This window comes from Liolophura sinensis, chromosome 13, assembly GCF_032854445.1.
Source record: "Liolophura sinensis isolate JHLJ2023 chromosome 13, CUHK_Ljap_v2, whole genome shotgun sequence".
Classification (NCBI taxonomy): Eukaryota; Metazoa; Mollusca; class Polyplacophora; order Chitonida; family Chitonidae; genus Liolophura; species Liolophura sinensis.
The window spans coordinates 11434520-11498672 of NC_088307.1; the positions used below are offsets into that span (position 1 = coordinate 11434520).

A 64153-nucleotide genomic window follows, 5' to 3' on the forward strand; every position below is an offset into this window, starting at 1 on the left:
CGCTCTGCTGGCATATGCAATAACTTTTTCTTGGTCATCTTGTATTTGGGATATCACTGCACCTATCCCAAAATTACTAGCATCTATATCAAGTATAAAGTCTCCGTGAGAACTGGGAAATGCGAGTATGGGTGCACTGCACAACTTTTGTTGTAAAACCCGAAATGAAGTTTCACAGCCTTCAGACCAAATAAGTTCTTTATTATTTTCTGTTAATTTGTGGAGTGGTTTTGAAATGGTCGCAAAATTTTGGATGAAACGTCTGTAGTAGGAGGCTAGACCCAAGAAACTCCTGACTTCAGTAACTGTAGTTGGTGTGGGCCAATCCTTAATTGCTTGAACTTTCTGTGGTTCTGTGGAAACACCCTTAGCAGAAATGATATGACCCAAATAATTTACTTCATCTTGAAACAGGTGACACTTCTTTGTCCCGCCTCTTTGAGACGTTGGAACACCTTCCGTAGATTGGTGATAGCTTCATCAAAAGTTTTACCAAATACAATGATGTCATCAATATAGATCAGACATATTTCCCATTGATACCCTGCCAGTACCAGTTCCATCAGACGTTCGAACGTGGATGGTCCATTGCATAAACCAAACGGCATAACTTTAAACTGCCATAACCCACTTCTAGTTATAAATGCTGTTTTCAGCTTAGCCTCATCGTCTAACTCAACCTGCCAGTATCCACTTGCAAGATCAAGCGTAGAGAAACATGTGGCTCCGTGTAATGAATCTAATGAATCATCAATTCTGGGTAAAGGATAAGCATCCTTCACTGTTACTTGGTTAAGGCGTCGAAAGTCAATACAGAAACGCAAAGTCCCATCTTTCTTGGTGACAAGAACAATTGGTGATGCCCAAGGACTGGAGGATCTTTCAATTATTCCTCTTTCCAGCATGTCCTGTATCTGTTTATCTGCTTCATCTTGTTTCTGCATTGGCAGTCTACGAGCTGGTTGACGTAAAGGTAATGCATCTCCTGTATTAATACTGTGTTTGATTCCCTTTGCTCTACCCAAATCTGCATCAGACTTAGCAAAGATGTCTGCATAGGCCAGTAGTAGTGACTTCACTTTCATCTTGTCTTCAAGCTTCATATGTTTTGTACTTTCCTCGAACAAGTTTGTCACATGTTCAGGAATGTCTTCAGTGCTATTATCGTTTACATGTATGGTGTGTACAGTATGTATTTCTTCATCACTCTGTTGCTTAAAGTTCTCTTGAGTTAATACCTGGTTAATGTTTATCACTGGACTCAGTTCGGCTATTGTTGTACCTTTGTATATAGTTTCCATTTCCACGCCCAAATTTATAATTGACACTGGAATTTTCTCTGTCTCAGTGTCCACTAATGTCCTCCCAACTAATAAATTTGTTTTCTTGGAAATTTTCTGTAGCGGTTCACATATTGCCCATTTTCCCACTAACTTCTGATCCTTGAATGGTTTTGTGGAAATGACAATCTGTTGACCAGGAGAAACAGTAACAGTTTTATCAATAACCAGCCAACAACAACTAGTTACATCTGACAACCTAGAGCATAAAGGCTGCTGTCCTTCACAGGTAATGCACCTCCTTCTCGGGTGAATTTCACAATCAAATTTAGTCAAGAAGTTCATCCCTATTATTCCCTCACACATGACATCAGCAATGATTACGTCTATGTGTGTGGGACTGGATAAAATCCTAATATCTAGTTGACACATCCCGAGCACCTTCAGTGGCTTATGATCTGCACCTTGTAATCTCAGGTCAGTGGGTACCAATTTCGGTCGTTCTATCTCCGGAATACTACTATAGACTTGACTCGAAATTATTGTGACGCAAGAACCGGTGTCCACAAGAAATGAAACCATGTTACTCCCTATAGATCCAGTAACAAACATCCCACTACCTAGATTCTCCATCCCTATCTCAAGTACCAGTTCTGAACTTGAAGACTTCGGATGATCCACAGATTTCATAGTGATGTTCAACCCTGATGAATTCTCTCTGCAAGTACTAAAATTTGTATTGTTTAACTTCTGTGAAGTTGATATCTGTTGTTGGGGCAGCCTGGAATTTACAACCGGTCCTCGCCCCTCTGGGTCGGTTGTCCCCCTTTTCCCGAGAAGTGTTGACGTTTCCCTTTGTTCAGAGGACATTCACATCGGTAATGTCCATATCGGTGACACTGGAAGCATTCAACATCTCTCTTTGGCGATGACGGTTTTTCCCAAGACCGGTCATTATTGACAGACTTCTGTTTACATGACATCTCCTTGATTAATTTCTCCAAGGCTGAAATTCTCTTTCCCAAATCGGTATTATCTGCACTTGGTACCGCTGTAATTTCTCTCACATGTCGTCTACGTGGAATCTCGTCTCTGCGCTGAGCTTCTATCTTCCAGTATCCTTCAATCTCCAGAGCCAAAGTAATCGCTTGCTGTAAGGTACTGGGCTTTCCTTGCTGTACTACCATCCTCATTTCGTAATCTTCAATGGCGTCAATAAAGTGGATCTTGGCAAGCCTTTCCTGGTGACAAGACGACATCCCTGGGTAAGCTAATGTTGACATCTTCAAAATGGCTTGACCTAATTCTCGAAGGCCGTCTTTGTCTCTGCGACGTCTACCCCTCAGTTCAGCCAGATACAGTTCAGCTTGATCTCGTCGACCAAAACGGTTTCCCAGAACTTCTACAAGATAATCAAAGTTCATTTCTTCATCAACAGTAAGTGTGCAGGCCAGTTGTCGAGCAGACCCTTTTAAATGTGTGAAGAGATAATCTGCTTGTTCTCTCTTCGTCCAACAGTTGACTCGGGAAATGGTATTAAATATTTTCAGGTACTCTTCCCAAGACGTTTCCCCGTTGTAAATTTCTGGTCTTAGTTGACGACGACTTGTATTGCTAGGCACATAAGCATCGTCGCCAGGTGCATACTCATGTGGAGATGATCTCGGAGCCTCATCATGGTCTCTGGTGTCCTCTCTCTGTGGTAATCGAAACGAAACTTCTTCATCGCTCCCGTCTGTTTCAACTGTCCTGTCTTCCTTCATTGTGAATAAGTTGCAGGTCCCTGATAACTGAACTTCAAATGGATCCCACTGCTGCCACCAAGTTGTAGCGATTTGTTGTTATATATATATATATATCTTCTTAACGATACAGATATCCCAGGTCCAAATCACACCATTTACTACAGGGGAAAGCACAATATTGGTAGCGTGAAGCACCCAGTGTCGAACTCTGGAACAATATCTGTATACTGGTGGAGACGTTCGCTACCATGGATTCTTTTGAATGTCAGCTCGGTCAGTCCGTGTCATTCAGTAGTATGTTTGGGAAAACCACTAGTTAGCTGTGAACTTCGAATAACCAAGAAAAGTCTGATTTTTAAGGTTCAACAAACAGCAGCAACAGTTTTATTAAAATAGAGTGACAGGAGTATGTTAATATATATATATATATGTAAAAGTGCCAGTACTGTGTACAAGCACAACATCTGTACTTCAGATGGTTCAGATAACTGTGTTAGGGATATCTCAGGGAGGTATTAAACCTAGTGCTGCTGTGATAGTGGTATGTCCTACTGGTGTTATATAGACAATATGTCAGCCATGTGTGGGGACATTATCAGTAAATAATACTTTCAGGTCTTCTCTGGGAGTAACAGTTCCAGAGTTGGTCCAGTAATAACTTGGGAAAACGAGTTCCAAATTCTGGGACTCGGCGTCTCACTGTGCCGAAACTGGGAATCCCAGTCCCACTATTGCTCAGGGGCACTTATGCACAAATTCTCCCAGTATAAATGTTTCAGCTCATACTTGGGAATTATAAAATTTTGGTCCAGAAAATCCCAGTTACAAACTATTGAGATATACTGTCACAATCATGGTTGGGAATATCAGTCTCACAGCCTGGGAAAGTCAGTCCCACAGCCTGGGAACACTTGTGTCACAATTTGGAACTAGCAGTCCCACTGTCTCTAGGTATGCTCTAAAGCTGAAATCCCACTTCAGTGCTGACAACTTATCTAGCTACCACTTTACACTGCTTATATACATGTAAAATACCTGCCTTAGAAAGCTAACTAGGTGGAAATTTAGATGTTAACAGGACGGTGGTCCGAGATCATCTGGGACTGAAAGTGGGAATTTGCCCAGTATTTATAGTCTACGCTCATAAATATTCATGAGTACCAAGGATGGTACTCAGAGCACTGATTGGCTAATACCAAAGTAACAACATCTGTGTATAGAAATACTATACATGTACATGCGTATCTAATGTCATGGCACATTTTTTTTCTTTTTCTTAATAATGGAAAGATGAACAATAACTTGTAGGTAGAAAGGAGATGAGCCTGTGGAGTGAAACTATTTACTTTCGCAAATACAAGTTAATGCCCCTTTTGAAACTCTTCAATATGAGTTTAACACTAAAGGATGTCGTAAAGTAGGCAACCTCGTCTAGCGGCAGTTCACCGTGAACGACGATCGTGCGCGGCGAAGCAACAACAACAACCACAAAAAAAAATGATTTAGTGTCTTAAACTTGGTACAAAGGACGTTTTATGCCAAAATCATGCCACAGTCAGTGAGTACTAATGTTGTTTTAACTGGAAAGATGCCGTACGTGGTTTGTTACAGCAAGAATATGTCCAAAAGTAATGGAAACTCTACTCGAATTTGTCACTTCAAAATATTAACAATGGCGGATGTTTCGCCAAACTTAAGGTCGCTAAATAAAACTGTTGTTTGCAACCTAGTCAAACAATATCTGATCACCAAGCTTGGAGAGAAACTCCTTCAACATGTCAGTGTATTATACGTGAAATATGGTGTTCTAATTAAGTCATCAAGTGTTAAAATTCTTACGTTGGAAGGGACAGGGGTCCACGGAAACTGTGTCCTTCAAAAGTTATATTAAGGCGCCAAAAACAACTTGCTCTCATGAGTCCACAAAATATCCTGTCTCTATATGTTACAAAAAATATATATATATTTCAAAATATTCCACAAAAATTCTAATTTAATTTAAGGATATGTCTAACCCATAAAAATTTACATTCTACCGGTAAAACCTGTGTCTACGTTATGGACGAGGCAGAAAATTAACCCCTAACCTCCCATGCAATTACATGAAATAATATACTGTCTCTAGCAAAATCGCCACAGTACTAACGATTTCTTCCAATTATAGGTGTGATGTATCGTCCGTAACATCGTCAAAAGCACCTTATAGCTCTCCAAATACCACTGTCGTATCACTGTCTATCTCTGTTTATAACTATCACTGACTCTCTAAGCCTACAAATCTGCCGCCTTATGTTTTGCCATCGAAGCTTTGAGAAAGAACAAAGTAAAACATAAACAAGGTCATTATCCACAAGCATCGGACAATCGAAACTGATTGGCTAGAAATTTACAAGATGTTCTATACTTAGACAACTCGGCTGCAACTGAAATGAACACGTCACGTGACTCAGCCGCCCTAGGAAATGTACAGCTATAAACATACAATGTATTGTTATATGACAATTTATTAGACAACGAAATTCCCCTCCGCCGTTAAATTTGCTTGTCTCACTGTGAAAAATTGTGCGTGCCTGGTGGAAACACAAACTTCCCAGTCAAAGCAGGCGGATGAGCTCGTTGATGAAAAATGAAGTTTGCTTACTGCTTTCTAAAATGTCTTGGTAGTTTTCGTATAAATTACTCCATATGCATCATGCTGTCTTCTTTATAAACACTGCGGGTCAGGGCCTGTATATATTCATCATGTTAAAAAAGATCGCCAGGTTCGGTATATGAATAACTGCAATAAAAGAGCAACTCAGCTACATAATAACATGATTAACGACAACTATTCATGTAGCATGGTAGACGATGTCAATGCTGATTTGATTGATACACATACAACTTCCATCTTCATCGAAAACTGTTAACTCTTCTGTCTTGCACGAATCTCTCCTAATTTCTTAATTTATACACTTTCTTAATTATTTCCTGGTTTGTGTTCAACGTCGTCTTAGAAAACGGCCTAGCGAATATTGACCCGCAACGTTGTTATGGTCAGGTCAGTTACACGACTGTTTCCACACCTAGATTCCCATTTTGACATAACCCTTCGCCTGCCTTTGGTGTCGCTCAGGTCCCACCAGTGACGTCTCCAACACTAAATCGCTCTTCATAATTCATAATGTCAAACTCCATAAGCTTGTTTTAGAGACGAATGGTTCACGTTTTTCTTCTAGGCTATACAGCTTTCGCTTGCAGGCGTGTTCTCGGTTACAGCATTATTGTCAGCACCTGTTTCTGCTTGATGATAAACGGTGATCAGTGATTCGTCGATTTGTTCACGCTCCTCAAAGCTGGATGGTGCCAGCAGGGTAGCATCCTATTACAGAAGCAGCTTTAATGTCAGGCAACATCCTGTGTACCACATCTGTACTATCCCAGTCGATGCGGTGATAGCTTCCGTTACAATATCATAGCGCATAAAAGCCTCAGTCACTGCAGCCATGAAAAGCCTAACAATTCTCCATAATGTTATAGCAGTTGACCTAAGCTGTTCCCAACAAGTGGTACTGGTTAAACGCAACATTGGCAGTATTTTAGCCATATCCTTTCCAGGATAGGTTGGCATTTTAGCAAGTAGTTGTCTTTCGACAAGTCTTTATATCAAACCATCAATCCAAAATCAGGAAAAAAAAAAGAAAATTAAAACAGTTATAATTTTAAAAAGAAGGAAAACGATTATAGAAGATCCTCTATGGGATCTTGCTGTCATGGATACGCGTTTACGTCAAAAGGTTTGTCAGGTAGATGTACAACGGATGTGGTTTTCTACAAGCACTCCAGTTTCCTCCACTCACAAACCTCATCGCCGTGATAATCAGTGGACAATTCTGCAGTATACAGCGTTAAACACAAATCAGATACAAAACAAAAAAAAAACAAATTCAACAACGTGGCATATCTACTAACAATCAGGAGATTTTGAAGGTGCATGTCGTCATTAAATCATAATACACTCAGAATGTGTGTTTGGTCAGACAAAAAGTGAAAACCAATGAGAAAGAGAGAACCAATCTCTGTTGTATGATCAATTTTATATGAAACATACCATACAGGGTGTGTGATAGATACGGTAATTAACACATTATTTAGTATACAAATGACGTTCGACTAAATCCTAGCTTTATGCAGACAGAGTTTCTAGGGGTCAACACCAGAGGGAGCCACATAAGGGATATTAATATCAAGTCGGGAAACCAGTTGTACAAGGTCGTCAGAAACTGGCGTGACAAATAACCAGTCTTACAACAATTAAATAAAGCTATACTTTATATTTTTATTACTTTTGTAATACCTGAACTGACACTATAAAAGTTAATTAAACTAGACAATTTAGAATTTTTTTTCAATTGAAATTTAGACAAAAGTGACAAACTTGTACAGCTGGCGGTTGATCAGCAGGAAGGGTTAACATGGGGAGGGTCTGGATGAAAACCCACATTGGGATGTTACTGTTTGAACTTCCCTGCTGAAGAACCGATGAATTATCAGATCTACTTGGCACCATATAAGAGGGTTGTACCCTCATCCCTGAGGGCTAACCCCTTATATGTTAAATGGTAGGTCTGATACGTCACCTCCCGTACCAAACCTTTAACTGGTCCCAGACGCTGCACCTGGACGTTTATTCCCTCGTCTGGGACCAGGACCACAGCAAATCTGACCCTCTCGGTACAGACCCCTAGAAACTTCGGGGTGCCACATGGGTGAGCTGCAGAAGTCCATTTGACAGATGTTGCTGGCACATTCATCATTTTAAAGTAAGTGTCCAATACACAGCGCATAGCTGTGAAAGTCTTCGCTACTGGACCCAGCAGTATTTCTCTGTATCTCTGCTGACCCCGTGGTGTACCCTGCAAATAAAGGAGTGAAAGAGTAGTGCATCATACTGTCAGCAGTTTAATTAGATGGAGTTAAACAGTTAGAGCAAATATTTAAAAATCTTGGACAGGCATAGAAATCTTTGGAAGCTCGTCCTTGGTCGAACTTATCACATGATAAAACGTGTTTAAGCTTGATAATGTTTTCATGTATTAAGGTGTGTTTGACAACGTTGATTCCCAATCTTTTTCCGGATTTTCCCTTTTATTGTAACTTTTCGAGACATGGCCAGAAAAAAACATTTCAGTTACGTAATGTCTAACACCTGTAACTCGAGAACTACGAAGTTACAAATCTGAAACTTGCGCCTTATTGTAGCCCAAGACATGCAGCTTCTCATGAGTACGATCAGACTTTAGGATACCGCAGAGAAAAGTAACTACGAAACTGTACGCCATTGCTTTTGAGTAGGGATCTTTTTTAAAGAGCACATCACAAAACATCGCTTATTCCTTCTAACTATTTAAATCAAACTTTCAAATCTTTATAGTCTCCTAGCATTTTTTGTCCCCGAGCAACCTCAAAACTGAACTCAGCCGAGGCAAACCAGATGCGACATTAGATTTGTATTGTGTTGTGTATTGTATATGATATCTTGAAGAGTGTGGTTCAAACCCATTTGATTTTTTTTTGATTTTGGTTATGATTTTTCTCCATGTTGTCTGTTTTTGTAATTTTTGTTACAGTTTGTACATACAAGCTGAATTTGGTGAATTTTCCATTGTCTGTGTACTTCGACAGTTAAATCAAGCCACTCATCTTCATGTGAGTTGGCTTCTGTCCGCAAACACGTGTTTTCCAAAGCCTAATTTTTCTGATCATAGCAAATTAGTTTCGCGCATTGCTTTCATGCCTGTCTACCGGTATGGCTGTAAGGAGCGTAACAGCTTTAATTCTAAATTACAAATACAATCACACCCGTTCTTCATACGTGTAGCGAGCATTAATTCTGTATTCTACCACTATGTACTGATTGGTTGATTTATGCCTTAAGCAACCGCGCTCTAGATATAAGGTGGCAGCCAAATGGCAGGGATATATATGGGCTATATATGTGTACGGAATCAAATCAACACAGGGACATATGCGCATATTCTAAACACAACAAGACGGCAGTATAGTATGTTTATGTCATAACAAATAACTAAATATTTATTGCTATCAATAGATGTTTACAAATTAAAATATAGTCTTTAAACATATAGATTGGATATTTATATTCAGCAAAATATTCTTTGTGATTGTTAAACAAATATTAACAAATAAACATAGGTTTTTCTTAAATCTGAAGGAAATGCTTTAAATGGAATAGGTTTATTGGTATAAATGATACAAACTGTAAAAATGTTATATCAACTTACATGCTGTATATGTATTTCGCCGTCAAAGAATTGGAATGTATGACGGCGGTCAACACGACAAATAGTGCGATTCTCTGAGAAAAAATAAAGCATTCCTACAGTATATATATTGATATTTTGATATCATTCTCTTCTAATGTAAAGTCATTCTCTCAACTGCATCAATAACTGTACAAATATACTGCTATCTAAATATACAGCAATTCCATTCGACAATTTCTTTAACCACATAATGTAGGGAATGCAGTCAACACAAATATATAGAAAGGCCTTCGGGAAGACTCAACTTACTGTTTGCATCGGCGGGAGAGGTTATCATTGGACACAGGTTGATGGGCCTCAGTTGTGCTGTTAGATAGAAATAAAATCTGTATGAGCCAAACTTAATCCACCTGGTGCGTATTAAAATGAAATCTGTGCACGTCATCAGAGATATGTACAGCAGAATAGCGGCATCTTAACCACATAAATAACATTTTCCTTGAAGGTCTGAGTGCATGGCTTAAATAATATGTAAACCGATCAAAGACAATCTGAAGTTGTCATAATCATTATCGGGCAGACCACGGAAAAACTTGCCAGAAAGCACTCATCTATATGTTTAGACTAAATAAAATACGGCCGGTTGGTTGACTTTTTTCGCAGCCTTCGCGAGAATATTTACAGCACAGTACAGCTGGCGGCATCACTCTCTATCTTTATCAATTTTATGTTCATTATTTGTAACAGTTTCGTATATCTATTTAACTTACCTCGATGACATGTCCGTTTCTGGGAAACCCTTGCCAGTCTCCGTCTTGACAGCTTCCCAACTGAACAATTACATTTGTATAACGTCAGCATTTGAAATTCAACATAGAACTGTAAATGTTAATAACATCAGCCAAAACTCCACAAAAGCATTTTTTTAGCCAAATTATTGTGTCAAATGAACATTTTTTTTTCTCTGCAAAGTTATGCATTTTGAAAGTTTTTTTTTTTTAATTTCTTCTTTCATTACAGCTTTTCAGTGTACATGTACATAACTTACTGGTGTTTTTTTTCCGACTGGAGGTTAATCTCAACAGAAGATACAGCGCCGGAACTATATTTATCGCTTCGATATAACCTGTATAAGGCAATAGGAAAACAGATATACATGTATATGAAAGGATGGTGAGATTTATTACTTTACAGATAAGGCTTTTTTGAGAGAAGAGAATAAAATATTGGACACTGAAATTTACCTTAGAGGAGGATACGTTTAGGATGGGAACTAAATGTATTCATTTTATGTTATCATTTCAAATGGTTGTTTACAAAAGATAGAAACAAGAGAAGTACAAATTCAAGATTATCGCAATCTAACTGACAATTTACGCTTTAAAAGAGAGCATGCTTGGTTTTATATAAAGTTTATATTTATTATTTGGGACTAAAACTATGTGCTTATGTATACATGGTATAATCAGCTTTTGTAACACAAGTAACAAGATATGATTCACTTCTAAGCACAGTAGTAATGTAAACGAATGGTTAATATTATGACACTTCCATATCATTTTACTCAGTGGCAGGTCAACACTGTAAGTGAATGCCAGTCTCCTTAACAGATGATATTTCAGAAACGATTGACGATGTCTTCATGTCATCCCCCATGTACGGTCTTTACACTAGATACCCTACAGTAACCCCTTCTTGAGGTAACACAAGAGCAATACAGCTACCGGCTCGATTGGCATCACTGCTTTAATGTTATTGTATGTTAACTGTGATGACAACGCACCATTTTGAGTAATTCTAAACCAATGACGTCTACAACATTGCTATTAACACCATTGCATTTTTTTCACCTATTTCTGCTTAAGCCATGGTGCTAGGGAACGTCTGCATTTACATAAATATTTAGAATAAAACCCTAATTGAGATAAATTGACAAGAGGCTGTGTTTCACATGATAGGTGTCACTATTTGTCAGCAATCACACTGTCGTCGCTCCTCTTTGTGAGAAGTGAAGGTGAAGTACAATGTAAAAGACACTTACCTCGAGGTTCCGGATTTCCCCACTCACAAAGAAGTGGCTTCCACCACGGAGGATCGGGATTGGAAAACCCCCAAAGTACTCTAACTCTTGTAATGACTTTTTCCAGGGCTGTCTTTTCTCTGCACCTGTGCACAACAAAACAAACAGACGTGTTCAGCTTATAGTTTAGCTCTGAGATCGGTTTTCCATTTTCCTATATCCTAGCTTCAACATTCACCACTCTGAACCGGTACATTCACTCTCTTGGAACTCTGCCGCCATTGAAGTATCATGCGGAAGACACCAGACATGACAACCCACCCAAGCACATTATACTGACACCTGGCTAACCAGTCGTGATTCCTTACTCTGACCTCTCAGCGCTGAGCACCAAGCGAGGCAGAAACTATATTAATTTTAAAGTCTTTGGTAAGATTCGACCCGTAATTTAGTCCCAGGTCTCCCGACTTCAATAACTAAATAACATTAAATCAGAAATACTGTAGGATGATGGGAAACATCCAAGCGTTTTTGTGGCGTTCAACTTTGACATAATGTGGATGGCACACTCCAAAACACCGAGTTCCAGCTTAGTGAATGGAAGAAAACAGATCTGCATTTCTAAATGCTACACTGGGAAGAATGAAAGAGATCTCAGATCTACTTGTACTTTAGCCCAATGCAACACAAGTCAAGAAACAGGTGATAAGTTTTACGTATATACATAAATTTTATTCATGTATGTTTTATATGCTGGTGTATTTTTTGATTTATTTCATAGACTTGATGCTTCTGAGTGCATGAGGTTAACTAAAATATTGCACTCTAATTTTTAGCTTAAACTTGTAGGCCTATTCTAAGTTAAACTCTTACATATAAGCATCAAAACAATAAAGTTCTAACAGCTGTATGCTGTGGAAGAACAATTTCAAACAACTTTGGGGGGCCTCCGTGGCTCAGTTGGTTAGCGCGCTAGCGCAGCGTAATGACCCAGGAGTCTCTCACCAATGCGGTCGCTGTGAGTTCAAGTCCAGCTCATGCTGGCTTCCTCTTCGGCCGTACGTGGGAAGATCTGTTAGCAACCTGCTGATGGTCGTGGGTTTCCCCCGGGCTGTGCCCGTTTTCCACCCACCATAATGCTGACCGCCGTCGTATAAGTGAAATATTCTTGAGTACGGCGTAAAACACCAATTAAATAAATAAATAAATCAAACAACTTTGGAAATCTAGTTTCACGTATATAGTTTTGTATACAAGATTACAGTTTTGAACATTTAGAAAGAACATTAACAACATTTAGAAGTTTAAGAATTTATGGCCATAATTGCAATTAACACAGCCATAGAAAGGTAAAGCAATACTTACTCGTCCTTCAGACTATCCAAGGACACGACTACCACCCATTTCGCGCACAAAGCAAAACACATCATCAAGAAGATTAGTAGGACCTTCATCCTTCCAGAACAAGAGAGTTCACAGAAATGGTTTCTATGTACGCTTGCCCTTGTCAACGACTGTGACGTCACCAGCTGACGTAACAATTCTGGTAGAAATGCACAAGTCTTGCGTGTCACCATCTCCTGGCTTTCTGTCGATGACTGCAATTCTGACGTCATCACGTCACAGACAGACTCAATACTTGCAACAAATGTGCGGGATGTCCACCTAGTGTATTTACAAGAATATTGAACATAATCGGTGCAATAATGATATTTTCATGTAGTCTTTGCCGTTCATTTCAGTACAGTATATGTGGAAAAGTTGAAATTATAAATCTGGGAAGCTTAGATAATAAAAAAAACTCCTTATGTTTGTTTTGGACGGGTAATCCTGACTGATATAAAATGCCCAATAGAAGAGAATATTTCAGGAACAGTGTATTCAGCGTGCAATGACGTGACAGACAGTTTGTAAAATTAGTTCGGCAGTTGGTTATCAGTTCTATAAAAGGCAGAAATACAATTTATCAGAACAGTGATACGGAATTAAATCAAATGTACATCGCACGCACCTGTACTATGTAATAAGTAGTTAAATCAAATAATAGTCAATGAGACCAAGACAACTGTGTACGTAAATAAACATCCAAATTTCTCCATCATATTACATTAAATAACAGACACACACACACAAAAAAATACTGTCATTATTTCGCAACTCTTGTGAAGGTATGTATCACGAAGATCGTCCACTGAAACAGTCACTCAAACTTTCTGGTATACAAAGGAAAGTAACAAAATACATGTAGACTTAACCAAATTCGATTAATCCAATAAAATATCAGCTCAGAGGGAACAACTCTTACATGATATAATCGAAGCACGTCACTCAACATTGTGCTACAACAACGCTATATATCATTTAAATCCCTGTACTACTACCTCAGTCACTTAAGAAATATGCTTATCCAAGCTAAAGAATTACAAGAAAATAAATGCATTACCACATTGTGGGAACTTCTCAGTCAAAAAGTCAATGAAAATATCTCCTATTATGATACAAAACATATCTAGACAAACACTTAACTCCAGAAAACACAATGCACTCATTACCCTGTCTGAAACAAGTGAGAACGCTGCCATGGAAATACAATAAACTAGCAGATTTACTGAATGAAAAATGTGCGTATTATGCATTGATTTTACACAAAATAAAATAAAATTCTACATTACCTGAAGAGTAAATCTCCTGGCGTTTATTGAACAAAACTTTCTTACAGTGCAGCAGTGAGTGCAGTCTGCGCAGCGGGGGGTCGAGGTCGCGCAAGGGGAAATAACTCAAACAATGTTTACTCTAGTCTACACATCTGAAGTTTCTACATATTTATTCGACGTGAAATTACCTCCCATGCTACATTTGCTTGTCCCACTGTCAGGAACTGTGCGTGCCTCGTGGAAATACAAACTTCCCGCTCAAAGCAAACGGGTGTAGCTCGTTGACAGGAAATGAAGTTTGGTGACTGTTTTGTGAAATGTCTTAGTAGTTTTCGTATAAATTACTCTATATGCGTCCTGTTGTCTTCTTTATAAATGTCTTAGTAGTTTTCGTATAAATTACTCTATATGCGTCCTGTTGTCTTCCTTATAAACCCAGCGGGTCAGGCCCTGTATATATTCATCATGTTGAAAAAGATCGCCAGATTCGGTATATCAACAGTTGCAATAAAAACGCAACTCAGCTGCATAACATGATTAACGACAACTGTTCATGTAGCATGGTAGACGATGTCAATGCTGATTTGATTGATAGACATAGAACTTCCATCTTCCTTGAAAATTGTTAACTGTTTCTCTTTGCATGAGTCTGTCCTAGTTTCTTATTTTATATAGTTTCTTGGTTCTTTCCCGGTTTGTGTTCAACGTTGTCTTGGAAAATGGTCTGGCAAATATTGACCCGCCACCTTCATTGTGGTGACGTCTATTACACAAATGTTCCACACCTAGATTCGCATTTTGAAACAATCCTTTGTCTGCTCTTGGTATCCCTCAGGTCTCACCAGTGACGTCCTCAATATTAGATCGCTCTTCCGCGTCCTGAACTTCACCTCTCTCCTGCCCAGCATTAAGGACCTTCTGAAGTTACCAAAGTTGGATATCGAGAAAATCCTCGAGTTGAATCTGGAATTGTTCTAAGTGATGCTTCCGCAATGTGTTATTGCCTTGGGTTTGTAAAGTAGAAATACTCAAATCCAAATAGACTGATCGACGGACTGATTGGATAAGTTGATTGAACGATTTTAGGTTTGATGGAATGATGTTTGCATTGAAAAATTGAAGGATTTATTTATTTATTTATTTATTTATTTATTTATTCGTTATATATTTTTATTTTTACGCCGTACTTGGCGGCAAGCATTATGGTGGGAGGAAATCCGACTGAGCTCGGGGAAAGAACGACCATCCGTAGGTTGCTTCAAGACCTTACCACGTACGATTGAAGCACTGGTGGATGGAATGACGAATCGATGGATGTATGGATAGACTGAAAGATGGATAGGTGGAATGGGGAAGACGAGACTGACGGATGGATTGGCGATTTACTCACCACTCAAGAAGGTTTCCTTATATGATTGCTATACGTGGTTATGGATTTGTCATGTCCACATCGAAAATGTCCATCTCTGTTATTATGGTTGAATGCCAGAAAAAACCACTGGCCTTCGGCAAGTCACTGATGAGCAATATGCGGATGCCTTATTGCCTGGATATAAGTTAGCTCCAGTCAGCTTTCCGTGTGTTGCTTTGGAAAATCAAAACGTCTCTGCCCAGAGTTGAAATGGATCCTTCATCTGGTTTGCCTGATCGATCGATAGTGGGTCAAACTTCCCCATTAAAACCTGCTGCTATACCCCATATTTGAGATTTGAAACTCGGCATTCAGCAAGAAGGGCGGGTGGGCACGTGGACAGCATTTTCATATGGATGTCCCCTCACCATTTACTCGGCGGAGAGACAATAATTTATTTATTTGGTTGTTGCTTAATGCCATACAAAAGCATTTTCACTTTCAGTTTTATGGGAGGAAGAAACCAATGATGACCGATAACCATTAAACCGTGAGGTAAACTGACAAGAGGCTGTATTTCACCGGTTACGTTCGAAGATTTGCCAACTATCACTCTGCTATCACTCTGCATGTGACAGAGTACGGGGTATACCACAGCCCTTTGCCAAGTTACTGAGGATCTTTCCCATGTGAAAGATGAGATAGACACAGTGTATTGGTGGAAAGTCGACAGCTTATAACTTAGTCACCAAGGTCTTACGAACAGTGGGAGTGAGGGAATGTACAAATTCCTTCTCAAATGCCGGGTTGAACCCGCAACTCCGGTGTGTTAGCGATTTTACTAAGGTAGGCCTATGAACGATTATGACCAGGTGTGAATGCTTGTATTATAAAACGTGACGGAGTAATGGGTCTTTTTTGATGATAAGATTAATGATAAGTTTCTTTGAATTCATAATAAAGGGATGAAGGATTGAATAAGAACGAGAGACACGCGGCGTACATCTTTTACAATAGTATTAATTGACGATGTTAAACAGTTACACAATAAATAATAATAATTCCTCGGCTGGATGATAGTAACTGTATAAAACTGGTATATTATATTAACTATTTATTTTCTGCATGAGTAATAAAACGCCATGATGCCAGTATTGATAGAAATAGTACTGGATTACTGTAGAGTCGTCTAACATTTTCAACTTTTTTGACGCTTCTAGTTCCGCTATCACACTGCGCATGCGCTGGTGATATTCTGGGTCACCGTCCCATCGTTCTTTGACACCGGAAATACATATCAGGCCTCCTACAAAAAGACAAAAAAAAAGAACTTGGTTTAGAACTAATTTAATATATTTGGTAAAATTGGGTGCATACAACATCCGTGTTGCACCCATGTGAGCATAAGTAAGTCAAATGGTAAGTCTAACGTGTGTTGCCAATATTTATTAAGCTCTTCACTACATTAGTCCTACTGTGATGTTCATTGAATCTGATAAATTAGACACATCCAATTCAAGGTTTATGAAGTTCTGAAAATATGTGATGTTCATTGTACCCAGGCCATATGCAACAATCGTACGGCCCAGCCTAATAAGCATGCGTGCCGATTAGCCCGTATAATTTGAATACAAAGTTAACATGGTACTGGACTATCAACAGCTTATTTCAGCTATACTCATGACAGGTCAAGTGCCCCGATTGTATACAGTACACACCTCCCTAAGCAAAGATATCAAAAAATCAAATCCATCCATTATGTTTTAGTTACTTCCATATTGAATTAAAAATTAGATCCCAGGCTTTCATTTAAGTCCATGTGAAATATGTGTTATTTAACTGTTTTACAATATATAAGGCGTTACTCAGGTAATTGTGAGATTCGTAATTAATTTCCGTGATGTATTACTATAGTACAATAATAGTACACAACGCTAACCAAATCAGATGCGTCCCAGTCATGATTTGGAAGTGTCCAAACTAAGCGATATTCACTGTGTCCAGTAAATTTACAGATACATCCAATTCAAAGTTTTGAAGTGAAAATATGAGCAACATCGCTCACCACTTGGCTCAGAATCCAAAAAGTTCTCCGTTTTTACGAGGGCAAAAAAGAAACCTGATTAAACCCGGACACGTTCTGTGAGATAATTTCAAATTCCCATAAAAAAACTCTCCCGTATGGACACCTTAAAGCTTTAGACTGTTAGATATAACCAACTCACCTGGCTTGGTGACTCGGAACATTTGCCCCAGAGCCGCCGATTCTAAATGTCCGGGTCCTATGACACCAAGAGAGCAGACAATGTCGTACGTCTCTGAAAAAAGAATTCGTTTCGTTTATTTATTTCAAGGATATTTTTCGCCGTTGGAAAGTATAGCTTACTTGCAGGACTATGTCTAGGTTTAGCCTCGTAGACCCTGGCGACCGAAAGATAAGGGCGCTTTTAATAACTCTGGAACGTCTCACCTTCAGTGGGACTCGTTTAGACAAAACACGCGAAGAGCACACCTCTTGAACCAGTTTATGTTAGATGGACTGCCAAATGTTCCCTATTCCTTAAGAGTCAAAACGAGAATAAACACGCAAAGTTTTAGAAAGGAAAGAGCAAACGAACCCCAAATTACGGGGACATTCGTGGCCTAGGGGGTTAGCACGCCAGCGCGGTGCAATGACAGAGGAACCCTCACCAATGCGGTTGCTGTGAGTTCAGCTGTGAGCTGGCTTTCTCTCCGGCCGTACATGGGAAGGTATCACAGCAACATTCGGATGGTCTTGGGTTTTCATCCTCCATAATGTTGGTTGCCGTCGTATAAGTGAAATGTTCTTGAGTGCGAAGTACAGCGACATCAAATAAATAAATAAAACATTAAGGAGAAAACACACATACAGTTTAACTTACCATCTTCTATTATTCCCTGGGTTTCTTCTATAAAGTTGCAGAAATAATTCTGGTAAAATCCTTTGGACTTGGCCAATTCCAGCATTCCTTGTGATCCGTCCAATGCATCTATCAGTTTGAAGCCTTTATTCAAAAGCTCAAATATACAAAGGAAGAAGACATCTTTCTAAACATGGGCGTTATTACTTTATGTTGCCTTTTTTACTTCATTGTTTTTGTCGACATGGAATAAACAGATAAAAATTTCTATAATTAACACGGATGAACCCATTTTAAATAAAGCACATGAAATATACCACAAACATGCACTGTAGCTGAATATATTTATTTATTTATTTGGTTGGTTGGTTTTTTATTCCGAACTTAAGAATATTTCACTTATAAAGCGGAGGCCAGCATTTCGATGAGAGGTAAACGGGGGAAACCCACGATAATCCGCAGGGCAAACGTACTACCGGAGAGGAAGCAAGCATGAACTAGACTTGAACTCTCAACGACAGCAATGGTGAGAGGCTTTTGGACAACGCTGTACTGCGCTAGCACGCTAACCACTCGGCCACGAAGGGCCCCTCATAGCTAAATATGATATAAATAACATTTCTGAAATTATTTCAATTACAATTTTCAACAACTATTTACTGAATCCGACTCCTGTTTTTCGATTTGCAGAAATGTCCACTCCTAATCAAATTCCCGGGAAAACAACAGGTGTTTGTCGAACTATTTCGTGGAATAGCCAAACCGATGACAATGATGACGTCATAGCCATCTCACCTCTTCTGCGAGCATTCCAGAACCAGCCCCAACGTCGAGTATCCGGGCACACTCTTTGTCGCCTTGAAAGACACGTGCCAACTTCTCGCTCATAACAAACCTGCCCCGGTGATCCACAGCATCAATGTCCTTCAAACACCAATGAATGAAAACCATTATTTATTTATTTATTTATTGAGTTGATTGTTATTTAACGCCACACTCAAGAACTTTGTGCTAACACACTCAAAACATCAATCTGTTCATTGTAACAGAAAGTCTGTTGTTTGAGTGATGCTAGAACGTATTGTTATTATGGCATAATATTGTTTCATATTCAACATAATATCTTCTATAGTCTAATAGAATCTTTATGTTGAAATAACAGAATATGTGTGTTATATTTAACAGAACAATCTGCTGCAATAACAGAATATATTCTAGCATCACTAACAATAGGCTTTACTGTTGAAACTAACAGATTAAATTTTTGAGTGTATGTCGGTTAGTTTAACCGTTTGGAAACCCGGCTTGAGTGGATGGAGCAGAGCAGACCTTTACTGTGACATTTAAAGACAAACTTATGACGTACACCTACGCACACCATATTGGAGGAAGGCAGATAGTCTTTAATGAACATCAGAACGTGGCAAAGTCCCACATGGACGTTCTCTAGGGTCTATATATATGGCCACCAGCTCGATTGTTCAAAAGTGTATTAAAAGTTAAGCCAATGTTTAAAAGTTTACTTATTTACTTATTTATTTACTTGATTCATCTTTTACGCTGTACTCAAGAATATTTCACTTACACGACGATGGCCACCATTATGGTGGGAGGAAACCGGGGAAATTCAAGACGATCCGCAGGTTGCTAGTAGACCTTTTCTCGTAAGAGTACAGGAAACCAGCATGAGGACTTGAACTCACAGCAATCGCATTGGTGAGAGGCTCCTGGATCATTGCTCCGTGCTGGCGTGCTAACCACCTCGGCCCCAGCTTAAAAGTTAAGCTAGTGTTGAAATCTTAATACCAATCTTGGCCTAATACAACACTAATGGCACTTTAGTCCAGACTAAAGTTAATACCGAAGACTATAACACGACTACACTTTTGAACAACTGTGCCCAAGGCCCCTCAGTGTTTACCAACAAGTGACATTGTCATTTTCTAAAAAGTGTGACAGTTTTCACTATAAATACATGCATACTTTATTTACAGTTGGTGTCCCACTGAGATTCCCCTGCAGTAACATACCTTCTCATATGTGGTGGCACTCCAGGTATCATATAGGTTAGCGATACCATTCCGGTCTTGGCCGATAAATTTCACCTCGTAATCTTTAAGCCGTTTGGCGCAGCTTTCCTTTTCCAACTCTGACATCTTCTATGTCACGGACACCTCCGTAAAATAAACTGCAAGGAAACAGTGTATGCGATTACAATGCGATTTATGTTAAGCAATCAAGGTGGTAAGATTTTGAGACCTATTTTTTGACGGTTTCTTTCTTTTCGCGATACCTTTCAAGTGTACAGTGCACGCCTTTTAAATGTATTACATAATCAAGATGGTAAGAATTCTAGATTTGTTTTCACGATTTCTTTTTTTTCACGGTTTCTTTGTTTCCCTGATTCCTTTCAAATGTACAGTGCATACCTTTTACAGTACTTCATATCCCATGCCTTATGATTCACCCTGTTGTGTATTTGGGCGGACTACCATTGGAGTGTACGTACGTATTTTCATATCTTCATTAAGGATTTTGAGTACGGCGTAAAACACCAATCAAATAAATAAATAAATCATTGATGATGAGTTCAAATCCAGTCCATGCTGACTTCCTCGTGTCGTAAGTGAGAAAGTCTGCCAGCAACCTGTGGATGGTTGTGGGTTTTCCCCAGGTTCTCTCCGGTTTCCTCTCAGCAAAATGGTGGCCGCCGTCGTGTAAGTGACATATTCGTGAGTAAGGCGTAAAATACAAATCAAATAAATGTCCTTTAGGACATGGGGGTGACTTTGACACAGAATGTGTGCGATTATATTTCACTTAGATACCGCTATAGAATTAAATTTCCGTTTCGGTTCCTTCGTACTGCAAACATATTTGGAAGTCACGTGATGCTGCTGAATTCTTGAGCCCATTTTACAAAGCAGTCGTAAATTTCACCTGGTGCATATATCTTCGACGAAAACAGGTAATGTTAAAGTAAAAGAAAGCTAACATATGAAGTAAGAGTCATCGCGCAGACAACTGAAAACTAAGCGTAAAATACTTTCTTTGATTTTTTTTTCAGATATTTAGAAGAGTGTTGAAAGGCATTCAAATATCTGAATACTATGGTGGGTTTTATGAGCAATACTGACGGTATCTGGGAACTCTGACGTCAAATCACCTTTTTTCTGATGAACACCAGAAGGAAGGAATTTTTGGGAATATTATTTTGGTAATATTTTATTCATGGGTGAAAAGAGTTCCAACATTCAGTGTCTTCATCAGAGTTGGATAAACTTCCTGTGACGTCAGAGTTCCTGCACTCTTGATTGTATGGTCCATAAAGCCCACCTTAGAATTCAAATGTTTGAACGCCTTTAATTCTTTTCATAGACATGTAAAAAAAAACCAATAAGTGAAAGTATTCTTAGGCATAGTTATAAGTGGTCTATTTAGTAATGTCGACTTCGATTTTTAGAGGTCTTTTCCTTTGACATGCACTACAATGCTAAATGCGCATGCAAAAACTTGCGACAGCTTTCTATCACATGTTCCGGGTTAGACACTGCTTTCTGCTGCTGGCGTTCTAATGCGATATTTGCAGACGATTCGCCTTCGACGAACTATAAATAACCTCTTAACATAGCTTATAACGGCTTTTATTGAGACGACGACTTTAATCAACACTTTCCATTTCTCCAAATAAAGGTGTTCTTGTTAATATTTTTGTCACATATTCAATACATTCAAATTCAAATCCCACATCTTCCATTTGATTTATCAGGTACGATTTTAGCTCTCTAAAATAAAGCCTAACAGTTTTATGCTGCTGTAGCTGCTCGTGTATTAAATTATACCAGAAAAATTACCTCGGCCTTCGTGGCAGATGAGTGACCTATGTTAGACTATATCGTACCCGCAATTCTGCTGGTGGACTGAGCATTCCCAAGACCTTGGGACTTGAGTCAAAAAATTCAAACGCAGCTACAACTAAAATATTTTGCTATAGAAAGTTTATAATTTGTACACTGATCATTTACTGCAGAACCAACCAGAATTTAAGTTATTTTCTGTTCTGTGTTTGGCATTTTAAGGACTTGCAATTTATGACTAACGCAAGTCTTAAGTGGCTTGATAAATGCAGGCACTGGACCTTTTGCGTTGTTTTACTGTTATTGTCAGTTAAATGTGATGACAACAGGTACAGCCTTTTGAGTAAATCTAGATGACTTTACATCTAGTAAATTGCAATTAACATCACTGTATGGTTTTTACTTACTCTCTTAAAACTAAATTGTTACATTTAACACTGCAAAGACGACGACTGCGTTTACCAGTACTTACCAGTTTCAGTAAGTGTGTCTGTTTCAACACTCTCCAAAAGTGTTCACATTTCTAACTCCATTAAAAGTGTTAAACTTTGGTTTCAAGTGTTGGTTTAACGTTTTGATTAACCAACCTTTAATGGAGTTGGAATGTGAACACTTTAAAGAGTATTAAAATATTAACACTTTATAAAAGTGATGAGACGAATGCAGATCTGTGCACCTTGAAATGCAACACATTAGTTTTAAGTGTGTACCTTTGCTTAATCCACGGTGCCAGAATGTGTGTAATTTGCTACTATTTATGCGTTTACATGAATAGTTAAAATAAAACGCTAACTGTGGTAAATTGACAAGAGGCCGTATTTCACTGGATACCTGTGACCATTTGCCAACTATCACACTGTTGTCCTTGCTCTGGTTTACTCTCAATGCTATAAGTCTCATTTTCTTGCAACTGAATGTTCATGGACAGGATTATTCATTTGCGAGACGGTCTGCTGCTCTATACGCTAACTATAGGCCAGCGCTAGGACAAGGGTCAGACTAGCCTTATCTGGTGTGTGTAGTTTCGCACGGGGTCCAATTTATGTACATTTCTAAATTTGATCGGTGTTTCACCTTGATACTTCACTTATTAGACAGCGGTCAGAGGGCAGAGCCCGGGTGAAAACGCAGGACCATCCACAGGTTGCTGCAAGACCTTTCCGCGAACGACCAAAGAGGAAGCCAGCACGAGTTGGACTTGAACTCACACCGACAGCATTTGGTTAAAGGCTCTTGTCATAACCACGCGATCACGGAAGCCCAACACGGGATCCAGAGCTTAGTCAAACTTGTTTACTTATTTATTTGATTGGCGTTTTACGCCGTACTCAAGAATATTTACTTATAAGTACAGCAGCGGCCAGTATCATAGTGGGAAGAAACAGGGCAGAGCCCGAGGGAAACCACGACCATCCGCAGGTTACTGACAAACCTTTCCACGTACGGCGGAAGAGGAAGCCAGCTATAACTTAACTTGAACTCACATGGTTGGAGCGTCCGCATCGAAGTCGGGAGACCTTGGCATCAAAGCCGAGTCGGGCTATACCAAAGATCAAACCAGAGTCGGGCTATACGTATATTAAAAAAAAGTACTTGTTGATGCCTTGCTTGGCGCCCAGCCCTGTGAGGTTAGAGCAAGGAAACATGAAACATGACAAGCCCGGTGTCAGTATATTGTGACTAGGTGGTGTCTAATGCCTGGTGTCTTCAGTATGATGCTTCAGTGGCGGCAGTACTTTGGTGGCATGGACACGCCCTGGCACAGGAAGACAATATACGTACACACACCTAATGACTCCTCGTTGTCATATGACTGAAAAATTGTTAAGTGCGACGTTAAACCCCAAGCATACATAAATACATACATACATGTACATTGGTTAGATGCTCTTGTTATTGTATCACACCATCCACTAAGTCACGGAGGCCAAACACGGGATCCGCAGGTACAGGATGTCGAACCTGTTTAGTGGTGGCAGAGATATAAAGCGATACGTGCGGTTTAGAGGGGTTGCATGTGACATCATCACTCTGGCAGAACAATAGCCAGTCAGCCATATGTGTTCTTAACATGGGCTGGTATAGCCACAGTAATCCAATATGGCTGCCAGGAGTGGGTCAAGCAACCCTTCTATAGACCAGCGCATTTGCTCTAAGGAGCCTGTGAGTATGCTAGCCAATACGTGTGGAAAAGGTAGCATGATGACCTCCGTCAAATCTGCGAGATATATGTATAAGCACAGAACTCAAGTGACTTCTTAAATATACAGGCTTAATTATGTACAAAGTAGGCCCCTATGCCTACTGGTACCAAAGTGCTGACATACCTGGCTAGCCGGACCGTCTGGTGAGTTCTCTTTTGTGTATATATTGCTCTGGATAAAGCATGAAGGCCGCCCTGAGCGGTCACATAACAGCGACACGTGTTAGTGAAATAGGCCACCATAAATAGGCAAGATTAGGGGAGCTGAACGTCCGTCAAGTGAACTGTATAGTGTTTTCGTGCAAGGCACAGCATAAGCGTATGTATTCTAGCTGGACCTACAGACACTATGTCCACGCCTACAGAGTTTACGGTCTTGTGCGTATGATATGCTGGGAAGGGGAGCGGTTGGGGTGGGGTTTGGGCGGGGGGTGTATGTGGGTGGGGTGGAGGTGTTCCGAGGCCTAGTATAAAATTAGGGGAGGGTTAAGTGGCTGCCTTCTCCAACAAAGGTGTGACTGGTGCTCCAAGATGCTGACTGAACACAGAAGGCGCTTTATTTCAACATCGTGTTTATTTCCAAATCCGGAGGAAAGCGGATTGAAAATCTCGTTCGCCAACAGTGTTCTCGTGTCGCACTTAGGCATTTTAAACCTCGTTCTCGTGTGAGATCTTCCCGACTGCACCCTCCGGTTCTGTAACCTTTCATTAAGAGACCCTCCACCAACCTCCACCCCCACAATTACCCTTCCGTTCCCTGCCAGCCGAGGTGAGGAAAATCGGACTGTGTGCAGCTTTTGAAAGCGATATGCCTTGCGCCGCCCTTGATAATATTTTACTCATACGGCTGTGGCAAGTCTTATGGGTGGAGGAAACACCAATAAAATAACAAATACCCAATAGCTCTTTATTAACGTAACAAGTACCATCGCCGAACAGCAAAATACTGCAAAGCCCACTATAACGCACAGGAGCCATGGAAAATTGATTTTGAAACAGTTAGTTTATTGTACATGAAGTCACACCTGCAGCGAAGAAATACAAAACATCCATAAAAAGGGGGGAAATTACAGTTGAGCCACACTTTTCTATGAGTAAGTCTATGAACAGCTAGAAATGTCCGCAGTTTCACGGATTCAGTTTGCGACATGGTGATGTTTGTAACAATTGTTCAGCAACACAGTGATGCCGGTACATTAAGACAGATAGTCGCGTTTTGAAAAAATAATGAACAGTTAACTAGGCAGTCCAAAAGCATGTAATTGTAGTGTTACCCTCTAACTCTAGGATAAATGAATGAGCTCTAATTTCTATTTCTAAATAGGGTGTCGTTTGAATTTTTTTAGCGACAGAAATACTAATCGTAGCTGAAATATGTTCAGAAGCCGAAAATGCATACCATGGGTTACAATGTGGTACAAATAACAAAGTTTTACCTCCCGTATATTACAATTTACAGCCCATTGGAATTATGTAACTTCAAAGGCCCAAAATTAGTTCTTTAACTAGATCTCTGAAAGTTACAAACAGTCAAAAACACATCAATGATAGGGAATCATCGGCGTGAAAGAAAACGGAATGCATCAAAGTTACTTCGCAATTGAAATCTTCATGAGGTCATATATTCAATTAACGGCGAATTTTTAACAGATTTTAATGTCTTTCAAAATTTTATGTAACTAGTACATTGCTCTCCATGCATATCAAATTTCAGGGGGATCCACACTATCGTTCTTAAGTTGTTGTTTATCGTTTTGTGGAAATCCAATATGGCCGCCAAACTATTACAGTGAAAAACTTCAAAACCCTTTAAGGCAAAGAACACATGCGCTGACCTAAAGTATGCGTCAAATGACGCCCCAAAAACTGTCTACGTAAATAGTTGAAATGGTGGCCTTTTCTGGCAACAATGGGACCAGTGACGTCACACAAAGTTTTTTTCTACACATTAGACTGCTACTTTTCATAATTCAAAATGGATAGATCTATTGAATCCATTCGCTGATTTGACATAAGACGAATTATTTCAGGCAAAAAGTATAGATGTGACGTAATTGATACCTTCTGGGAGACAATAGACCACCACAGACAATTTTACTCGGTTTCAAAAACTTTGACAGTTTTAATGTTCTTTCACCTGAAATATATTTCACTCTAGAGAGGTCTTTGCTTTTAAAGATAATATACGCCAGAATATTGCTCCTAACTTGCAAGAACTGCCTTTTTTTCCCCCACGAAAACTACAAAAAACAGTGCCCGAAAAGAATGATATTAATATTCCGATTTGAAATATTTTCTCAGCTTGGGAGTCCAATAAAATTTGATGAATTAAATTTATGAAATTCCATTCTCCATGCGTGTTCTGCGTTAAACCCTTGCGATTTGAAAAAGAATGTGCTTAGGGATATTACCGATTCAAAAGTCTTCAGTTATGTCACTGGGACACTGAGAATATACATCATCATGCAATTAAATCATGCAATTAGAAAAATCCACAGGCAGTCATCATAAATGAAACAAAATATCACGACACTAACAACCGTACAACTTCCATGATGTTCATGAAAGTGGCTACAGCTTGGTAAGCCTGTATATTTCATGCAGTTTACCCTTTAGTAAAATTCATTCTTATTTTATAAGAATATAAGTAATGCCCAGCTTCAGAATCATTTCAATATTTCATCTACACTGGTAAGTGTATATCAAAATGGGCTACAGGAATATATACTATACAATTTCCTTTTTAAGCAGCAAACATTCAATAAAAAATAATCTGTTAATTTTAACAGAACGTATGCTGTCTGATTGATGCTGGGATGTATTCTGCTACTGTACCAGATCGTTCTATTAAGTAAAACACACATCGTTCTGTTAAGTACAACACACATCGTTCTGTCAAGTATAACACACATTGTTCTGTCAATTATAACATACGTCGTTCTGTCAAGTATAACACACATCGTTCTGTTAAGCATAGCATACATTGTTCTGTCAAGTATAACACACATCGTTCTGTCAAGTATAACACACATCCTTCTGTCAAGTATAACATGCATCCTTCTGTCAAGTATAACATACATCCTTCTGTCAAGTATAACACACATCATTCTGTCAAGTATAACACACGCCCTTCTGTCAAGTATAACATACATCGTTCTGTCAAGTATAACACACGTCGTTCTGTCAAGTATAACACACATCGTTCTGTCAAGTATAACATACATCGTTCTGTCAAGTATAACACACGTCATTCTGTCAATTATAGCATACATCGTTCTGTCAAGTATAACACACATCGTTCTGTTAAGTATAGCATACATCGTTCTGTCAAGTATAACACACATCGTTCTGTCAAGTATAACACACGCCCTTCTGTCAAGTATAACATACATCATTCTGTCAAGTATAACACATGTCGTTCTGTCAAGTATAACACACATCCTTCTGTCAAGTATAACATACATCCTTCTGTCAAGTATAACATACATCGTTCTGTCAAGTATAACACACATCCTCCTGTCAAGTATAACATACATCGTTCTGTTAAGTATAACACACATCGTTCTGTTAAGTATAACACACATCCTTCTGTCAAGTATAACACACATCGTTCTGTCAAGTATAACACACGTCGTTCTGTCAAGTATAACACACATCGTTCTGTCAAGTATAACACACATCTTTCTGTCAAGTATAACACACATCGTTCTGTCAAGTATAATACACATCGTTCTGTCAAGTATAACATGCATCCTTCTGTCAAGTATAACATACATCCTTCTGTCAAGTATAACACACTTCGTTCTGTCAAGTATAACACACGCCCTTCTGTCAAGTATAACATACATCGTTCTGTCAAGTATAACACACGTTGTTCTGTCAATTATAGCATACATCGTTCTGTCAAGTATAACACACATCGTTCTGTTAAGTATAGCATACATCGTTCTGTCAAGTATAACACACATCCTTCTGTCAAGTATAACATGCATCCTTTTGTCAAGTATAACACACATCTTTCTGTCAAGTATAACACACATCGTTCTGTCAAGTATAACACACATCCTTCTGTCAAGTATAACATACATCGTTCTGTTAAGTATAACACACATCCTTCTGTCAAGTATAACATACATCGTTCTGTTAAGTATAACACACATCGTTCTGTCAAGTATAACATACATCCTTCTGTCAAGTATAACACACATCTTTCTGTCAAGTATAACACACATCGTTCTGTCAAGTATAACACACATCGTTCTGTTAAGTATAACACACATATTCTATAAATTCAACATGAAGATTCATTAGGTTAACGGAATACGATGTTGAATGTGACAGAATATTGTGTTATAATAAAAGAATACATTCTACTATGGCTCAAACAGACTTTCTGTTAAAATTGAGATTAATTTTTTAGTGTTCAATCTGTGTTCCAGAAGCGCATATTCCTGAAAGATGGTAGTCAGAGTCCACGGTTTACTGGTTCAATTCCAAACTACACAAATACTACTTTTCGGCTTCCATCTGACAATAAAGATTCTCAAGGTTCATAAGGCAATCTTAAGCAGACCCTCTCCATTAAATTCGAAAGCTATTCTCTTTAATTTGCGAGTTTTGCACATGCTTACTGTAACTCATCACGCGCACGAAGCACGATGTGTATCGCGTGCATACATATCATGGTTTTAAGATGGACAGACACGATATATACAGAAGGCAAGCTGGATAAGCTTCACACACATCGGACAGCCTCAAAACTCTAAGGTTATAGACTGAAAATGTATATACAAGTATATATATATATATATATATATATATATATTGCAGCATGCTCATAAAATGGACAGACACCAAAAGGCAAGTTGGTAAAGCATCCTACATATCGGGTTACCAGGATGTATGCATAACAGTTCACGACAGCAAAAAAGCATACTTTGATTTTAGAGTAAGCCCATGCACTGAGAAAGCAACTGAGGAAAAGCCAAATATATACTGGTCTATATAAAATTGAAAATAAGTCAGTTCATAAAATACCATAATATAATAAAATAATAGAACGCAGCAAGTATATAAGAAGCTATACTAAGCATGTTACGTACATCAAAACGTACCTTGGTGACAAAAACATGTTTCGCCTACAAAAACACAGTTCAATTACTATGTCACAATTCCAACCTCAATCATTATCACGTTTTCAACATTTAGGCCTACTAACAGCTTGAACTGCTTCACTTCTTCTTGCTAATTTATCCAAACACTCAATTCATACAATGTAGTGATTTGGGAAATTGTTGGCTTTCCATTATAAGCGCAGATCCAGAATGCCCTTCAAGTAAGCATACATGAAATAACTCTTGCCTTGTGCAAAGGCGGATTGAGGAAATATGGCCAGATAACGATCTTGACAATGAACAAGATGTAAAAATCAAAAAACAGATCTACCATTGAAAACAAAATATATACTGAAGATCGCGACAGAAGAAATACAATGGAGTAAAGCTTGAAAAAAACATACAACATGTACAATAAGTATACAAATATACCTGAGATTAAGAGACTTAAAGAGTCTATCTTAATCCCAGGATCATAATGAACACAACATAATAAACAGAAATTAATCAAAAAAGCTCAATTATGAATATTCCTCAGATATAAGAGCGCTAAAACTCTTTTAAAATAGCTTTTCAATATTTTTAAAAATTTTATTCCACATTTTTTTTCTCCAAAACTGAAGGACAAATAGCATCTTCCAGGAAGCTGATCTTCAGAGTGTCTCTAGGAGCTTTTACTAAATACAAGCGTCATGTCCGACATTCATATACCATTCATAGTCCGTAAAGGGCGTTCCAAGTCGATAACTGCAAGATCCATTTCCAAAACAACGTTTTTAAAACACTTCACTAAACAGCTTACAGCAATATTTTTTTTAAAAATTTTATTACATATTTTTTTCGCTGAAAAACTGAAGGCCAATTTGGCCTCGATACCTTTCCAGAAGCTTACAATGAAAATAGTTTGCTAATTAGCTTTTCAACAATGTTTTTGAAACATTTTGCTCCACGATATATTTTTAAAAAAATTTTGTTCCACAATTTTTTTCCTCCTAATTAACACGGCCTTCTGCGTTGTTTTCACAACAATACCAGATGTTTTGCAAACGAGCCACTGATCATCTTACATGGTGAACAACCAGTGGTAATCTAAATCTAACAAACGTTTCAGTCTGGGATGATCGAAAGTAATAAAACAATCTAAAAAAATAACGAGATAAAATTTACTGAGTGGAAGTTACATTGCTCATTAGGTTGATGAGTATTTGAATCAAACCTTCTGTTTACCTTGAAGCAAAATTTTAATATTCAAAGACTGTGTATGTGGATATATATGTTCAGCATAGAATATTAAATTGGTACATTTATCTGTGCAAGATCAACAGAGATTTATCATTTCTTCATCATTCCTTGACCAGGATTCAAATGACTGAAATCCTACATAATTCAAACATCAGGTGTATGTGCTAAATACTGTGGTTAAATTCTTGAGAAAAAAAAATATCTTAGTTAATCGGAAATTTAAGTTCATTAAAATCTTGAGTTGACAATCTTCTGCATATTGTAAGAATCTTTAAGGCTGGAGCTAAATCAAAATGTGTATATTTTCCCATAATTCAGTTACCTGAACATATTATTTTTGACTTGACACCTAGGAAAAAGACGATGATAACTGTTGCAATGGTATCCCCCAAAACAAGAAAAAAAAAAGGTACAAATTCTACAGTACCACAACTTTCAATAAAATTATTTGTTCTTGCTTTTTTAACCTAGTACTGTTTTTTGTAAGTATCTGATATTCTTTGCTACTTGCGTTATACATTAGTTAATCCTAGAACATGTACCACCCCCCTCCTGCCTTAAATGACCTTTTTTCATTTAGAGAATTCTTGCAAAGGTAAGATCTGCCTTAAAAGAAACATTATTGCTTATGGTAGATGTTTCATTTAAGGTTACAATAGTGTAGAAGCCCAGAAATTAAACAGTGTACATATTCGTTCTTACTGGCAAATTGATCATTAATGGTTTGTGTTCAAGCTGGTATATGAATGAATTTCAGGTATTTCGGTCATCTCAATCATCACGACATACAGTATTAAGGCTAAAGACCCGTTTCTGGATATAGTGCTTCATCATTAATGGCTTGTGTTCAAGCAGGAATGTGAATGAATTTCAGGTATTTCGGTCATCTCAATCATCATGACATACAGTATTAATGCTAAAGACCCGTTTCTGGATATAGTGCTTCATCATTAATGGCTTGTGTTCAAGCAGGTATGTGAATGAATTTCAGGTATTTCGGTCATCACAATCATAATGACATACAGTAAAGATTCCTAATAATTAAAGTATTATTACACAATTACAATTTATCAACAGTTAAAAAATTTCATTTTCCATTGTTGTAAATAAGAAAAATTCAAACAAAAAATATATATAAATCCTCTGTCATGATATAGAGGTGGATGGGGTGTGCATGGATAATGCCCTTCATATGGCGCTCTGATATTTTCTGAATACTGGTCAGTAATTGCTATAAAAGGTTAGCAAGTACTTTATAAACACTCTACCAAAGAAACTGGCCTTGGTCAAATGAATAAGGTATGATTATCAGATCATAGCAACAAGGGAATAGTTCGCCTTAAGACACTGAACTATAAACAACAGATGATAATACAGAAGGGTTTTTGGGGGGGGGGGGGGGGTTGTAAGGTGAGCTTTTAAACAATGTCAATTCTTTTTTGGAAATCCATGGACATAAAATTTATCAAAAAAACACATAACACACAATCGGTTAAAAAAAATCCAAGGACAGGAATTTGTCATGCATGTACCTGCAGACCTGTTAATATGCAAATCACAATGAAGGAATGACACTGTCAACAATCAATACAAAACAGGAACACCTGCACACTGATAAATACAGAAGAACATCTTAGTTACTTTGGCATTCTCCTAAGGAAATGAAATTATTAAAATCTACAAACAGAATGCCCTTTTCATGTAGATTTACAAATGTCATGATTGAACACATCAAAACAGGAAATTGTTAAAAGTTATAGGTATTTTTTTTCCTTGCAATTTTACAATCTTCAGAATTGTTATAGCCGAATTAAGTGCTGAACATCAAACTCTACAAAAACTTTGTCAAGGTAAAACACAAAAGTAAGTACATCTTCTGAGTAATAACAAACTTTCAACAAACAAAAGAAATTGTAACAACAATTGTATTTATAACCGTTTATATCCTCTGGTGATTGCTAGTTAAACTGTCTGCATCATCAATAAATGTGAAACTTTACTAATACATGACACCAGAATTGTGTACAAGCACTAGTACATTTTACCACTGCTTGAGCAAGTCTGAACAATAAAAAACCTCAATATAATCTGCATTTAAATGATCAAATTTCTGCTCATAACGAGTTTGGATATATAAAATAACTGTCATGTTGTTCACATACATTTGAAAGACAAAGCGCAGATAGTTCGCAGGTACATGTGTCTGTAACTAGTGTTAACAACATTAACGTAAATAATAAAGTCTTGATCTTGTACACGTTCAACTCCTGGCCTTTCTTCATTCAATAAAGACATCGTCAAAATTATGACATTGTCATTCATGCTTTCGTCTCGTTGTTTATTATCACCTGTAGGTTTACAGTGGATGTACTGATTTCTTATGAGATATAATTTACAACCATTATCAACTATAGTCCAATACTATAACCTATGTCAGATCTGATGCTCAGATGCTCCATATATAACATGCATAATGACATGTAAGACATTGCCTACTGTTGTTCCAATCAGCTTCTTGTCTAATTATCTTGAAAATCAGCTTTTTTTAAGTGCTTAAAAAAATAATTCCAATCGGCACTATGGTTTAAACTCCACACACACAAAAAAAAAAAAAAAAAAAAAAAAAAAAAAAAAAGGGAGCGGTATTCTGACAAGCTGGAAATAAGCCCTTCAGATCTGTGTTTAATAGCAGCTAAAACAGGAGATCTGACTTTAGCCAGACTGTTAATAATCATATTCGTTTCCTGACATGAAATACATGATTTTAAAAATTCGGCAATCCAAGATAGGTGAAACACCACCAAAACTGGTAAAAATCCATAAGTCGTAAAACCATAAAAATTCAATTTTTGTTCAAAACAAAGCTATGATGACATTTGAAAAATCTTTCTATTTTACTAATCACATTCAATTATTCCACTGGAGCTACTATTACTAATTCTTTAATAAACTGCACATTCTTTAGAAGTACAAAAATATATATATATATATATATATATATATATGTACATGCAATGAAGTGGACAAAAAATACACATAAGTTTACTATCTTTCTAAAAACCTTAAGATATCAAGAGAGCATCAATGAACAATTCCACAAAGAAATTTCTGACTTAAGTCAAAGTTTGAAATACGATCTTTATATTTTTCCGATTTATACAGTAAAATTTTGCCACCCTCATCAGTGTTATCTTAAGCCTAAGGACAGTATGCACATGTATTCAAATATGTTTTGGACAATTAAACCTGAGAATTACATTTCTATGTAAATGTATCACAAGACAAGTCATGTAATGGAGGGCTGTTTCTACTTACTTCACACTGCTTATTTCTACTGGACAACCACAGCAAATATTTATTCTTACACTATTTGTACTTTTGCTGACCAAAATGTATACATTTTGTTTTCACAAGTAACACACAAACACAACGAAATAGAACTATTTTTAAAGCAAGACTTAAATCGTGAAACACCAAAATACAGCCATTTGTATGTATACAACCCAGAATACAGAAAAACAAGAAAACCTTCTCAGACACTTTTTCTCACGAGCAAACATCGCCTTCTCCAGCCCCATGAAGGGAGCCTCAAACACAAGGGATACAATGAATGCCAGTCCATACGACATGACCGCATTTCCCAGGAAGATATAGATCTGAAAAAAAAAAAACAAAAAAACCCAAAAGTATAGATCTGAAACAAGACGTACATGAAGATCTGAATTAACCTAAAGGATATGCATGTATACACATAGATGTAAAACATGTAAAATTATATATAGATGCACATTTGTGAAACAACCAAGAAAACATAGATCTGAAACAACCAAGAAAAACATAGATCTGAAACAATCAATAAAGCAGAGATCTGAGACAACCAAGAAAGCATAGATCTGAAACAACCAAGAAAACACAGATCTGAAACAACCAAGAAAGCATAGATCTGAACAACCAAGAAAGTACAGATCTGAACAATCAAGAAAGTACAGATCTGAAACAACCAAGAAAGTACAGATCTGAAACAACCAAGAAAGCATAGATCTGAAACAATCAACAAAGTACAGATCTGAAACAACCAAGAAAGCATAGATCTGATACAAGCAAGAAAGTAAAGATCTGAAACAACCAAGAAAGTACAGATCTGAACAACCAAGAAAGTATATATCGGAAACAAGCAAGAAAGTACAGATCTGAAACAACCAAGAAAGCATAGATCTGAAAACAACCAATAAAGCATAGATCTGATACAAGCAAGAAAGTACAGGTCCGAAACAAGCAAGAAAGTATAGATCAGAAACAATCAAGAAAGTACAGATCTGAAACAACCAAGAAAGCACACATCTGAAACAACCAAGAAAGCATAGATCTGATACAAGCAAGAAAGTACAGATCTGAAACAACCAAGAAAGCATCGATCTGAAACAACCAAGAAAGCATAGATCTGATACAAGCAAGAAAGTATAGATCTGAAACAAGCAAGAAAGCACAGATCTGAACAAGCAAGAAAGTATATATTGGAAACAAGCAAGAAAGTACAGATCTGAAACAACCAAGAAAGCATAGATCTGAAACAACCAATAAAGCATAGATCTGATACAAGCAAGAAAGTACAGGTCCGAAACAAGCAAGAAAGTATAGATCAGAAACAACCAAGAAAGCATAGATCTGAAACAACCAAGAAAGTATAGGTCCGAAACGAGCAAGAAAGTATAGATCCGAAACAACCAAGAAAGCGTAGATCCGAAACAACCAAGAAAGTACAGATTTGAAACAACCAAGAGAGTACAGGTCTGAAACAACCAAGAAAGCGTAGATCTGAAACAACCAAGAAAGTACAGATTTGAAACAACCAAGAAAGTACAGGTCTGAAACAACCAAGAAAGCATAGATCTGAAACAACCAAAGAAGTGTAGATCTGAAACAATCAAGAAGATATACATGTACACACGTAGGTGTGAAACATGTAAAAATATTTATTTATTTATTTGACTGGTGTTGTACACCATTCTCAAGAATATTTCACTTATACGACAGCAGCCAGAATTATGGTGAGAGGAAATCGGGCAGACACTGGAGGAAACTCATCACCATCCACCAGTTACTGGAAGACCTTCCCACGTGTGAACGGAGATTAAGCCAGCAGATTAAGCTAGTGCGCTAACCAAATGAACCAGGGAGGACCCTAAAAATATATATAGATGCACAGTTGTGAAACAACTAAGCAAACCTAGATCTGAAACAATCAAGAAAATAAAGATCTTAAACAATCACGAAGAAATAGATCTAAAACAATCAAGATGATATAAATTTGAAACAATCTAGAAGGTATAAATGTGAAACAAACAAGAAGATATAGATGTAAATGTAAAACAACCAAGAGGTACATCAAATGAACAAAGCACACTTAGCCCAAAATTTGATTCAGGTACCTAAAGGGGACTAAGAAATTCCCAAATAAATCTGAATTTCCTGTAATACACTCAGCGTAGTGCTGATGAACTCACCTCGTTCAAGTCTGAGCCGTAGACGGGAGTCCTCTGTGAGAAGTAGTAGTAGTACATGACAAGAGGGTGGATGAGGTAAGCACAGTACGTCAGCCGACTCAGGGGGATGAACGCATTCCACGACAGGAAGGTGTTGACGAAACCTGAAAGAAAATGCACGTGATTTAATTACCTTTTCTGCTTTATCACAACATGATTTTCTTTTCATTTCATTCAAATGAGTGAGTGAGTTTAATGTCGTACTTAACAATATGACAACAAAGGAATCCTAAGAGTGCATGTAATGTGCCTCTTTGTTGCAGGACGGGTTTCCAGTGCTTTTTTATCCAGTGCTGCTTCACTGAGAAGACTTACCGAAGGCAAGTAAGCCGCCCCGCCCGAGCCATTACACTGATACGGGTCACCAGTCATTGCACTATCCCCTTCATGCTTAACGCCAAGGTCTTAGGTGTGACTTGACCCAGGATTGATCCTGGAGCTACCCCTCCCGAAGCAGACGTTCTACCAACCGTGCTATTGGGTTTATTTATTCAATGGGTTGGTGTTTAATGCCATACCTAAGCATTATGACTACTGTCAGGTTTATCAGCGGAGGAAACAAAAGTACCAGGGCCCTGTTTCATGATAATCCCGCATATAAGACAACAGTACAGTTATACTCACGTACAAAATATCACATCACAAAAGTATGATAAAAAAAAAAATGTTGTGTGCCGTTTTGAGGCTCGATTTGAGCGTTCAAACTAGTTGGTCAATGAGAACACGGTTCAAGTTAAATAACATCATTTATTTATTCACTTACTTCATTAATTAACGTTTTATGTCGTACTTCAGAAGATTTCACTAATACAACGGCAGCCATGGAATGGTGGGAGGTAACTGGGCAGAGCCTGGGGCAAAACCCACAAATATAAGCAGGTTGCCGGCAAACCTTCTCACGTACGACAGCAAAATAAGACAGCATGAGCTGAACTTGGATTCACATCAACCGCATTGATGAGAGATTCATGAAAAGGGTTATAAGCTAGGTCACAGAGGCCACTGGAGAATTTGTCCATTTTCTTAAGGCTTTAACAGTGGCATGGCTCCAGCTCATGCTGGCTTCCGGTCTGGCTGTACATGGGAAGGTCTTCTGGCAACCTGCGGATGGTTGTGGGTTTTCCCTAGGTACAGCCCGGTTTTCTCCCACCCTAGTGTTGGCTACCGTCCTATAAGTGAAATATTCTTGAGTACAGGGTAAAACACCAAAGGAATCAAATAAATAAACTGGGCATGGCCTAGTGTTTCCAGTCCACACAAGATCAGTAGCTTCCTTACCTCCATATCCAGTACAGCAGGCAATCACTAGCCAGCCGAGGCCTACCGCCCAAACAGTCCTGGAGACGGAGTTATAGAGAGCCGCTGTGTCCAAATTCATGGGGTGGCCATGGTAAGTATCGTAGACCCCATATAAGACAGAGAGACAACAGATCGCGGCTATAGCCCAGCCGAGCATCACCAGCCACTGGAAGACAGGAAAATGATGTGCATAACACAAAGATCCCAGACCGGTTTAATGTGTGTGTTACATACAGTGGACCAGGCACATATAATGAATTTTCATTAGAATGCATTGAATTTTTTAGATTTTTTCCTGGCATAAATATATATAATAGCAAAGCAGGTAAAAAAACAATACAAAAAACAAAAAAAACAAAAAACAGAAAACTGTTACACATTCATACATGTACTCCTTAGAGTGCATGCACTGCTCTCTACCATCCCTTTACATCACTGCCACCACTAGCAAATATTGTACAGTAATCTTGACCAATGTAAAGGTCAATGGAGTCAACATGATGAAGCAAGGAGTGATGTCAGAAAACACAAAAACTGTGTCTAAACCTTCCTAATAATACTTCTATACAACTGCATTCTCTTTATCTACAGGAAGGCCTACGTGGCTCAGTTGGTTAGCGTGCTAGCGCAGCGTAATAGCCCAGGAGCCTGTCACCTATGTGGCCACTGTGAGTTCATGTCCAGCTCATGCTAGCTTCCTCTCCGACCATACGTGGGAAGGTCTCCCAGCAACCTGCGGATGGTCTTGGGTTTCCCCCGGGCTCTGCCCTGTTTCCTCCCGCCATGATGCTTGTCGCTGTCGTATGAGTGAAATATTCTTGAGTGCGGCATAAAAAAACAATCAAACAAACAATCTTTATCTAAAGTATGCACAACATGATTTTAATCAACACCTGAAACAAGTTTAGACAACTACATGCAACAGTATTTTGTCTGAAGGTTAGTATTTTTCAACTGCCACATTTCACTTGATTGATTAATCCACCTTACTCAGTCACATCAAAGTTTTTTTACTAATCTCCTATCAGGAAAAATTTAAGTGTCGGCATCAAAAGTATTATTTTACGATTTTTATGTGCTTTTGCCATTACATTATTACATATACCAAACATAGAGTAATTGCTGGCCAAGTCGCTGACTGGTACATCAGTTGTCTGGTGGCTGGCCTATAATATGATTGGTTGGACGTAGTATTCATGTCCAATGACTGATGATTGTTCTATGGAAGAACCAAGTACAATGCTTACATTATCTTCTGGAGTTGAAGGCCATGTGTACTTGTGAAAAGTAGCCAACCAAGTTACAAGAGACATTTAAAATGAAATCTGCATTTGTCCAACTATTTCAAAGAGTGAGTGAGTGCTTGGGGTTTCACGTTGTACTTGACCATTTTCCTTAGAGCACATGTAATGTGCCTCCTTATTGCAGGACGGATTTGCACCCTTCTTTTATCTAGTGCTGCTTCACTTAGACAGCTTACCAAAGGCAAGTAAGCCACCACGCCCGAGCCATTACACTGATACAGGTTGCACCATCCCTTTCAGGCTGAACGCCAAGCAAGGAAGCTGCAACTGCCTCTTATAAGGTATTAGGTGTGACCTGACCCAGGAATGACCATGAATCTACCGCCTTCCCGAAGCAGCCGCTCTTCTAACTGAGCTATTTGGGCTGGTCCAACTGTTTTACAAACGAACTAAGCCAATGTGGTAAACATTTATTTATATGATTTGATTTGACTGGTGTTCTACTGTCATGTTCAAGAATATTTGATTACTACAACACCAGCCAACATAATGGTGGGAGGAAACGGAGCTAAAACACGTGACAATCTTCAGTTACAAAAATGTGGATGAGATAACAGGTGTGAATTACGATGCAAATACCTTGCTGAATGAATGACTTTGTGTTAATGCTATAATAGCTTCTATTACAATATAACCACGCATGTTTTTGCACAATTACCTTGTTGATGTATATTCTTGAATTATACTTGTAGAGGAAATATCCCACAGCCATTCCAATTAGGTAAGGCCCAATTCTACACCAAGGCGTTATATAAATCTTGTTGAAGCTCTCATCTACAGCGCTACAACAGAAATGAAACAAACATGATTCATACAGCGCTGCGCATAGTGTAATCTTATGGTGCAATTTACTTCCTCTGAGTGAAGTTTCTATGTTTTGATCTGGGCTTTTTTGATATTCAGAAAAATGTTGGAAAAACGAATTTCTCCCGAAGAATGTCAATCTACTGTGCACAGTGACCAAGGCTGGTTTTCTAGGCCAATATTTCAAACTACAAAAACCTCTCATTTTCCAGGTTTTTCAAGGTCTGGATAGGTTACTTTTAATATTCCAGGTTTTGCAAGGCCTGGGAAGGCTACTTTAAAGTCAAGGCTTTTCAAGGTCTGGATAGGTCACTTTAAAATTCCAGGGTTATAAAGGCCCCATGGAAATCTTGTTAAACACACCCCACCCCCACCCCCCACCTTCTCACGTATTAGGGTTTGGGAGCAAGAAGTTTATGATTCCTAATGACTTTGGCTACTAGTGGTACTGTACATGTATTTCTTTGCATAAAAATAGCAACAACTCAGTGAATAAAAATGACAGACAAATTATTAGACAAATTATTCGGTCAGATCAAGCCATGTTAATATATACATGTAGATGAGAGACGTCCCTGGAAACAAACAGAGCCCCCTCATGACTTAATTGGTCTTGCAGTGTGTAATCTGTCCAAAGAAAATATTGATGAGTTGGACAAAATTTTACTATTTCCTCAACCTTTTTGCATATGAAAGAGCAACCTTAAGTCGAATTTATACACATTTCTAAGAGGATTTTGATGACAAAACTAAATTGGTTCGATTGGACAATTTCAAGGCTTCACAAAAAGTGTAATGTTATCATTCTACACAGAATCAGGCCTTCAGAATATCCTTGAATAAACACCCTGCAAACACACAAAACGGTTGAAGAATTACAGTAAGCTATGAAGGTAGGAAGCAGTTCTAGTCAGAAGCCATTTCATTTAAAATGATTAAGAGTTTCGGTGTGTATGACACGTGATGTAAGCTGCAATGGCAGGCGTAAGAGAAAGTGTGAATGGAGAAAAGGTGTTGAAGACTTTGTTCATTAAAATGTTGTTCAAAATGAACATACCAGGCAAAAGACTAACAGGCGACGAAGAGAGAAGGGCTAAGTGCTTGGATGCAGGTGAAACAAGAAGACAAAGTGGCTTGTTTGAAAACCCTTAATGTTTTTTTTTAATGGAGCAACTTCTGACAAGAACTGCAGCATGCTGCCAGGCTTTTCACAATATCTGCTGAAAGTTCTAGTCAGAAAACTCCAAGTATATGCAGACATACTCACTTTACATTTGTAAATCCTACTCCAATCTCGAAAGTACGAGAAATGACACCTGTGGTTAAGAGACATATGAACAGCAGCGCCATAAGTACAGATCCACCCAGCTTACCCGATCTGTGAACAAAAAGAAAAGCACACATCTCTTACTTGACATGGTCATACTGGAGATTTGGGGGGGAAAATCGATCAGTTCAAATCGCATCAAATTTTTGCTAGTAATTTAAAACGGCCAAAATAATTACCTCTCACAAAATATCAGCCTCCTCTATAAACATTTTACCATTTAACATTCATACTGAAGCTCCCAGAAGCGGGTTGCATTATAAATATTTCAAACTTTATAATCATTTTAACACTAAACAGGCAAGAGTCTGATATTTTACTGAAAGGCAATAATTTTAGCAATTGGCTGAGGTGGTTAACACGTCAGCGTGGCGTAATGACCCAGACGCCTCTCACCAATGCAGTCCCTTTGAGTTCATATCCAGCCCATGCTGGCTTCCTCTGTATCCATACTTGAGAAGGTCTGCCAGTATCCTGTGGATCCTCCTGGGTTTCACCCGGGTTCTGCCCGGTTTCCTCCCACCATAATTAATATATCATCATGGTTAGTTTTATGAGTGGAGGTACATGTAACTTAGAGATGGAGCAAAGAGCAACACGAGCGTCATCACGGTGGCCTCAAGAAGAGTAACAGCTCGGGAATCTATGAAATCCCTGTTCAAGGCTGGGATTAAACTCGCCTGTTGACTGCCCTAGCAATTGCACAGACAAGCTTCTTTACCACTTGCCTATAACTACTTTTATTCTATTGAACGAATGTACCAAATAAAGAATTAATCAATCTTTAATCAGAAAGACTTGTCCCTGCTATTTCTCACCTGTACAATGGGATAAGTATAAGAGGGCTGATGATGAAGAACTGCATGTCATTGGCAAGATACCAAGACCAGGCCATGCACTGTGAAACAGATAATGAAAGTACCATTAGAGTTATATCCCCCTGACAATTACACCATAGGTTGATCAATACTGCCAGCAGAAAAGAATCAAGCCTTTACCATGGAGAAGAAAACCGTAGCTACGACGATGCTTATATGTATAAAACAGGGGTGGTGTAGACATGCAGAATTAAAAAAAAGAATGCATACTGTACTGCATGAAAGATAAACCCTATCAATTCCAGGTTCTGTAAAGTAATACTGTGAGAGTTCATCACTGCCAGCAGGCTGGAAATGGCTTTGGCTCATGCTCACAACACAGGAAATTATGGCTGACAAGCATATCGTCATGCAAGACCATACAAGAAAGCATGGGATTAATTTATTTATGGATTTGATTGGAGTTTTACGCTGTACTCAAGAGTATTTCACTTATATGATGTGAGCCATCATTATGGTGAGTGGAAACCAGGCAGAAAATCCATAAATTCCATGCTCAAGGCCAGCATTGAGACCTAACCATGTGAGTTATGTTCCAGTAATTTATTTATTTGATTGGTGTTACGTCGTACTGAAGAATATTTCACTTATACAACAGCGGTCAGCATTATGGTAGGAAAAAAAAAAAAACGGGCAGAGCCAGGGGGAAACCCATCACCATCCACACGTTGTGGTCAGACCTTCCCACTTACGGTGTTCCATTAACATTATTTAAAGTTATGATTTTAATTGTCAGGGCATAATCCACAGATTTTGGAAAAGGGTTTGACCTAGGTCACATACTTTGTAAAAACTTGTTAATACATTGTGAAGATAATCACAATCAGATATACAAACCTTCATTTCTCATATTACACCTTTGTCCCACTACTCAAACAGGAAAAGGGTCTGAGAGGTGTGAATTTGTGAAAAGTGTATATTTCAGGAAATCAGTCGCCATCTAGGACATTCTTGGCTGCAAAATGAGGAACAGGCGATTCGTCTCGGGGATAAATGTTGGCCCCTGTAGTACATGTGTATTATGCCCCGTAAAATTTCATTCGAGGCCTATCTCGTCTGGGTTAAATTTGGTTTGTGTACGCCTCTACCACCCTACTCAATTGATCACACAGAATACTGATTATTCTTCAGAACCACTACAAGATCACTTTAACACTATAAATAAATGACAACAACAACACGAAAATCACATCATGAAGATTCAGGCCTCTGCGGCCTAGGGGTCAGCATGTTAGCGCAGAATAACAGCCCAAGAGCCTCTCACTAATGTGGTCCCTGGCTTGGTTTGGCTTCCCTGGGTTGTGCCTGGTTCCCTCCCACCGTAGTGCTGGCCACCGTCTTATAAGTGATATTGTGTTAATTACAGCATGAAATACCCATCAAGTAAATAAATAAATCATGATGAACCCAGCCTACCATATTCTCTATAGGGAAGAAGTTGTTGATGTAGAGCAGATTTGTCCACCAGCTGTTGGCACAGAAGTCCTTCTCCACACCTTGCTGCGGCCAGAAAGGTCCATCGCCCAGGTAACGGAACAGACATGTATCAAACATCAGTACCAGCATGTACGGAGGGGTCAGCCTGTTTCAAGAAAACTTGAGGTATTTAGTTCACTGTAGTGTTTTTAGCATTAATTTTTATCATATACCTATGCGTGTTACCCGCCTGATACAGAGGCTATTTTTTTATAGCCTGTTATTATTTTCGTATCACCATCTGCTGAACATTTTGCACGAGCGGAACTACTTTCGCACTGAGTGACCTTTCCCTGGGAAAGCCCTGCGGTCCTTGACAAGGATTTCCTGCAGTGCTGACCTACTTACACGAACATGCGATTTATTCTCCCTAAAATTAAGACCCAGAAAAAGTGATAAAATTTTTTCTACATGGTCTACATGCCAACATTATGGGCAAAAAAGGTTATATTCAAATATTTCTGTCATTTTTTTTGTGTCGTCTGCTTCGTGATTTTTGGCGTCAAATAACATTCCGCTGATAGCTGTCGATGTTAATTCAGGCCAGATTTCTAGCTCGAGACGTTTGCAAGTCATCTGTACATGAAGTTTTTTTCCTGTAAATATGTAAATTCGCCTTTTCCTCTTTGTTCTCCTTTCAAAAGTTTGTTGTAGCTACTCAAATATTCTGGATTTCCGAACTGTTAAACTGTTTACCTTTGGAACTGTCTTATACTGTTAGTGTTACCAGTGCAAACCACGCCATTATGGAAGCTGAAGACAGCAGTATCTTTGACGTCGGATTTCGGTCGAACAGTGACAGTGAGCAGTTATCCGACTATGACAGAAATTTTCTTGCTAGAGTAGATGCTTTCGAACAGGAAATTTTGGTGACCGACGCTCATGACAACCACCTAAAACGGGTGTCATTTCCGAACAGGAGGCCAACCTTCGCTGAATGCGGCGATAGGGAGAAATCAGAGTTTGTCGTGTCAATGAGGAACAAAAACACTGTCCGGGAGACAGAAAGCTTACACAGAATATTTTCTGGATTCCTGCAAACCTTTCCTGGCAAAGATGATCGGGAAATTGAGGACATACCACCCGTCCAGTTGAACAATTACACTGAATCGTTCCTCCTTTCCCTGAGAAAACACGACGGTAGCGCCGATGAACCAGACACCCTGACCAGTTACCACAGGGCCATAGAACGCTATCTAGGTGAGTATAACTATGCATATAGCTTGATTTTTGACAAAGAATTTCAAACTTCGCATGACATCCTTGCTTCAAATTGCAAGGAGCTCAAACAGAAGCGCAAAGGGAACAGACCAAACAAAGCTGAGCTGATGACAGAAAATGAGGAATGTATACTGAAGGAAAATAAAGTAATAGGGAACCATAGTCTGCGTGCACTTGTCAACAAAATATCGTTGATGAATTCCCTTCATTTTAGCCTTCGTGGAGGAGAAGAAAACTCAGATGGGGAGACGTGACCTTAAAATGTGACGATTGATACGGCGACGCAAACGTAGAGAACTCGAGCAGATCTGACGATGTAGATCAGCACAGTGCGATGCTAATCTCAGTTATGTCCGAGGAGAGTATAAAAATCAAAATAAAACTTGAATTTGTGGAAAACGTGACCTATCCTTGTGCCGGCTTGCCTGTAAAACATAAAATACTTCAACTGATGTTGCCTAAAGTGCTTAAACATGTCTTCACATAGGTTCTAATATACTAAAGAGTTGTGAAGGTCATGAGATGATGACGAAAATTTCTAACCTCTGCCAGAAAACAGGCATAGAGAAGTACGAAATATGCATGAAAAATGGAAAAAAAAAAAAAAAAATTTCAGAGGATTCTCTTTTGCATAATATTCTTCATTCTCCAACAGTCTTCATTTTATCGGGTTCTTTTTCTTGAATCATTTCACACTGATTGTAAAGTATTACTGGACAAAACACTGACCTCCAAAATCTGTGGAAGTAAAAACATGGCCCAGTTTATCTTCAGGTTCCCCTTCTTCTTGTCCATTTCCTTCATGCACAGGTAAGTTACCAAAAGTCCGCTGGAGAAAACAACATACTCCAACGTAATGGTTTAAACAGTCTTAATACTTCACACAATAAAATATGGTCTGGGTAAATTATACTTGGCATATCCTCCTTGACATGCTGAAGTACATGCAAGTATGTAGACCGCAACAGAGAACCTAGTAATTATATTCCCCTGCAGCGCTACATGTACATCTACAAATGACCTGACTGTGTCCCAGCAAGGGGCCAGGTTGTACTTTCCGATCCATATTTTTTCTAAAAATTTAAAATGTTTCTTTCTCAAAAATCTATAAAAGAACAGCGCTAAAACAATCCAGAATACAGGGTTATGACATCATCAAAAATATCAGCCAAAAGTGTATTCACCAATGTTCACAAACATAATACAGATCCATTTATTCTATTTGACTTGTGCTTCACTGTACATGTATCTATGAATACGATAAACCAAAAATTTTGCCCTTAAAAAATCATGAGAAAGTTGAGCCTTTTCCTCATTCTGCGAGTATTGTATTATGTATTAAGAAACAGTTTTGATTTATTTATTTATTTGATTGCTGTCTTACGCAGTACTCAAGACCACTTGTATTTCACCTATGTGACGGTGTCAAGCATTATGGCGAGAGGAAACCAGACATGCTGGGGAAATCTACCATCATCTGCTGATTGCTGAGACTTTCCTGCCCAAGACCGGAGAAGCCAGCATGAGCTTGACTTGAACTCTCAGAGACCACATTGGTGAGATGCTCCTGGCTCATTGCACCGTCAAGCATTTGCATATACCACCCTTTTAGGTCTCCTTCCATCACTGTTCTGAAATAACTATGGTTAAATCATTTGTCGTCTCTTAAGTAAAGTTCAAAATTTTATGTCAGATACAAGAAATCTTGTATACATTTAACATAAATACATAAACATTATAAAAATTTGATAAAAAGGTTACCTGAGGAAGAAAAAGGAGTCCACAGAATAGGTCCCATTCATAATGGCAAGGAAACTCCATCTTGGAATCAGAGCTTGAAATAAACTTGCAACATTTTCTGCAAAAGAACATCATTTAAACACCTGTCCATCAACTCAACTTCTGCACAGCCCTGAGGGTTATACAAACAATTTCAAACACCTGTCCATCAACTCAACTTCTGCACAGCCCTGAGGGTTATACAAACAATTTCAAACACCTGTCCATCAACTCAACTTTTGCACAGCCCTGAGGGTTATACGAACAATTTCAAACACGTGTCCATCAACTCAACTTTTTGCACAGCCCTGAGGGGTTATACGAACAATTTCAAACACCTGTCCATCAACACAACTTTTGCACAGCCCTGAGGGGCTATACATACCATTTCAAATTATTTACACCGTATTAAGTGTACACATCAAATACGATAATCTTTTCTTAAATCAACAACTGAATATTCCATGTATATGTGAGTGTCATTTCTAGACTCCCCCACTTTTTCCCAATAGTTTAGTCTTTGGTACTAGAGTTCAAGTGAGATGTTCTCTGTTTTCACATCGGTGGGAAGGGGGGGGGGGGCTTTCTGAGGCTGATAAGTTATCGTGATAGTCCCGCACCATGATTTAGTAGCCTCTCAAGCACTAATGAGATATCTGTGAGTTCAAGTCCAGCTTATGCTGGCATCCTTTCTGGCTGTATGTTGTAAGGTCTGCCAGCAACCTGTGGATGGTCCTGAGTTCTCCTGTTTTCTCCCACCATTAGGCTTGCTGCCATTGTATAAGTGAAATTTTTTTTTGCATGGCATAAAACACCAATCAAATAAATAAATAAATAAATGAATTTATTCGCTACTGCTATGAACATTTTTGATATTGGCATATCGTACATGTACATGGAGTTGCTGCAACCCTTCCATTAGCAAAAAGACCACCCAAAACATTATGGCAATTTGGTCAAATATCTAATACATATATGTATGTTGAAAATCCTGGAAAAATTCTTAATTCTGATTTCACTCACTTGTCACACCCAGGCCAAATGCATAGGAATGCCCAAGGATCACCCAGGTCATACTCAGAAAGCGGATTCCATTGAGACATCTCAAACTGCTGCTGCCTTGCTTGGTGCTCAGGATTTTGGCGCCATTGGAATAGATGGAGAAGGCCAACAAAAACTGACAAACCCTTCCTGTGAAAAATATGGCAGATAGATAGGTATGTGGTGATATTTACCACCTACAACTGCCTACAATCAAAAATTCCTATTAACAAGTGAATTTTTGATTGATAAGGGTTCTCAGTGTTAAAATTATTTTTGAAGACTTAAGGATCTACTAAAATACATGTACAAGTATGTTTTTCAAGTACTTTCAAGGACTGTTCACTTTTTGAATATACATGTGTCTTCATGAGGGATTTTAAGGTGGATTCTATTTTATCAGTCTATTTTATAGCAAATAATGACACATAACAATGTAAAATCTTCTGTAACGACTTCTAAGGATTTAACGCCAAAAATAGGCATTTCAAACTCCTGAAATATTATACAAACCCTGTATCACATGATCCGTTTGTACATTACGGTTGCCCAGAAGAGGAGTTTTCTCGCTCAAATGGACATTTTCCGAGCCACCGAGGTGTGGGTCAGAATTAGGCAGATCTCCTGCAGCCAGGCTGTGTTCTTTCTGGGCTCGCTCCACGAGAAACACAGGCACCTGGATGAAGCAGATGTCATACAGCGTACCAATCAGAATTAATGCTGCCAGCAAGGAGCAAATAATTCTGGAACAGAAAAAAAAATAAAACAGGAGACAAATTTATTTATTTAGCTATTTAGTTAATTAAATGTGACAATTTAGAATTTTTTTCACTTTTACATTGAGAGATTTATATGTGGAGGAAACAGGATTGCCAGAATTAAACCACCGGCCTTTGGTCATAACTGTTGGAGCTATCAAGGGCCCTGAGCTGCATCTGAAGATGCATCCTCAATGATCAGCCGCTCTACATATATAGGACTTCAGCATGCATGAACATGTATGAGTGCTTGGGTTTTGCGTCATACTCAACAGGTTATCAATCATGTGACAACGAAGAGTCATTTGGTGAGTGTATATACATGTATACTGTGTCTTCTTGCGAAAGGGCCAGTCCATGCCGCCAAAGTGCTGCTCACACAGAAGTACATGTACCATGCTGGAGACACCAGACCTGACACTCCACCCAGTCTTCGGGCTAACCTGTGCAGTTTCCTTGCTCTAACCTTTCACTGCCGTGTGCCATGCAAGGCAGCAGCAGCATGCACGAATGGTCAACCAACAAGGACTTTGAAATCACCGCTTACAGATTATCTTATTTACCTGATAAGCATTTTATGTCATACTCTTAATCATATACATGCACATGGACAAGCTTTGTGGACAGAAGAAACCAGGCAGGCTTCAGCAAGAGAGTGCACCATGTGTGGGAAGGTCTGTCAGCAACCTACAGATGAACGTGGGTTTCCCCCGGGCTGTGCCCAGTTTTCACCCCCCACCAATGCTGGCCGCCGTCGTATGAGTGAAATATTTTTGAGTACGGCGTAAAACACCAATCAAATAAATAAATAAAATGGATGAACAAAGGCTGTTTATACACTAGCTCAGCAAGTTACTGTCCCAACTACTTTTATTTATTTATTTATTTATTTTGGTGTTTTATGCCGAATATTTCACTTATACAACGGCGGCCAGCATTATGGTGGGTGGAAACCGGGCTCAGCCCGGGGGAAATGCACGACCATACGCAGGTTGTTGGCAGACCTTCCCACTTGTGGCCGGAGATGAAGCCAGCATGAGCTGGACTTGAACTCACAGCGACCGCATTGGTGAGAGGCTCCTGGGTCATTACGCTGCACTAGCGCGCTAACCGACTGAACCACGGAGACACCCCCCCACCAACTACTGTTTTAAAACATATTAACGAGGAAGTGTCCATGTAACTCCAAAAATTCATACTTTCAATACTCATGCCGGGATCTATGTCAAGTGAACCCACATACCACTACGAATCTGGAGCAGTACTTTTTAGTTTAAACATCTGACAGCAGAAGCCCAATTTGGGGTCTATGGCTACACCTAATGTGGAATTCGTTAAACTCCTTCCCATCGGTAACACAGCTATCCAAAGCTATGTTTCCTTTCTACATTACTTTTATCGGTGTATGTGTGCTCATAAAGCTCTGCACTGTCACAGAAGAAAGTCATGTGTTATACTGCGATTTCCATCCTTTTGTGTAGTGCAGCCTCGCGTCTCTATTCCATCTGAATTTCCTCCATCGAGATGTTAAATAAAAACTATATTCTAGTATATTCTGTTTCAACTCTTGAAACATCTGCGTTTATTAACAAGCAAATAAAATTCGAAGTCTGAAGGGATAAATATATACAATGTACATGTAACTCACATAGCCACAATCGCTCTGCCATCCTTCCCCATTGACAGCGGTTCTGGACAGGCCACTTCTGTATTGATATCAGTCCTGTTCAGAAATATATCCACAGGGAACAACTCTGAAATCAGAATGTCATGAAAGTGAAAATAAGTACACCAGCCTATTATTAGGCTGCCCACCGCCAGCCCCTGTGTTTATCTGTGACTGTTACAAATACTGTTACGCCATAAAACTAATCAAAACTAGGCCTATGCAAGCTGAAGCTAAAAAACATTTGTGCAGACTGCTCAGAAGCTGCGAAACTGCAGGCGGTGTAAGTTTTTTCTTACTTACTTTTTTATTTTATTTATGTTTGAAATGCATAAAGGTATCATGGCAAGACTGGATGTAATTTATGAGGTACAGTAGATAGGTTCTCCAGGGCTTCATTTCAATTTTTTAGCTTAACACTTAAACATGTTTTACAAAAACTGTGGTCTCTAACTGTGCATAACACACATCATGCAAATCTGATATGAAAAAAAAAATGAGTTAGCATATTATGCAGATCAGAATTCACAAGATGTTCTCATTATTACAGTTAAAAACTCGTTAGACATTCATGTGTAACTTATTTATTTAATTCATTGGGGTTTCATGCCATACTTAAGAATATTTCACTTATACAACGGCAGCCAGCACTATAGTGGGAAGAAACCGTGTATCTTGCTCTCATAAACGCCTATCTTATTCTTAACAGATTAACAGTGAAGTTAATTTTTACATTTTTGAGATTAAATTTTTTCTTTTTTCATATATTATTAATACCATTCCCTGCCTACTAATTAGTGAGTATCTGGAAGTACGTGCAATCTACCAATAAAAAGTACTGTAATACCATACCTAGGTAAACTAGGTGAGTCACATCAGATTCACTGCATGAGTCTGGTAAGCACAACCCTAAAGACAGGGCGGGAGTTGTGGGGGTCAAAGTTTGCTGAAATTTAAAGCCACAATCATATACATACATGCAAATTAGCTAACATTACATTGTCAAATATCAAGTATTCAACTAATTTATTTGATTATACGATAGTGTATGATGCTGTACTTATGGACTTTTCACTTTAGCTAACAGCCAGAGTCAAGTTTGTGAGTGGAGAAAACCAGTGAACACAGTCAGTGCAAAATCAGTGATAAATATACAAATTTTTCCGGTAGACCTGTCTTATAATTGTCTATTTCATAGTGCACAGTTAATCACTGACAACCCTTCCACTTATATACAACAAATATACAAGTAAAGTTGGCACAGAAGCAGCAGCAGCTGAATTCAAAAAAAGCCTGCTCATCAGTCAGTTACTTAAAAAAAGGGAGATAAGTCAGGTAGTAAATCATAATTTTACTGAATTACTTCAATGGTGTTTACATCTACATGTACTTCCATACTCTCGCTTATTCAAGTTTTTTTTTTTTTAACTGGTGACGAGATATGCATGTTCAGATACATGCACATGTATACAGAGCAGATATGGGCTGTAGAGGCCAACTTGAAGAGAATATGCTACACCTTAGTGGTACACCTAGCTCTGATACACCTGAAGAAAACCTCATTAGAGTAAGAGAAGATCCTTTTTCCTGAACTGTGACTATCATACAAGCAAGAATGAAGTCAACAAATCAGCAGGCACTTTAACAGCTGCAGCAGCCATGCATCTCTGAGAACGATTTGGTTGCATGGCTGGTCACATTTGTGACACAATATCCTTTTAACACAAGGATCCTAACTTATAACCTCAACACAGACTGTACCGAGTAACCTGAGAGCAACAGGACATGAAACCTTCAATTATTTATTTATTTATTTGATTGGTGTTTTACACCATACTCAAGAATATTTCACTTATTCGATGGCGGCCAGCATTATGGTGGGAGGAAACGGGGCAGGGCATCACCTGGACTTGAACTCCCAGCGAGCACATTGTGAGAGGCTCCTGTGCCATTATGCTGCACTAGTGTGCTAACCACGGAGCCATGGAGGTCCCCTCAAATATTTTATTGCCTATGAACACTCTTAAAAAAATCTCCGAAAACATAAATGAAAGTATTTTTATGCATAGTTTTCAGTTGTCCATATGATGAACCTTACTTCATATTTTAACTTTCTTTTACTTTAATACATAGGTCTAGCCAATTTGCGTTTGTTTATATGTTGTTTTATATGTGGGAATAATGGTGTTTACTTACATGTAGTTTATACACATTTCTTGGTTTCGGATATCAGTAGTGTTCTTTAATAAATACAGGTACATATTCATTGTTCTGTCGACATACAGCTGCATACATAAATAAAAGCTAAATATCCTGAACTCCACTAATCAACTTACCTGTGCTGGTAAACTCTGATTGCCCTTGTGGATGGTGGCGACACAGTATTTCCCCCTAAAGAGCTCTTCCTCTCCTTGTCCGCTGACGTTGGTGTATGCTGTGATGTTAAGACACTGCTCATAGCTTCCCGGCCAGCGTAAATCTCCTTCTAGGACTCCACTAGGCAGTTTTCCCTGAGCATCAACCACTGGTGAAAAAACAAATTACCGTTACAAAATGAGACAAGAACTGACAATATACATCAAATAAACAACACGTGCCATAATCATCCAAATTTGACGCTTGCAAAGGACAAGAACTATAAATACACCAATCAGATTTTCAAGGAATAATTGAATTTCTTACAGTTACAGGGATATAGAATCGAAGCTGATTGGCTGACAGTAGAGACACTATTTCCCAGGTTAAAATCTTCAGCCTTGGCCTTGCATAACTACATATCAAAACTGCCGCACTGTAAATTCAGCTTAGGCTGGGGACTAGCCTGGACTTCTCTAACAATCTCTAACACCATCTAATCATTGATGATTTTGTATCCCTATCCCTATTTCTATTGCATTCTTGTCTGTCATGTAAATCAAATCAAGCACACAAAACTCTTCCTGGAAAAGTAATCAGAACACGGAAGATTCAATACCCTGTTGAACTCAGCGAAAAATCCGCACTGCGCCCGCTTACATACTATATATGTGGCTCTGGTTTATTGATAAATTACTTCATAATCCTTGCACGGAACACTGATGCTCCAAACTATGGATTACTTTAAGTATTTATTTGAAAGGGTTTTTTTTTTTTTTTACGGAGTAACATACTCCAGAATATTTCCCTACTGGGTGGGCTATAACATTTTTCAAACTTATCATCTTAAGCCTTGAGAGATTCAATTACATGTACAAGTACATGCATAGTAACCATGAAGTTTTACGAACTTCCTTTTTGACAAATCATGAAGCATCAAAGACTATTATCAGTTTGAATGTAAGTACATGTATTTATTTATACATTGTTTTTTTACGTCATACTCAAGAATATTTCAATTTAACTATTGCGACCAGCCTTACGGTGGGAGGAAACTGAGCAGGGCCCAAGGGAAGTATATATTAAATGTACCCCACACAAGATCATGATGACATATGACAACAAACGTTCACACACATGACTGTCACACTTGATGACCACGATGACATATGGCGACACACGTTCACGCACACAATTGTCACACTTGATGATCATGACGACATGACAACACAAGTTCACACTCATGTCTGTTACACTTGATGATCACGTTGACATGACAAAATCACACACCTCATGGTCACATTTGATGCTCATGGCATGACAACACAAGTTCACACACATCGTCACAATTGATAATCACGATTATATATATGACAAGTTCACACTCATGACTGTCACACTTGATGATCATGATGATAGCACCAGTTCACCCACATGATTGTCACACTTGACGATCATGATGACATGACAACACAATTTCACTCACACGATTGTCACACTTGATAATCATGCTCACATGACAACACAAGTTCATACACATGATTGTCACACTTGATCATGACATGACAACACAAGTTCATACACATGATTGTCACACTTGATCATGACATGACAACACAAGTTCATACACATACATGTAATTGTCACACTTGATGATCATGATGACAACATAAGTCCACACACAACTGTCACACTTGATACTGTATATGAACTATACATGTACCTGCCCAACCCTTTACTTGCTTATTTGTTTTACGCCGCGCTCAAGAATACTTCACTTATACAACGGCAACCAGAATCATCGTGAAGGAAGAGGCTGCAGGAAACACACGACCATCTGCAGGTTGCTGCAAGCCTTCCATTCCTTAATTTAAAATTAGACACAAATAAAAGTTACCCTATTAAAATGACCAGTTTCGTCTATGACTAACCTGTCCACTTTTTCTATTGAATTTAGAAAGGTGTTGAGGTTTGCTTGGAGAACGGGATGATACTCTGCTGGAAATTTGAAAGTTTTAGCACTAAGAAAAATGTTTTGTGAAATTTATTTGCTTCTAAATACGCATATTGTGGGCGAAATTTTGGGTCATTTACGGCAGTCTTTTAACACCAGCTGAATATACAGTACACGGATGCACCACAGGTATACTATAGACAGGTATACTATAATGTGTGTGTCAATGCTTTCCCTGTCAAGACACTGGACTAAGAGTTATGCTATATAAGCGTGCATGTAGGTCATTCTGAAAGGAAGAAAACAGTCAACATATAAGTGACAAAACAAATAAAATACACAAGTGATGACAGTGAACATAAATTTCCAACACCCATGTATTTTCATGTGAGTGAAACGCAAACAATGCCTTCTGCCTCACACTATAAAAGTCCATACATGTACAGGTGACCAAAACAGATCTAGGATATAAGTCTAAGCAGTACAGGACCAGTGTTCTAGTGTTTTGGACTTATAACTTTATTATCATAGCTTGTTTGGGTGAGTAAACCGATGATGCCAAAACCAGAAACGTTAGGCACCCAAACTAATCAAGCTCAAAGAATTAAATTAAGTACATTGAATGTGGTTTTGCATTAAAATTGTCTCAAGTTTTGAGCTCCCTGGTTCTTTCCCCAAATCTGTGGAATATACCATGGGTATATGTACAGGTACATGCTGCATACAGCAATTTTCCAGACCAGTGCACACAAGCCTGTTGAACCCTCCTCTTGAGCCTCGTGTATTCTTTCAGTAGGAATACCTTGAGAACATACACACGTACACCGAGAGACTGTTTGTCCAAGAGTCAAAAACTGAGAACACACATGCACGAAAAAAAAAAAGTAAAGAAAAGGGAAAAAAAGGTACATGTACATACAGGATCATGAATGATCACATTTTTCTTGACGTTAAAACCAAGGACAACATTCTTGGAAGCTTTGTCAAATTATCTTTTACACATTTTTTTTTAAGTTATGCTTGACTAGTCTCCGAATTCCTTTAATACTTTACAATACTGGGGTCACTTTCACAAAACTTTGTCAATCAATTTTTCATAACTTTTCCCATAAATGACTTTGTCTTAGGGTACTATAAACCAGATGTCTTTTACGAAAAAAGGTTACAAGAGGGATTTACGAAGTTTTGTGAAAGTGGCCACAGTTTGAATCAATATGGTCTGGGTATATAAGTTAACTTTACTCATCCGTGTAAAACACCTATCAAATAAATAAACAAACTTTACTGAGCACTCATTTTGCTTAAGATGAGGACATCTTTTGTATAGATGAAACTCCTATTAAGATATATATTCCCTTAAAATAAACACAACCCTATGGTTACAAATAATGTACAAGTACATGTAGTCAACTTAGAGACTCAGTGTTGTCTTAACTCCATCAATTTATTCTTAAGATGCGTACATATAACAGGAAGCTGGTCACAATGGTTATGACAATGGTTATGATATGTGTGTGCACTCAAAAAAAAAAAAAGGATTGAAAAGGATTTGAAAACATTTCACTTGTGTTTATAGTGGATGTCACTCAAGCACAGCACATTTTACATGTATTAAAATCAGGGCATTGCATGACCAATTTTTCTCCTGGCTTCCCGACACGTATTCCTCACATGTAAATTTTATTATACATGTACTGTAATTCTTCAACCTTTTCACATGTTTGCAAGGTGTTCAAGCTTATCCTGAAGCGATTACTAATGTGATGCCTAATAAAATTATACTGTTTGTGAAGCCCTGAAACTGGCCAGTCCAATAAATGTAGTTTTGTCTCCAAAATCAAATTATAAATGTGCATAAACTTCACTGAAAGGCGCTGTTTCATAAGATATTCGTAATAGTTGAGGAATTAGGGTAACAGAGTGTATCAAGGACATTTTAATACTATATTCTCAGTCACTATATTACTCTACACTGTACATGTGCAGACATATATCTAATTCATATAATGTTTTACTGACCTTTAACTTTTAGATCTAGGTGAACTTTGCAATTCATACAAGTGCACTTTAACATTTCACCATTTGACACTCACTCATCAGCTTATGAAAAACATTTGGGGCATGGATGACAAATCTCAAAACACGGCCAATCCTTTGACGATTGTCTATTTTATTTGTGTTTTATGTACACTTACATACATGTATGACAAGTTTTATCAGACACTACTTTACTTTGTACCATACAGGATGTGTTCTGATGCCCGGCAATGTCCTTTTTTAGGCTGCTTATGTACAGACTTGACTCAGAACCTAAAATAACTCTGACACAGCCTTGATATATGTGTTACTTGTACCACATAGGACCCTAAAATGCACTGAATGGCACATGAAGAGATGTGGGATAAATTTCTTAACACAATGTTGTCCTTATACGATCCTGTTTGTGGCATAATTATTTAATCAGGCCTCTTATAATGTGGTTTCTTAGGGTGAAGTGGTTAGACAGTCATTCGCACATATTACACCACAGGCAGGTCACGCATGTATGCATGTCGCCCCTAACACTCAGATACAAATGACCACATCGCCCCAATAGAATTAAGTGCAAAATTTCAGTGACAGACATTTTTGACAATTTTTTTACCTAGCCACAGTTCCTGTAGTGTGCTGTGAGTGCCAAGGTTACATGTACATGCACGTGATATCTGGCAGAAAATGTCCCAATTTTACAAAAGGACAGGACAACGATAAAATCATGATTACATGTTAATTAAATCCACTATCAATTCATGAACTGGAACAAGGAGAACTTTTAAAATTATCCACTTAAACACCAAAACTATCAACTAGGCACAAAGACAGCTTTTTAATATACATATACCTCTATTAAGCTCTTAAGGTGCCTCAGATGGACATTTGAGGATTACTAGACTTGACAATTTCTAACTGTTTATACAGAAGGACAATGTTTTAGTTCTTGTTGTTGTCTTAGCAAATAATTGAATCACTCTTAACTTGATATCCTATTTGCTATGAGTGTCTGATGAAAAATCAACATGATTAACACAATGAGCCTTTTATGTACGTTTGACATAAAGATATGATCAAATACAAATTAGCAGATTGGCGTCAGCCATGGATTGCTGATAAGACTGAGACAATGTCAGGTAGGAAATGCTACAGATGTTGTAAGTGTGAATAGAAAAACACACCGCATTTTGGGAAGGAACCTCTGTTAGGCATTGTATTCGTAGTTTTGCAGTGATGGCATAGCAGCTCTGAGCCAATTATCAGTGCACAATTTGGTCATGTGACTAAAAAGTGGAGATGAAAACAAAGCTAACTTAACATGATATGTCTTTAATCTGATTTTACCATTAAAAGAAAATGAAAAATATAGCTTATTCTTTTGGAAAAAGTAACTGGAATGTGCCTAGCTTTCAATTAGAATAGTTTCGGTGTACTGTGGTGCTTTAAACTTTAGGAATCTGGAAAAAATCAACATTTTGCCCACTTAGCTCAGTGTCATTTATCACCCCCTGCTCCTTTCGAGTAACCCAGATGGTTGAAACTGTGAATCATGTACCACGTCTAATTCATCAGCTTAGGATGTTGCGTGTGCAGTCGATTATGGATGAATGACTGAATGAATGCTTGGGGTTGTATGTCTTACTTAATAATTTTTCAGTTATATGACAGTCAGTAGATGCGTGTACATACAACGTGTCTTCTTGTGGCAGGGAGAGTTCGTGCCACAAAAGTGCTGCCACCACTGAATTATCATGCCAAAGATACCAGACACGACATCCCACCCTGTCACCTCATACTGACATTCAGCCAATCAGTCCTGTTTCCTTGCTCTAAACTCACACTTCTGACAGCCAAGCGAGGCAGCAACAAGTACCATTTTCAAAGTCCTTGGCATGACAGATTTGTGTGCAGTCGAGACCACAGATACACGTACATGTAAGAGCCACAGCTGATACCTGTTTGGTTGCTGAGTGGGCAGTTCCAGAAACACAATAGCAAGAGTTGGGGGTGGGGGGGAAGCCCAAATGTATCAGACTGATAGAAGCAAACATTTACCCCTGTTCGCATGCACATTAAAACTTCCGTAGTGTATATCGACATCAACCATCATCAACTAATCTGTTCTGAGTCTTGCCTAGCCAAAAATTATCCAAGACAACCACACAAATTTATAAAACAAGTACATTTTCAGACACTACCCCACTGCGGCTGCCATGTCGTTACGACAGTCCACGCATGCAAGTCACGGGATGGATGTGAGTGCAGAAAAATATTTAAGTCATAATCAAGATGGTAATCACTTTAGTAAGACTTCGCAAGTTTAGGCGCCCCTGAGATTGAGGTTGGCAAGACCTCACAGCATATATTTAGGTCAGTCTTGTTCCTTCTCGCAAGTCATTGAAATAAAGATAAGACTGCTTATGGCTGCAGTGGGTTCCCTGTTTTGTGAATTTGCTGTTGCCATGGATCATTTTTGGCTAGGCGAGACTAAAAACAGGTTAAATGATTATGGAAATCACTTGGTTGACAATGATTTACACTAAGGAAGTTGTTCCTTGTAATTCAGTTGTAAGTGTTCCGTGTCGTCAATCCGACACGTGCGCAAACTTTACCCCTGTAGCTCTCACAACTGTGATGTTGGAATGGAGCATTACCTTACTCAGATAGGTTTATCTCACTCTACAACTAACGCCTGTTTCAGACTGTAGACATTGTTTAAAAAAGGATTTATCAGACTTGGTGAAATGGTGTATGGTCTACACTGTAGCTATGACGCTCCGCCAACCAGTTAAAATAGAAGTAGCCACCTGGGGCTACTTCTCTGCAACTACATTGTTTTCTTGTTTTCCACCACACATACATGTACTATGCCGTTAGCCCCAAAAGGCTCCAATTCCTTGTCTTATATTGGCCTAGGGTCATTGGAATTTTGACTCCAGTGTCAATTTCGTACTCACCAAAGGTCCAGGCCAAACAAGTTCTCGAACAAGTCTCATGCAAATAAAAGACAACAACCCAAATACGTGCTTTTCGCACCCACCTCAATGCCACCACACATGTATGTCCCTATTTGCTTTAGAATAGATTTATTATAGCAATGAAGGCTTCCTTGGTATACGCGATGAATGCCACCATCTTCCCACTATGAAGCAGGACATGAATGTAGCTGCTCAACAGCAGCGGCAAGGGAGCATATACCATGGAAGCCTTCAGGGCGGTAATAAATCTATTCTAAAGTGCGCAGCCATGAAGGGTGGCAGTGCAGTGAGTGCGGAAAGCAAGTCTTTAGGTTAGTGTCCCGAGTCATATTTGCACGGGATTTGTCGATAACAAAGAGAATCGGCCTGGACCTTCGTTGAGTACGAAATTAACAAAGTAAGCCTAAGCGCCCAGACTCTAACGACACTAGGCCAATGCAAGACAGTGAATGGAGTTTTTCGGTACTAACTATGACGTGGCTGTGCGGCTGTCAACACTCACTCTAGTCTATACTTACTCTGAAGAGCCCATGGGGATTTTTTGACGTTTCTTAGGTGTTCCAAGAAGATACTAACATCGTACAGGCATTTCATTGACACATTGTAGATATCTTCTGTCAATGGTGAAAATTATCGTCTGCAAAACTTCTTCCGCAGCGCCACCTGTTATCTGTTGTTGTTGAAGGTACTTTTGCGCAGGAGACACAAGTAGCTCAGCGTAATCTTCGTGATTGTTCTCAAATTCGTTCACAAATTTCTGTGCGTCGATAAACTCGAATTTATTAGTATGCCCCTCGCTGGGGACAATGAAAAAGGCAAAAGCTAATGCCAGAGAGATTAAAATGATGTGAGATGTTCGGCATTTGGACGACGAAAACACAAACATGATGAATCAACGAATCGAATGCTGGTAGGCCTAGTCTTCAGCTAAAGTGGACAAAAGTGATTTTTCGGACAACTTTCCCTCCGTTCACAACAGAAAGCGACGAGAAATGACAAGATAAGGTTACATCAGATACGTGTGCGTCCAAAGTTCGTTCCTCGCCGTCCTAGTAATGTCTCGCACTGACACATAATCTCAGCGTACATGCAACAACCTAAGAACTTTATGTCATTTGTCTTTCTGTAAACACGGCGCCAATGTGCATAGTGTCACGTGGACACATCCCTCAGCTACCTCATTCATTCTATTCTGAGGGTCCCAACGATCAACTTTTTTTTACGGTTCATATACACTGATTCGAACTGCATTAGACATCAGTAAAACTGACGACATATACCGAAGTTAGGCAGGCATGCTTGCCGTGTATACACTCAAAAAAATTAATCTCTTAATTTTAACGGGAAATTTGTTGTCTGAGTGATACTAAAATATATGCTGTTGTTATTGCCACAGATTATTTGGTTAAATATAACACATATATTCTAATAATTCAACATAAAGATCGTATTCGCCTAACAGGATATCATATTGAATATGACACAGTATTATGTTAAAGGCCTTATAAAAGAATAAATATTCCAGAATCGCTTAGACAACAGGCTTTCTGTTAAAATTAAGTTTTGTGGCTCTATTTATTGCGTTTTTTTTCTCCATGCCACATCTTTGAAAATGCTGGCGTTTATATATATATATATATATATATATATATATATATATATATATATATATATATATATATATATATATTAGCTTAATTATAGGCATATATTTCATAAAGTTCGGAAAGGCAGGCCCATATAGCCTACCTGTCGATTGCAATTCGCCTTACACTGTGCATGACGAATTGCGAAAGGCTATGGTACGTGTATGGTACGCCTAGCTTACCGGTACATGAGTGCGTGAGTGCTTGGGGTTTAACGTCTTAGTCTACAGTTTTTTCAGTCATATGACGACGAAAGCCAGTGCACACATAAGCCTACAGTTGCATATCAAAGTAAGTTTTGAATCAGTTAATAATTTGCGGCACATAGCTTAATTACTTGCATGTAGTACAGACCTATCGGCCTATATCAGATGTCTAAATGAGCGATAGGCCCAACACGTATACTACATCATTGGTACCGTTTCCGTTGAAATCAAAGCAAATCTCGCATACATATATAGGCAATAGACCTTGCCTCGTGATATCGCATGATGGACAAAGTTGACAAACATGAATGGCCATTGCCAAAAGAAGGACAACGGGATGGTCATGCGAGCATTATTTATAAACTGCATGTCTATATTCATGCATAGTATTTACAGTGAAGCCTATTTAAAATCATAGGAGCCTAATTGAGATAAACGGGACGCGTAGTACGATAGCACAGTTATGTCACGCGAGAAATACTGGAATATTTTAGGACTTTTTTGCACAAGGTCTTCTCCATTCTCATAAATAGCAAATTAGAGACGCAAAATCAAGTAGCGCTCAACATCGTTGACGATAGTCTCTCTAAACCAGACCGTCCTAACCTACCGGTACCCCACCGGTTATCTGTGTGTCGAAAAACTTATTACATTCGAATACACAGTGATGTAATCAGTGTTAGCCAATGAACGCTCCGTACGAGAAAAAAAAAAGACTACGCGGAAGACTTCAAATGTTCATTGGTTGAAGTGGGCGTGTGCCTTCCCCAATACTCATCATAAAGTAAGAACTGGCAAAAGTAAGATGTAGACCGAAGAACACAATTGCGAGGGGGAAAATAGCAGAGAAGCCGAAGCCCTTGTTTGTCAGAAATTCAGGATAAAGGAGCTGCACACATATCAGACATTGCCTGCAAGCAATTATACAGGGAAAAGATTGCTTTTGTGCGCCGGAAGACTGGAGCAGGAAAATCATTATCCTTCCTGGCGCTGACAACGGTAACCTTATACCAACAACAACAACGTCAACAAAACTCAAAAGACGCCCTTATTGTCTCCCGCTACCCTACTTCTCCTGCTGGTTGGGAAAGTCGCAGGGACAGCACTATTGGTTATGTTGTAGCTTGTTTTTTTTCGATAAATAAAGATATTATTATTATTATATTAGACGTTCTACTGGAAAATAGTAAGTTTCAGCATCAAAAGTACTGTTTTCTTAATCTATGTAGTTAATACTCTTGTAATAAAACTCAAGCCGTGGCATTTTCGTGTACATGTGTTGATTTGTTACGTGTACACTAGAAAATTATTCATTAATCAGGCTAAGGCTTCATACAATATATCGACCTTTTGATATATTAGATATATTATGCATGCATATGAATAATGTTGTGATGGTGGTCAGACCTTTTTCCAGCTTGAGTAACTTTACAGTATATCGACCTTTTGATATATTAAGATATATTATGCATGCATATGAATAATGTTGTGATGGTGGTCAGACCTTTTTCCAGCTTGAGTAACTTTTACAGTATATCAACCTTTTGATATATTAAGATATATTATGCATGCATATGAACAATGTTGTGATGGTGGTAAGACCTTTTTCCAGCTTGAGTAACTTTTACAGTATATCGACCTTTTGATATATTAAGATATATTATGCATGCATATGAACAATGTTGTGATGGTGGTAGGACCTTTTTCCAGCTTGAGTGACTTTTACAGTATATCAACCTTTTGATATATTAAGATATATTATGCATGCATATGAACAATGTTGTGATGGTGGTAGGACCTTTTTCCAGCTTGAGTGACTTTTACAGTATATCAACCTTTTGATATATTAAGATATATTATGCATGCATATGAACAATGTTGTGATGGTGGTAAGACCTTTTTCCAGCTTGAGTAACTTTTAAGCTTCACTAAATTGTCTAGGCCATCTAATATTCTGCAGATACTTTGTGAACTGATCAGTGGGTATTAGGAGTATTTTCTTCATTGATTTTTGAACACCATAGTCAGAAATCTTCACTTGTACAATGGCCAGTAGTCAGTTTTATTATGGATGGAAAAAACTTGAAATTAACCGCTCTACTCATCTACTCTCAGGCTTGTATTCCAAATAGTTAGAAGAGAGATGGTCTTCAGTGAATATAAAACCAGTAACCCTTGAAGCACCACTTACTGTCACAATGAGAGCAAGAAAATTCCCAACAGCCTGAACTGATCCTGCACATCATGTGCTAGAATTGGGAGTGCAGCTCACAGAGCAATGACCTGTACCCTGCTGTTAAAAATAACTTTTATGATACATTTAGAAGCCCTGGTGATGGGGTGGAGCAAAGGCGGAGTTAACCTGGTGCAGAGAGGGTTTCACTTAGCCATAATTTATTTCAACATGTATTTATAATGGTTTTGGTCAGTGTTTTACCAGAACCAAGTGTCGGAAATAATGAGCTACTGCATGAAAACATGAAAGAAACAGTCTGACCAAGCGGTATTAAACACCTGTGTACCAGGGTTTTACCAGGTTTATGTATTTGATTGTTCTCGAAGGACACACTGAAGAATGTTTAAACAGTGGAGGAAACCAAAGTGCCTGATGTAAACCACCAACCTTTGGCAAGTTGCTGATGAACTTTCCCACATATGTTTCACTGAAATACACACCATATTTTTACCAAGGTTCGGATGAACTCTATAGTTCATTTATACAATCAAATAATTTCAGATGCAACTTAGTACGCGCGTGTTGGACAGCCAAGCTTTTAAATTCTGAACACGACTGTAGACAAGCATTGGGACCAATTGTACGGGTTCTAGGCACACTCATAAAGATCATTTGCATCAGATAAGAAAAAGTCACAGTCCAAGTCAGAGTTCCGCTTCAGGTTAGATTTTTTTCTCACGCATTCGTCTACCTAAAAAAAGCCATCAGTGAGCATCACTTTCATCACACAGCCAACCACATGATCTTCACCTGTAAAAGGTTCAGGAAGTTCGTCCTGCCGTCTAACATTAACAACCTCCGGCCATGATGTAAACAATGTATGTCTGACGATAGGGCTTATTTTACCTCCATCCTGAAGAGCGCTGTGTGTATACTAATGAACTCACGTGGTATCGCTTTTCAGCTGGGCTACAACTTGAATTGTGCAAGACAAATTGGTCCTCGACTGCTTTAATAGGATGGGTAAGTTTTTCCCAGGCTCTGCCCAGTTTCCTCCCACCACAATGCTGGCTGCTGTCGTATAAGTGAAATATTCT

At 38.6% G+C, this 64153-nt stretch overlaps 2 protein-coding genes across 2 annotated transcripts; both read right to left on the bottom strand.

Moving 5' to 3' along the window:
* Positions 1-16422: 16422 nt before the first annotated feature.
* LOC135480858 (methyltransferase-like protein 27) lies at positions 16423-20366 on the bottom strand. Its single transcript, XM_064760788.1, has 5 exons — positions 20229-20366; positions 18994-19122; positions 18220-18355; positions 17542-17634; positions 16423-16622 (listed from the first exon to the last, which is right to left on the bottom strand). The coding sequence occupies exons 1-5, from the start codon at positions 20352-20354 to the stop codon at positions 16423-16425; spliced, it is 684 nt and encodes a 227-aa protein (XP_064616858.1). The 5' UTR covers positions 20355-20366.
* An 8315-nt stretch (positions 20367-28681) lies between these two features.
* Positions 28682-60131, bottom strand: LOC135480859 (nose resistant to fluoxetine protein 6-like). The gene is given in 18 exon segments (XM_064760789.1): positions 28682-28709; positions 29373-29396; positions 34143-34270; positions 36119-36261; positions 37436-37622; positions 39419-39542; positions 40832-40942; positions 41710-41789; positions 43186-43351; positions 45196-45218; positions 45220-45295; positions 46228-46324; positions 47269-47436; positions 47800-48029; positions 49693-49798; positions 50563-50656; positions 52047-52234; positions 59547-60131. Coding segments are annotated over 18 exon segments (2049 nt in total). The 5' UTR covers positions 59623-60131.
* Between the last annotated feature and the right edge of the window lie 4022 nt (positions 60132-64153).

Excerpts from the sequence above, each read along its gene's own strand:
- LOC135480858 (XM_064760788.1), bottom strand. The coding sequence starts at position 20,354 with ATGTCAGAGTTGGAAAAGGAAAGCTGCGCCAAACGGCTTAAAGATTAC. Across the intron at positions 19,123-20,228 it reads GTGCCACCACATATGAGAAG|GACATTGATGCTGTGGATCA; the intron begins GTATGTTACTGC and ends TGGTGTTTGAAG. Across the intron at positions 16,623-17,541 it reads GTTCCGAGTCACCAAGCCAG|GAGGCCTGATATGTATTTCC; the intron begins GTGAGTTGGTTA and ends GTCTTTTTGTAG.